The sequence below is a fragment of the Stenella coeruleoalba genome (genome assembly GCF_951394435.1).
Source record: "Stenella coeruleoalba genome assembly, chromosome: 17".
NCBI lineage: Eukaryota > Metazoa > Chordata > Mammalia > Artiodactyla > Delphinidae > Stenella > Stenella coeruleoalba.
The window spans coordinates 52,700,384-52,761,331 of NC_137163.1; the positions used below are offsets into that span (position 1 = coordinate 52,700,384).

Consider the following 60,948-nt stretch of genomic DNA (forward strand, 5'->3'; position numbering starts at 1 on the left):
AATAACTGGAACTCCTGGTCTCACACTGCCAAACTAGAGGACGGCTCTAGCAAACCCTCACTCCAAGTCTATAAGGTAGGCTTATACTGAAATCAAAGACTAACGCAAGACTCTCTTCTAGTTATCTGGTTAAACTCTCACTTTACCAGAAGAAGGCTGAGGATGTTTGTGGAGGTACTATTGCTTTGCTGCTAGGACTCCTGGAACAGTAGAGAGTCTCAGCAGGGTTCTGGCAATGAAGGATGCAATCTCTTTCTCTCTCTTTCTCTCTCTTTCTCTCTCTCTCTCTCTCTCTCTCTCTCTCTCTTTCTAGCACCACTGCTCTTCTCCCTGGCATTACAAAAACACCCAGGACTGTGCCCCTGCTGGTTAAAGAAAGAGGTATTACTCTTAAACATATATTTTCTGAGTAGTACAGGCCAGAAATTAAATACAGTTTAGATGTTTTTGCTACTTACACTCTTAACATGCCACTACTTACTCTAAATTCATGCAGAAAAAAATCTAAATTTAAGAACCTTTTTCTATTTTGCAAAATAAATAAATGAATATATTCCACACTTATATGTCTATCTCCCTCGCAAGGCTGTAAACCCCTTTCAGATCAGGAGCAATGACTTAGTCATCTTCCAATACCAGTGCTCATCACAATGCCTGGCACATAGTAGGGACTCAGGAAAGAATGGTTGAATAAATAAGCAACAAATAGTAAACAGCCATTACTTACTTTTTATTAATTCACCAGTAACTATAACCTATTTATAAATAAATGAGTTTGTTCAAAAATATTAAACAGGGGCTTCTCTGGTGGCCCAGTGGTTGAGAGTCCGCCTGCTGATGCAGGGGACACGGGTTCGTGCCGCGGTCCGGGAAGATCCCACATGCCGCCGAGCGGCTGGGCCCGTGAGCCATGGCCGCTGAGCCTGCGCGTCCGGAGCCTGTGCTCCGCAACGGGAGAGGACACAACAGTGAGAGGCCCGTATAACGAAAAAAAAAAAAAATTAAACAAATGCTATGTGTCTGAACTATGTTAGTTCTGGGGGTAAAAACATGAAATAGACACACCCCTTGCCCCAGAAGAGCTGCAATCTGCGAGGAGTGGAAGAGGTAAATACAAAGAATTGTATTAAGGCAGGCATTCTCCAAAAAAATACATGGTAGCAGAGTTGAAAAAGCTCTTAGTTCTGCACAACAGAGAGAGATGGTCAAAGAAGGATTCTGAGAGGAGGCTACATTTGTGCTGGTACTTACAGGCCAAAGAAATAGAGAAAGGGAACTTAATGGAAAAGAAGAAAGCATGAACACGAGCAAAGGTAGGAAAGAACAGGGCTTGCTTAGAGCTTGGCAAGTTGTCTGAAGAGTCCAGACGCTGGACGGTAGGGGTGAGGTGCTGGCCTGGCATGAGTGGCAGGAAATGAGGCTGGAAAAGGGAGCTGGAGACAGAGAGAGTAAGCTTTTGAAGGCAAAAACTCTTGAATGTTAAGACTCTGTCGACTGTGTAGTGCTCATCAAAGGTGTGTAGTCAGGGAAGAGCCACCAGCTCTGTGTGGTAGAGAGGTGATCAGTACAGCGGTGAGGCATTGGACTGAAGGCAAGACAGTGGGAGGTGATCACAGTAAAGACCTGAACTTGGGCAACGGGTGTGAGGAAGAGTTCCTGCCTCCAAAGACCCTCATGTTGCACACAGGATTCCCAGGTTCGCAGATCTGTGTGAATGTGTGAAGGGGGGTATTCAATGGACCCATTCGTCCAATCCCTACTGCATCCCACAGAACCAAACTTAAAATGAATTTCTCTATGCAAAAAGGCAAACATATGACTTTTGCCAGTTAAAATTCTGGCATCTCCTTGCACACAGATTTAACAAAAAAGACATATTCTTTCCTTGTTTGCTCTGCCCTTTATCCTAGCATCTGTGTGACATCATAGACTGAATGTTTCTGCTTTATGAGAACAGAGTTTAGCACCGCAGGGCACTGTATGACATTCTTCAACCATTTGTCACCACCCTGCCATGGATGGTGTCATGTGGAGGTGAGGAAATAGTACAATTTTTCCTCCCATCCTATTTTCTGCCTTGTAGGCAGAAAAGCCAGCTGGAGGTTTTATATTTGACTGAGGAAAGTAAACTAGTGCTTTCAGATAAAAAACAGCCTTTATCCTTCATATTATACAATACATTGTAACTTACTGCAAATATGGAACTTACAAGCATGGAGTTACACTCAATTTATTTGGTTCCTTCAATTTTCCACTGCATGATCCAATTTATAAAAAGTAAAACAAATTGTCAAAACTTTATGGAAGCAAGATGCACTAGAGAGTCATATGCTAACACATATATATGGAATCTGAGGAAAAAAAAAAAAGGTCATGAAGAACCTAGGGGTAAGACGGGAATAAAGACACAGACCTACTAGAGAATGGACTTGAGGATATGGGGAGGGGGAAGGGTAAGCTGTGACAAAGTGAGAGAGTGGCATGGACATATATACACTACCAAACGTGAAATAGATAGCTAGTGGGAAGCAGCCGCATAGCACAGGGAGATCAGCTTGGTGCTTTGTGACCACCTAGAGGGGTGGGATACGGAGGGTGGGAGGGAGGGAGATGCAAGAGGGAAGAGTTATGGGAACATATGTATATGTATAACTGATTCACTTTGTTATAAAGCAGAAACTAATACACCATTGTAAAGCACTTATACTCCAATAAAGATGTTTAAAAAAATGGCAAAATAGAGTGATATTGGCATGGAAGTAAGAATATGAGTGATCTTTATCTCTTTTTTTTCTTGTCTTCGATAAATGATATTTTAAAGGCACTATCTGCATGTGGTAAATGCATTAACATTTTCCCAATAGAACCTGTGAAAGAGCTGCACCAATTAAATTCTTCCTGTTTAACTTTCAGAGGCAAGGTATCTTCTGGGAAAGTCCAGTTGCCCAAGTTGGACATGCCTCTAGGATGGCCCCTCACAATTCCAGGAGGACCAGGGCCTCTTACCTTTTCGATGGTCCCTGAAGAACCTTTTAGGAACAGCTCCTGACAGTCTTCTACTTCCACAGACTCCCTGGACAGAGTTATACCATTTTCGCAGGGACCCTCTGGCCACACTACCACAGCCAACCCAGCTCAGCCACGGGCAACCTCCAGTTGGAGGCACCTCTTAAATTAGGTTATTTTAAACACACGAATTATGTTGCTGATTTTTGTATTGGTTGGGGTTTTGTTTGAGTTTTGTTTTTGTTGTTGTTTTGTTTTTTAAAGCTGTTACTTTTGGGTTGTGGGCAAACTGCATGTGTGCCCATGTTGCCATTGGCAGTGTAAATTGTAAATTGCCTTAGACAGGGCTGCTTGGCAATGCTGCCTAAAACGCTTATAAACATCCATGCCCTGTGGGCCTAAATCAACTCTTGGAAATTTAAAGTAAGGAAACAAAAGCAAAATCATGTAAATGATTACTGTTTACTGTTAAAAAATTAAAACAATTAAAAGGAAAAGAATTACAGGAAATAAAGAGATGCTCTTAGGAGTATTATTTATAACAATAAAAAAAAACAGAACTAACCTAAATGTTCAATAGAAGAATTATAAATTATGATATATTTTAAAAGGAAAAATTAAAACAAAAGGAAAAAATTAAAGAGAATAAAAGATGCCCTTAGCAATATTATTTATAAAAATAAAAAATGGAACTAACTTAAATGTTCAATAGAGGAATTATAAGTTATGATTTAGTTAGTGATATTTAAACTTGGTTTAGCAGCGGAAACCTGTCCTCACTGAAACATTATACGTAAGCTAAATATGCAAGTTGATGTAAAATATTTTATTTTTAAAGAGTAACTCCTCTAAGTGAAGCAGGGGATAGGGGCTAGACCCGAGGTCTTCCTGTTTGTGTTCCCATCCACCCTCCATGGGGCCCCAAACCACCACTGAGACCACCGTAGAGCACCATGAAGCACCACGGTATACCATTTCTGTTGTCACGAAAAATAAGTGTATAGCCACACAAAATATTTCTGAGACAATGCTATAGAGTGATAATAAATGAAGAGGGTGGAACACAGGCACACTATACATACATATATACATACAACTGTATAAAATGTACATAATTAAGAAGTATGGAAAGATGGTGGATAGATGAACATAATTGGTCTTATCTTACGAGGTTGTTTTAGAAACATACGCCTTGACTTAATGGAAATGTATTTTAGCAACATCACTGCTTAGCCCCAATGCTTTAGACAATTAACCTGATCTTCCTCAGCATTCTCATCTGTAAAATGGCAATAATTATAGTACCCGTATCATGGGGTTACCGTGAACCTTGAATGGATTTATTTTTGTACAGAGTTTAGAGCAATGCCTCAACAGATATTAGCCATCATTAGCAATATTATCAGTCCCTTACACTCAATTGTAACATTTTTGAAGTAAAGTGTGATAGCAAAAGAGAAAAGTTCAGATTTAGCCAGATGCCCATCTCCTTCCTCTTTTGCTAAACCCAGTAAATGCCTGCCCATGCTGACTATGGAGGGCCACCCCTGAGCTAAGACTCTCCACTGCTGTAGAGGAACCCCAGGAAACAATGTTTATGAGGCTTCTAGACTCTCACCCAACCCCTTTTTAATATTGTTCTTGATAAAAATAGTATTTCCCTCTCAGACCTCTAATGCGATTAACATAATCAGCACAACAACTTGAAACTCCATTCTTCTTGGGTGTCTACTGAATTCAGGAATTTTTACTTTAGAATATTTTCACTTAATCTGATATTCTATACACATACAGATCAAAGAAGTTACTTGAAATAAGGCTACAGTATTTAAGTACATTGACTAAATATTTAATGGGAAGAAAAAGACCTATGTTTATATGACGTCACCTGTCATACAAATACAGGGTCAGTACAATGCTTTATGTCTTATTGTTTTTCTTCCTTCTGTTATTCATCTGTTTGCTAACATTCCCTCTCCATCTTCTCATCCAAGCCTCTAATTTCTGAGGCTGATTTCCTTGCTTTAGGCTTACATCAGAAGCAGCAGCATCTTAAATATAGTATCAGTATATATTTTTTATCAACTTGAATCTGTTAATCAGCAAACAATAGCTGGCTTACTTGATGTCTAAATATGTTGATTAAAGCCTTATGACTTTTCTAAAGTTGACTCACTTTTATTATGATATTTAAAGGAATGCTTCCGGGCTCATGTTCTTAAGAAAGCAATCCCCCCACCCCCATCCCTGTTTTTCCTTTGGAACGTTTTTATAACCTTCATTTGGAAAGTACCAAACATTGGCAGTGACATTGAGTGCCTAAATCTAAAAGGAATCTGGAACTAATGAATTGTTCTTGTATCTCCCTCATTGACAGACTGTGTTCATTCAAAGCATGAGACTTCTTGGAGTTTCCCTTTGATGATTCCTTTAAGTGCCTCTGCTAGTCTAAGATGCAGAACCAACTTATTATGTTGAAACTCTTCTCCTTTTTTTTTCTGGATTAGCAAAGTGAGACCCGAAGAAGTTAAGAAACTTGCCCATGCTCACAAGCCATTACACTTTGTCCTCCCTCCTTCTGATTAGAATCAGTACTCCTAGGCGGCCACTGTCCTTAACCTCAAATCTAATAATGTGCAGAATGAAGTGCTCAGATTGGTCCCAGGTGATTCAGTGTGGGAGGGAAGGGCCAGAAACCCTGAAGACTTTTCAAAAGCCTTTATCTTTTTGAGAAAAGATTTTTTAAAAAATTGATTTTAAATGAGAAAGCAGTAACCTGATTTCTCTAGAATTTTATGGCTAGAAAAATCCTAGTTATGCTCCCCTTCTTGTGAATATTTTTGTGAATATTTTGTTTTTTAATTCCGCTAATTTTAAGAATGGCCTGGGAGGAGAAGAGGTGTGTGTATGGTGGATGGATGTATGGGGATCTGATGGAGAAATCTAAGCTGAGCAAGGCAGTAGACTAACTTTAATGAAATCTCTGAGCCTTGAAGGCAGGGGTGAGGTTTTTTCTTTGTTTGTTTGTTTTGAATTTTATTTTATTTATTTTTTTATACAGCAGGTTCTTATTAGTTTTTGACCTAACAGAGAATGAGGATTGAAGAAAGAATACCAGCTGGTCTCCTAACACCACCATGAATCTCAACAAGACTGAGGCAGTGCTAAAGAGAAAGACTATGTGATAGAAATGACACAGATGCCTTTGTAAGTAAGCCTCTGATAAGAAAGCTTTTAATAAGTAAGTCTCTTATATCTGCTGATAAATCCTGAGCACTGCTTGAAGACCCCTGACTTAGTCCATACCTTTTACATAGAAAGAGAACAACAGTCACAGATGAGACTCTATGCCATTCATAAAAAAAAAAAAAAAAAATCACACAGGAAAGGATGACATTTTTATAGAAGTACAAGTGAAGCATTAAAGCAGCCTTGACTCCAGGAAAATTTCATGCAAACTTGCTTCCACCTGAGGCCGCTTCCCCTGATTACTTGCTAGTAAAAGTAGACCACAGAGAGTAGGTACATCAAATGTTTACTGTTAACGAGTACTTCCTCAGCTTTCTCTCCCTTGGCAGGGGCAGAGACACTGTGCAGTGGGATCTGCACAGTGCCCAAAGGATTAAAAGATACCCAGAGCAGGTGGCAGAGATGTGCCCAGAGGAAATGGTAGCCTTGAGATGCACCTGGGGGAGAAGGGAGAAAAGGAGTTAAGAACAAAAGAGAAGGAATTACAGGACACCAAGTATGAGCTGACTTGACTTATTCATGAGCACAAATTAGACACTCTCTGTCTCGTACTAAAGAGTAAAGGAGAGGAAGCCTTTGGCAGGGACTGGAATCCAACACCAGCCAATGGAAATAAAGCATGGGATTCTATGTTAAAGCCCCATGGTGTGCAGTCTCCCTGCGGTCTGTCCACTCCCAGGAGAGCAGATTAGCTTTTCTTCTCCAACAGCACCATCTGGAGGTTAACAATCACTGCTGTCTTATACCTTCATTTTTCACCCTTTCCCCCCCCCACCCCCCCGCGGTATGCGGACCTCTCACTGCTGTGGCCTCTCCCGTTGCGGAGCACAGGCTCCGGACGCGCAGGCTCAGCGGCTATGGCTCACGGGCCCAGCCGCTCTGCGGCATGTGGGATCTTCCCGGACCGGGGCACGAACCCGTGTCCCCTGCATCAGCAGGTGGACTCCCAACCACTGTGCCACCAGGGAAGCCCATGTAAAAGTTTTTTTAAGGAACACTGCACACTCTATATGTTACCAAAGCTGACAAATAATTATAAGTCTACACTCAATCTTCTACAGAAGCACAAAACTACTGCAGAAAATTTAAGATTATCTTGTGAATCTCTGTGTTATTTTACTTGTTTTTCATTGAGATATAACTGACATACAACATCGTGTACTTTTAAGGTGTACAATGGGTTGATTTGATACCTTTTTGTATATTGCATTAGCTAACTCCTCTCTCATGCCACATAATTATCATTTCTTTTTTTATGGTGAGAGCATTTAAGGTCTAGTCTGTCAGCAACTTTGAAATATATAACACAGTATCGTTGGCTATAATCACTATGCTGTGCATTACATCTTCAGAATTTATTCACCTTCTAGTTGCAAGTTTATACCATTTGACCAACTATGTTTATTTTAAATATGCATGAAAAAATATTCCTTTGTTCATTAAATAAATATTTATTGATTTCTATCATGTGCCAAGGAATATTTCAACTCTCAAAACACTGGTTAACAAAATAAAACCCCTGTTCTTAAGAAGGTTAACATTCTTGTAGGAGAAGGTGACATTAGAAATAAACAATATTATGTTATATTAAGTCCTATGAAGAAATAGCCAAGCAGAGTAAAGAGAGAGTAATGGTGCTACTTCAGAGAGCATGGTCAGGCCCTTTGACAGGGTGACTTTTGAGCGAATGAAGGAGTGATCCATGCGAAGATCCAGGGAAGAGCTTTCCAGGTGAAGAGAATATCAGATGTAAAAGCTTGAAAAAGCCTGTTGGAGGAACCACAGGACTGTGCGGGCAGTGAAGTGCAGTGGGGAAGGTAGTAGAGAGTGAGGACAGAGAGGCAGCCAGCACACAGGTCCCACAGAGCCCCACCAGCCCCCATAAGGACTTTGGATTTTATTCTGAGTAAGAGGAAGTCACTGAAGTGTGGAGCTCAATGGAAAGAAGCACTTTGATGTACATTTTTTTTAAAGATTCACTCTGGCTGCTTTGTGGAGAAGACAGTAGGAGGTGAGAATAGAGCTGGGAAACAAGTTAGGAGCTATCATTTAAGAGCAGAGTCCATAGGACTTGCTGACAGATTGACATGGTTTGAGAGAAAGAGAGTAATGTGAGATGACTGTGAGTCTGGAGATGAGTCTGGAGTGAGAAAGTGCGATGCCAGATATGTGAGTGCCATTTACTGGGATGAGCCTCCTGGGAGAGCGAGAGGTTGCAGGGAAGAACACGGGGTCTCGTCTGGATGCATTATTGTGAGTGTCCATCAGAAATGCTATGGAGCTGTCCTACAGGCAGTTGGATGCATGGAATTGGAATCTCAGGGGCAAGGTTGGGTATCATCAGTATAATTAAATTTTGTTTAAAGTGATGGTGCTAGAAAAAATTCACCCAGAGAGAGAGTGAAGTAGAGAGAAGGGCAGATGAGAAAAAAGCAGCTGGAAAGGAGGGAGGAATCCAGGAGGTGTGCTTCATAAAAGTGAAAAGATGCATTCACGTGTGTGTGTGTGTGTGTGTGTGTATGCATGTGTGTGTAGGTGTGTGCGTGTGTATATGCATGTGGATGTATATATATACATATGTGTGTATTGGTGTATATGTGTGTGCATGTGTATGTATATATGTATGTGTGCGTATGTATATCCATGTGTAGTAATAAATAATTAAATTCATAATTAGGCACATAGTGTTTCTCTGATTCTCTGCCAAGACTAAAGGAGATTAAAGGAAGGTGAAGAAGGAGAATAGACCATTTTTGGCCTTGATTTATGACTTTGTTGCAGAGCCTTCATGTGTAAGCCTAGCTATATGAAATTATTACAGAACAATGGCATGTGATTAAGTTCTACCAAGTCATTTGCAACATACTATCTGACCTGATGATAAATTGACACATCTACAATAAACAATAATCAGTTATAGGGACTAATTCAAGAATTAACTGTTGTTGAACATTAGCAGTTCAGAGATATATCTGAAATATTTATTTTATTAAAAATATTAAAATAGAATATGTCTTCATAACCTTGTCACTCTTACTAATTTTTAAAAAGGATACATCTTCATTAAATATGACAGGGATTTTTTGCTTGGGTAGGAATGAAGTGTATCCTCATAATAAAGAAAGTAAATAGAGCTCTTCGCTTCCTCTCTTACTTAATACTGGTTGGAAAGCCAGATTTGGCTTTGCTTTTTCTAAATAGAATCCTTTATGTAAAAGAATAATTGGGGCTCAAATTTCAAACTCTTGTGATAAATAAGTAAACTAGGTCAAAAGTGTGCTTCTGGGTAGCTACAAAGCACCACAAAAACTTCCATTGTTTAAGGAAGGAGCACTTCAAGCTTGTGTTTGTCCAAGCTCCCATTTCTAAAGGGAAAAACACAGAAAGTATATTGACTACACAGCAAATAAAAACAGTAAATAGATGTGAGTTTAGGAATTGTTGTTTCCCTGCTTGATCTCAGGACGTCTGGGTCGAGTGGTGGCTGGAAAGCCCACACAGCAGAGTCCCTGTACCAAGAGAAAAAGACACAGTGAGGTAAATGATATTTGGGAGACCCCTTGGGATCAGGGCTGCAGGAGTTTCCTGGGTCCCAAAGATTATTATATAACAACCCTGAAAATTGTCTTTAAAAGTCTTTATACCTGCACAATCTTTTCTTAGCCACAGAATTGTGATTAATCTGATTCATATTTACCACAGTCAATGCCCCCCATCTGTATCCCTGATTTTATCCTTTTGTTTCTCATCTCAGCTGGCTAAGAAAACAGTGCATCTACTTATAAAAAATGTTAAGTTTTCCCAACCTAAATCCATCGACAGATGAATAGATAAAGAAGATGTGGTACATACATACAATGGAACACTACTCAGCCATAAAAAAGAATAAAATAATGTCATTTGCAGCAACATGGATGGACATAGAGGTTATCATACTAAGTGAAGTAAGTCAGAAAGAGAAAGACAAATACCATACGGTATCACTTATATGTGGAATCTAAAATATGACACAAATGAACTTATCTTTGAAACAGAAACAGACTCACACACATAGAAAACACACTTGTGGTTGCCAAGGGGGAGGAGGGGTGGGCGAGGGATAGATTGAGAGTTTCGGATTAGTAGGTGCAAACTATTATATATAGAATGGATAAACAATAAAGTCCTACTGTATAGCACAGGGAACTATATTAAATATCCTGTAATAAACCATAATGGAAAAGAATATGAAAAAGAATATATATGTATAACTGAATCACTTTGCTGTACAGTAGAAATCAATACATTGTAAATCAACTATACTTTAATAAAATAAAACTAAATTAAAAAGTTGTTTCCCTAGAGGAAAATTACCATAAAAATAAAACAGGATAAAATTAATAAACAGGCTATATTGAATTCTTTTAGGTATGCTGTCTCATTTTTTGTTTTCTTTTTTATCCATTCAATAAATAGATTTAAATGATACCATTGTCAGGCCTTGGAAGATTTACTGAGACTTTCCGAAAAAAAAAAGAAAAACTTGAGAATAAGAAAAATAAGTTTAAAAGTTTACATATCAGCTAAACAGCTCTAAAGTTGGGCTTTATAATCTATGTATTATGAATAAGAGCTGACATTTGAAAACTCTCTTTAAAGGGCAGAGTAGCCTTCAGATTTGAAACTCTTACTTGGGTGAATGTGACATGTCCAAAAAAAGGATGTGCCAACTAGGGAAAAGGTTGATTTGTCATAACAGAACAGAAAAATGAAAACCACGGAAGTATTAATAAAGTTTTTCCAAGCATGATCCAATGTTGAGAAAATATTAGCCAACAGACCATGTCATTCTGCCAAAATTATCCATATTTTAGAGATAATGCTGTGGAGATACAGCAAACAGAATTCTATCATTATAGTCTCATTGTTAAAAGCACCCTTTTAGGGCTTCCCTGGTGGTGCAGTGGTTAAGAGTCCGCCTGCTGATGCAGGGGACACGGGTTCGTGCCCCGATCCGGGAAGATCCCACATGCCGTGGAGCGGCTGGGCCCGTGAGCCATGGCCACTGAGCCTGCGCGTCCGGAGCCTGTGCTCCGCAACGGGAGAGGCCGCAACAGTGAGAGGCCCGCGTACCGCAAAAAAAAAAAAAAGAAAGAAACATCTCTCCCCCATTGGAGATATCTGGCAAGATGGTTAGGCATGGCGCCCTATTCTTCCCTAGCCAAGAGAGGGGGAACTGCATTGTTTCCCAAGAATTTGAATCTTTGGTAGAATGACAAAAAAAAAAAAAAAAAGCGCACCCTTTTAGTGAGTTGGATGTTTCATACTCTTCCAGCTCTAATGCTTCTATTTATCTTCTTTGTTCCGAGTTCCATGCTCACCAAGCAAACTTTTGATTCGGTTTTCTGTGTATGGTAGCCTTCCTAGTGGAACTCAGTAAATGTTCCTTGAATGAATGCTCATGTTGACTTGGGTATTCCAGCTAAGGTAAGACTCGTATTACTCTTTCTAAATTAATAACTTGACTTTTGTTTTGTATTTCAGCTTTGTAAGCTCACTTATGTTGGGTCTGCGCCTCTTTTTGTATTGATCCCTTTATCACTATATAATTCATTGCTGTGACAAATTAGGTTTCTGACCTTGCAGAAGGTCTCTAGACTTGGAGAACTCTATCAAGGTATATCAGCTTGTGAGACTCCTTAGGAAAGTGGCGTGATGGCCAACATCTGACCACACATCCCCATTTTGTACTGCTTTGACATAGCAAGAAAGCTGAATTCTAACTAATCTGCCAAGATAGATTATTACTCTTTTTGAAGAGAAGAAGCAAGAACAAAGGTAGAAGCCTTAGAGAGATAATGCCCTAAGGGTGGACTAGAAGGAATGATGGAAAGGGGAAGGTCACAATAAATGTAAAAGATGAGGTTAGGAAAGGGTATGGGAAAGAAACTTGCAGTTCATAGTCAGAAACATTCAGAAACACACAATGAGAAAAAGAGAAAGATCTGAAAAGAAATTTTTCAAAACTGAGTGCTCAGAACGGGAGGAAGAGCAGTTTGCTAGGAGCAAAAAATAGATGGGAAATTTCTGTTGGCAGAACCCAGGGAACAGTTGGACCAGGACCTCAAGTGACTATAATAAGCAGTTCAGCCTTGAATTCAAGGAGTTAACCTAAACGTAGAGAGAATTATAATGTTAATTCAGCACCTAAACAGGAATTAATGCAAATTTCCTGGCCTTGAATTTGATGTTGGTAAGAGTAAATCTAGAAGTACCTGTAATAGAGAATAATCCTATGCCAAATACTGCATTCAATCTATTTTGATATGTTGTTTTGGTTGAGTATATGAAGAAAATCTATTCTTACAGGGACATGAACTTGGAAAAGGGTAGAGTTTTCAGGTAATAGTGGGTATTCTTCTTTGATATTCCACCAAAATTTATAAGTAATAGTTCTTCAAGGTTATTTGTAATATGCAATATAGTTTCATTAGAACTATATCAAGAAACTTTTTTACTCTGTTTCATTAAAAAAAAATCCTATATCAAATAATGTGAGACTATGTGACTACAGTTTACCTTTTTTATATGTGAGTTACATATATATATATATATGTATATATATATGGTTTTATTACAGCAAAACCCAGTCTGTTTATTAGAACTGATTACAGCTCTTTCAGAGGAAAAGAGTGCTGAGAAGAACAAGGGATGGGACACTGAATCATGGTATGGTCTACAGGGGGGTGGTTGGGTGTTTCTCAATCCTTTGATCTCAAGATATTTTACACTCTTAAAAGTCACTGAAGACCCCAAAGAGCTTTTGTTTATGTGGGTTATATCTTATTAATATTTACTGTACTAGAAACTAAAGCAGAAGTATTTATTAATTCATTTAAGGATAATAGATTCATGTCATAAAGTAACATAGCAGATTTTATAAAAATAACAATATTTTATAAAACAAAAAATGTAATTAAAAAGTTGCACTTACATTTTTTAAACCCCTTTAATATCTGCTTAAATAGAAGACACCTGGATTCTTATATCTGTTTCTGCATTCAGTCTGTTGTGATCAGCTGTTTTATTTGAACTACTTGAAGTAAATCCAGTCTCACACTGACGTGTAGCTAGAAAATGGAGGGGCATATTAACAGCCTTTTCAGTAACTGTGGATAGTATTCTCCTTCAGTACTACACCAAAGCTTAACAAGTGGTAGTTTCTTAAAATTTGTGCATAAATAAACCATATGAATGAACTTTCCATACTCTGTTCCATTAAAATCTATTGGTCTGTCTCGTATTTCGAATAGATATTTTACTTGTGCATGATTTTGTAACACCATATACTGTCTCATTAGAAAATATTGATTCACTAAGTGACACATATGTTCAAAATGTTGACATGACTCATTATACAATATCAAAAAATCACATTTTTTAAACTTACCCCTGGTCTCATCAGAAATATCTTTAAGCATTGAGAAGCGGGCATGCTCACAGAGGCAGATAGAAATTTTCCAAAATCCTAATTTTCTCTTGAAAGTTCTAATTTTATCTTTGCCAACAAACACTTTTCGTTGTCTTTGTTGAAGTGACAAACTCACTTTGTTCATTTGCAAGAAAATATTTGCCAGTTAGCCAAGTCTGAACATCTGTAGTTTGTCAGTTGCTCTTTCAAGTCAACATGATGCTTCAGGAAAAAAGTGGTTAATTTAGTTTGCAACTCAAACCATCATGTAAGTGCTTTCCCTAATGAAAACCATCATGCTTTAATGTGCATCAGGACTTATTGCAGACTTTACATCAAATATTAAAATAATATGTCCTCAGGGTACATGCCCAGTAGTGGAATTGCTGGGTCATAAGGTAGTTCTTTTCTTTTTTTTGCTTTCTTTAATATCTTTATTGGAGTATAATTATTTACAAGAGTGTATTAGTTTCTGCTTTATAATAAAGTGAATCAGCTATACATATACATATATCCATAACTCCTCCCTCTTGCATCTCCCTCCCACCCTCCCTATCCCACCCTTCTAGGTGGTCACAAAGCACCAAGCTGTTCTCCCTGTGCTATGCGGCTTCTTCCCACTAGCTATCTATATTACTTTTGGTAGTATATATAAATCCATGCCACTCTCTCACTTCGTCCCAGCTTACCCTTCCCCCTTCCAGGTCCTCAAGTCCATTCTCTACATCTGCGTCTTTATTCCTGTCCTGCCCCTAGGTTCTTCAGAACCTTTTTTTCTAGATTGCTTATATATGTGTTAGCATACAGTATTTGTTTTCTCTTTCTGACTTACTTCATTCTGTATGACAGACTCTAGGTCCATCCACCTAACTACAAATGACTCAATTTCGTTTCTTTTTATGCCTGAGTAATATTCCATTGTATATATGTGCCACACCTTCTTTAACCATTCATCTGTCAATGGACACTTAGGTTGCTTCTGTGTCCTGGTTATTATAAATAGAGCTGCAATGAACACTGTGGTACATGACTATTTTTGAATTATGGTTTTCTCAGGGTATATGTCCAGTAGTGGAATTGCTGGGTTGTATGGTAGTTCTATTTGTAGTTTTTTGTTTGTTTGTTTGTTTTGTTTTTTGTTTTTTTTTTTTTCTTTGCGGTACGCGGGCCTCTCACTGTTGTGGTCTCTCCTGTTGCGGAGCACAGTCTCTGGATGCACAGGCTCAGCGGTCATGGCTCATGGGCCCAGCCGCTCCGCGGCATGTGGGATCTTCCTGGACCGGGGCACGAACCCGTGTCCCCTGCATCGGCAGGCGGACTCTCAACAACTGCACCACCAGGGAAGCCCCTATTTTTAGTTTTTGAAGGAACCTCCATATTGTTCTCCTTAGTGGCTGTATCAATGTACATTCCTACCAACAATGCAAGAGGGTTCCCTCTTCTCCACACCCTCTCCAGCATTTATTGTTTGTAGATTTTTTGATGATGGTCATTCCGACTGGTGTGAGGTGATGTCTCATTGTAGTTTTGATTTGCATTTGCACTAATCTAATGATTAGTGATGTTGAGCATTCTTTCATGTGTTTTTTGGCAATCTGTATATCTTCTTTGGATAAATGTCTATTTAGGTCTTCTGCTCATGTTTGGATTGCATTGCTTGTTTTCTTGTTATTGAGCTGCATGAGCTGCTTGCAAATTTTGGAGATTAATCCTTTGTCAGTTGCTTCATTTGCAAATATTTTCTCCCATTCTGAGGGTTGTCTTTTCATCTTGTTTATGGTTTCCTTTTCTGTGCAAAACCTTTTAAGTTTGATAAGGTTCCATTTGTTTTTTTTTTATTTCCATTTCTCTAGGAGGTGGGGCACAAAGGATCTTGCTGTGATTTATGTCATAGAGTGTTCTGCCTATGTTTTCCTCTAAGAGTTTGATAGTGTCTGGCCTTACATTTAGGTCTTTAATCCATTTTGAGTTTATTTTGTGTATGGTGTTCGAGAGTGTTCTAATTTCATTCTTTTACATATAGGTGTCCAGTTTTCCCAGCACCACTTATTGAAGAAGCTGATTTTCTCCATTGTATATTCTTGCCTCCTTTATCAAAAATTAGGTGTCCATATGTGTGTGGGTTTATCTCTGGGCTTTCTATCCTCTTCCATTGATCTATATTTCTGTTTTTGTGCCAGTACCATACTGTCTTGATTACTGTAGCTTTGTAGTATAGTTTGAAGTCAGGGAGCCTGATTCCTCCAGCTCCGTTTTTCTTTCTCAAGATTGTTTTGGCTATTCGGGGTCTTTTGTGTTTCCATGCAAATTGTGAAATTCTTTGTTCTACTTCTGTGAAAAATGCCAGTGGTAGTTTGATAGGTATTGCATTGAATCTGTAGATAGTTCAGGGTAGTATAGTCATTTTCACAATGTCCCTTCTTCCAATCCAAGAACATGTTATATGTCTCCATCTGTTTGTATCATCTTTAATTTCTTTCATCATTGTCATATTTTTCTGCATCAGGTCTTTTGTCGCCTTAAGTAGGTTTATTCCTAGGTATTTTATTCCTTTTGTCACAATGGTAAATGGGAGTATTTCCTTAACTTCTCTTTCAAATTTTTCATCATTAGTGTATAGGAATGCAAGGGATTTCTGTGCAATAATTTTGTATTCTGCAACTTTACCAAAATCATGGATTAGCTCTAGTAGTTTTCTGGTAGCATCTTTAGGATTCTCTATGTACAGTATCATGTCATCTGCAAACAGTGACAGCTTTACTTCTTCTTTTCCAATTTGGATTCCTTTTATTTCTTTTTCTTCCCTGATTGCTGTGGTTAAAACTTCCCAAAATATGTTGAATAATAGTGGTGAGAGTGGGCAACCTTGTCTTGTTCCTGATCTTAGTGGAAATTGTTTTAGTTTTTCACCATTGAGAACAATGTTGGCTGTGGGTATATCATATATGGTCTTTATTATGTTGAGGTAAGTTCCCTCTATGCTTGCTTTCTGGAGGGTTTTTATCATAAATGGGTGTTGTATTTTGTTGAAAGCTTTTTCTGCATCTATTGAGATGATCGTATGGTTTTTCTCCTTCAATTTGTTAATATGGTTTATAAAATTGATTGATTTGCATATATTGAAGAATCCTTGCATTCCTGGGATAAACCCCACTTGATCATGGTGTATGATCCTTTTAATGTGCTGTTGGATTCAATTTGTTAGTATTTTGTAGAGGATTTTTGCATCTATGTTCATCAGTGATAATGGTCTGTAGTTTTCTTTCTTTGTGACATCTTTGTCTGGTTTTGGTATCAGGGTGATGGTGGTCTCGTAGAATGAGTTTGGAAGTGTTCCTCCCTCTGCTATGTTTTTGAAGAGTTTGAGAAGGATAGGTGTTAGCTCTTCTCTAAATGTTTGATAGAAATTGCCTGTGAAGCCATCTGGTCCGGGGCTCTCATTTGTTGGAAGATTTTTAATCACAGTCTCAGTTTCAGTGCTTGTGATTGGTCTGTTTATATTTTCTATTTCTTCCTGGTTCAGTCTCGGTAGGTTGTGCTTTTCTAAGAATTTGTCCATTTCTTCCAGGTTGTCCATTTTAATGGCATATAGTTGCTTGTAGTAATCTCTCATGATCCCTTGTATTTCTGCAGTGTCAGTTGTTACTTCTCCTTTTTCACTTCTAATTTTGTTGATTTGAGTCTTCTCCCTTTTTTTTCTTGATGAGTCTGGCTAATGGTTTATCAATTTTGTTTATCTTCTCAAAGAACCAACTTTTAGTTTTATTGATCTTTGCTATTGTTTCCTTCATTTCTTTTTCATTTATTTCTGTTCTTATCCTTATGATTTCTTTCCTTCTGCTAACTTTGGGGATCTTTTGTTCTTCTTTCTCTAATTGCTTTAGGTGTAAAGTTTGGTTGTTTATTTGAGATGTTTCTTGTTTCTTAAGGTAGGATTGTATTGCTATAAGCTTCCCTCTTAGAACTGCTTTTGCTGCATCTCATAGCTTTTGGATCATCATGTTTTCATTGTCATTTGTTTCTAGGCATTTTTAAATTTCCTCTTTAATTTCTTCAGTGATCTCTTGGTTATTAAGTAGTGTACTGTTTAGCCTCCATGTATTTGTATTTTTTACAGATTTTTTCCTGTAGTTAATATCTAGTCTCATAACATTGTGGTTGGAAAAGAAACTTGATATTATTTCCATTTTTTTAAATTTACCAAGGTTTGATTTGTGACCCAAGATATGATCTATCCTGGAGAATGTTCCATGAGCACTTGAGAAGAAAGCATATTCTGTTATTTTTGGATGTAATGTCCTATAAATATCAATTAAGTCCATCTTGTTTAATGTGTCATTTAAAGCTTGTGTTTCCTTATTTATATTCATTTTGGATGATCTGTCCATTGGTGAAAGTATTGTGGTAAAGTCCCCTACTATGACTGTGTTACTGTCGATATCCCCTTTTATGGCTTTTAGCATTTGCCTTATGTATTGAGGGGCTCCTCTGTTGGGCACATAAATATTTACAATTGTTATATCTTCTTTTTGGATGATCCCTTGATCATTATGTAGTGTCCTTCTTTGTCTCTTATAATAGTCTTTATTTTAAAGTTTATTTTTTCTGATATGAGAATTGCTACTCCAGCTTTCTTTTGATTTCCATTTGCATGGGATATCTTTTTTCCATCCCCTCACTTTCGGTCTGTATGTGTCCCTAGGTCTGAAGTGGGTCTCTCGTAGACAGCCTATATATGGGTCTTGTTTTGGCATCCACTCAGCCAGTCTATGTCTTTTGGTTGGAGCATTTAATCCACTTACATTTAAGGTAATTATCGATATGTATGTTCCTATTACCATTTTCTTAATTGTTTTCGGTTTGTTATTGTAGTTCTTTTCCTTGTCTTGTGTTTCCTGCCTAGAGAATTTCCTTTAGCATTTGTTGTAAAGTTGGTTTTGTGGTGCTGAATTCTCTTAGCTTTTCCTTGTCTGTAAAGGTTTTAATTTCTCCATCAAATCTGAATGAGATCCTTGCTGGGTAGAGTAATCTTGGTTGTAGGTTTTTCCCTTTCATCACTTTAAATATGTCCTGCCACTCCCTTCTGGCTTGCAGAGTTTCTGCCTAAAGTTCAGCTGTTAACCTTATGGGGATTCCCTTGTATGTTATTTGTTGTTTTTCCCTTGCTGCTTTTAATATGTTTTCTTTGTGTTTAATTTTTGATAGTTTGATTAATATGTGTCTTGGCGTGTTTCTTCTTGGATTTATCCTATATGGGACTCTCTGTGCTTCTTGGACATGATTAACTATTTCCTTTCCCACATTAGGGGAGTTTTCAACTCTAATCTCTTCAAATATTTTCTCATTGCCTTTCTTTTTCTCTTCTTCTTCTGAGACCTCTATAATTTGAATGTTGGTGCATTTAATGTTGTCCCAGAGGTCTCTGACATTGTCCTCAATTCTTTTCATTCTTTTTTCGTTATTCTGCTCTGCAGTAGTTATTTGCAGTATTTTATCTTCCAGGTCACTTATCCATTGTTCTACCTCAGTTATTCTTATATTGATTCCTTCTAGAGAATTTTTAATTTCATTTATTGTGTTGTTCATCTTTTTTTTTTTTTTTTTTTTTTTTGCTCTTTATTTCTTCTAGGTCCTTGTTAAACGTTTCTTGTATTTTCTCATTCTATTTTCAAGGTTTTGGATCATCTTTACTATCATTACTCTGAATTCTTTTTCATGTAGACTGCCTATTTCCTATTAATTTGTTTGGTCTGGTGGGTTTTTACCTTGCTCCTTCATCTGCTGTGTGTTTCTCTGTCTTGTCATTTTGCTTAACTTACTGTGCTTGGGGTCTCCTTTTCACAGGCTGCAGGTTCGTAGTTCCTGTGTTTTTGGTGTTTGTGCCCAGTGGCTACGGTTGGTTCAGTGGGTTGTGTAGGTTTCCTGGTGGAGGGGACTGGTTCCTGTATTCTGGTGGTTGAGCCTGGATCTTGTCTTTCTGGTGGGCAGGACCATCTGGTGGTGTGTTTTGGGGTGTCTGTGACCTTATTATTATCTTAGGCAGCTCTCTGCTAATGAGTGGTGTTGTGCTCCTTTCTTGCTAGTTGTTTGGCATAACGTGTCCAGCACTGTAGCTTGCTGGTTGTTGAGTGGAGCTGGGTTTAAGCGCTGAGATGGAGATCTCTGGGAGAGCTTTTGCCATTTGATATTACAATGAACCAGGAGGTCTCTGGTGTACCAATGTCCTGAAATTTACTCTCCCACTTCATAGACACTGGCCTGACACCTGGCCAGAGCACCAAGACCCTGTCAGCCACATGGCACAGAAGAAAAGGTAGAAAAATAAATAAATAAATAAAATAAAGTTAGTAAAATAAAAAATAATTATTAAAAAAATTTTAAAGTAATAAAAAAAAGAAAGAAGAGAGCAAACAAACCAAAAAACAAATCCACCAATGTTATCACAAGCAGTAAAAACAATACTAAAAATAAAACAAACAAAACAAAATGGACAGCCAGAACCCTAGGACAAATGGTAAAAGCAAAGCTATACAGACAAAATCACACAAAGAAACATACATATACACACTCACAAAAAGAGAAAAAGGAAGAAAATATACATATCTTTGCTCCCAAAATCCACCACCTCAATTTTGGATGATTCTTTGTCTATTCAGGTATTCCACAGATACAGGGTTCATCAAGTTGATTGTGGAGATTTAATCCACTGCTCCTGAGGCTGCTGGGAAAGATTTCCCTTTCTCTTCTTTGTTCACACAGCTCCTGGGGTTCAGCTTTAGATTTGGCCCCGCCTCTGCGTGTAGGTCACCTGAGGGCATTTGTTCCCCTCCCAGAAAGGACAGGGTTAAAGTAGCAGCTGATTAGGGAGCTCTGGCTCACTCAGGCTGGGGCGGGGGTGGGGGTAGTATGGATGCGGGGTGAGCCTGCAGCGTCAGAGGCCAGCATGACTTTGCAACAGCCTGAGGCGTGCCGTGTGTTCTCCTGGGGAAGTTGTCCATGGATCATGGGACCCTGGCAGTGGCGGACTGCACAGGCCCCCGGGAGGGGAGGTGTGGATAGTGACCTGGGCTTGCACACAGGCTTCTTGGTGGCTGCAGCAGCAGCCTTAGCGTTTCATGCCTGTCTCTGGTGTCTGCACTGATAGCCGTGGCTCGCGCCCATCTCTGGAGCTCACTTAGGCGGTGCTCTGAATCCCCTCTCCTGGCACACCCCGAAACAATGGTCTCTTGCCTCTTAGGCAGGTCCAAACCTTTTCCTGGACTCCCTCCCAGCTAGCTGTGGCGCACTAGCCCCCTTCAGGCTGTGTTCACACAGCCAACCCCAGTCCTCTCCCTGGGGTCTGAACTCTGAAGAAGCTGGAGCCTCAGGTCCCAGTCCCCAACCCTCCCGGCCGGCAGGTGAGCAGACAAGCCTCTCGGGCTGGTTAGTCCTGGTCAGCACCAATCCTCTGTACGGGAATCTCTCCACTTGGCCCACTGCACCCTTGTTGCTGCGCTCTCCTCCATGGCTCTGAAGCTTCCCCCCTGCCACCCGCATCTCCACCAGTGAAGGAGCTTCCTCATATGTGGAAGATTTTCCTCATTCACAACTCCCTCCCAGTGATGCAGGTTCTGTCCCTATTCTTTTGTCTCTGTTTTTTTCTTTTATTCTTTTGCTCTACCCAGGTACATGGGGAGTTTCTTGCCTTTTTGGAAGTCTGAGGTCTTCTGCCAGCATTCAGTAGGTGTTCTGTAGGAGTTGTTCCACATGTAGATGTATTTCTGATGTATTTGTGGGGAGGAAGGTGATCTCCACGTCTTACTCTTCTACCATCTTGAAGGTCTCCCTCTGGTAGTTCTAGTTTTAGTTTTTTAAGTAATCTCCATAGTGGATGTATCAATTTACATTCCCACAAACAGGGCAAGAATGTTCCCTTTTCTCCACACCGTCTCCAGCATTTATTGTTTGTAGATTTTTTAATGATGGCCATTCTGACGGGTGTGAGGTGATACCTCATTGTAGTTTTGATTTGCATTTCTCTAAGAATTGTGAGGTTGAGCATCTTTTCATGTGCTTTTTGACCATCTGTATGTCTTCTTTGGAGAAATGTCTATTTAGATCTTTCACTCATTTTTTGATTGGTTTGTTTGCTTTTTCTGATATTGAGCTGCATGAGCTGTTTGTATATTTTGGAGATTAATCCTTTGTCATTTGCTTCATTTGCAAATATTTTCTACCATTCAAAAAGGCACATGCATCCCAATGTTCATTGCAGCACAATTTACAACAGCCAGGACATGGAAGCAACCTAAATGTCCATCAACAGAAGAATGGATAAAGAAGATGTGGTGTGTGTGTGTATATATATATATATATATATATATATATATATATATATATATATATGCGCGCACACACACACACACACACACACACACACATACACACGCACACAATGGAATATTACTCAGCCATAAAAAGGAATGAAATTGGGTCATTTGTAGAGACGTGGATGGACATAGAGACCCTCATACAGAGTGAAGTAAGTCAGAAAGAGAAAAACAAATATCGTATATTAACTTATATATGTGGAATCTAGAAAAATTGTATAGATGATCTTATTTGCAATGCAGAAATAGAGACACAGATGTAGAGAACAAACGTATTGACACCAAGAGGGGAAAGGGGGAGGGTGGGATGAATTGGGAGATTGGGATTAACATATATACACTATTGATACTATGTATAAAATAGATAACAAATGAGAACCTACTATATAGCTCATGGAACTATAAACAGTGCTCTGTGGTGACCTAAATGGGAAGGAAATCAAAAAAAGAGGTGATATATGTATACATATAGCTGATTCACTTTGTTGTGCAGTGGAAACTAAGACAACATTGTAAAGCAACTATATTCCAATAAAAATTGATTAATTTTTAAAAAGGCCATAAAAAAAGAATATGTCCTCAGGAGTTGAGATTAATAATTAATCTCAAATTAATTTTTAATAATATGAACACAACTAATCATTTTTACTTAAGGACATGGACATTTTTAAGAGAAAATGGCTTTTTAAACTATGATTTCATGGTGATGAAGAAAAAATGACTACAAATACCATTTACAGTCACAGCCCTGATGCTAAGAAACCAACAATTTTAAACATCATCGCTTTTGCACCAGCATTCCAAATGTCCAATAGTGAAAAAGGCAAATAGCATCCTGGGACTATTAGAAAATAGTTTTGACTTCACTGACCCTTTGAAAGTGTCTCAGGACCCTCAGGGGTCTTCTGGCCAGACTTTGAGAACCACTGGTCTCTGGCATGGGCTGTGGAAGAAAATTCCCTGATTGTCCAGATGATGGCAGTAGAAGGTTTTAAGAAGAGAGATATGAGGACCTTGGCTTTTACAAGAAGGGCGATACTTGTCTGGAGATGATCTTGGGGAGAGGGTGTTCCCATTTAGTTACAACACAACAGTGCAACCTATACCCCCCTCCCATTTATCTTGGATTAGTTTCACAACTGATACACTAACATTTCCTTAGGTAACAAGTTGCTTGGATTTTTAGGTCAATAACTTATGGGCAGTTGTTATTTTATTGAGAAAGAATAGATTTCAAGATGTGCTGATTTTACACAAAATCAGAGCACTTCTTATTCATTCTTGTGCTCACTCATTAATTCTTTCAACCAAAGCTTCTTGAGCCGCCTGTAAAGACAAGGCATTGTGAACAATAGGCATGATCAATCCACACTGGTTGCTAGACAAGTTCAAAGGAGGCTAAAAGAGGTGAGGACAAGTTCTAACAAAGACACCTCTGCCTCCTTGGAACCTGGGAGAGCCCAGCAGGAGACAGACCACAGTGGTCAGAATCCAGCGTGTGCACATGAACCCTACATGGAAGACCCACTGATTGGGTCAGCAAGTAGTTCTGTCCCGCTGAAAATGCCAGGTTCCCCAATTCCAGGTTGGGTACCTCACTCTGACAATCCCTGTGCTTCCTCATCACTGTAGGAAAGTATCAATTTATCACTTCATCAAAGCATTAGTAGAAAACTTTTAAATCTTGTGCCCTTCTTGAAATGCTGACCTTGCATTTGACTTGAGGTACTTGATTCTCCTTAGATGGATGATGGTTATTTTCTAGAAAAACTAAACTATCTCCTGAGTTTTATTCTTTTCAGGCCCTACTTCAGCCACTGTTTTATTTCAGAGTAGACAATCTTTTGTTTTTGCCACCCATAATCTTTTTTCCATTCTTCAGGTACTAACCCCAGTTTTCCTTTACCGCAGTCACCCACCCCCAACGCAAACATACACACACACACATACACACACACACACACACACACACACACAAACATGAACACTCTTAGTCTGTACAATTTGGGAAAGGGCTAACTCCACATGCTTTCCCAAGCCAGATAGAAATACACTGGCCAAGATGACTTGATTAAGGATGGGCATGTGACTCAATGTGGGCAAATGAGAATTCAAAGTAGATAGAAAAAATTTTAAGTCTTTGGAGAAAGAAGCTCTCCTTTTGTCACTGGTGTGGCTTGCAGGAGATGTTTAAGTATATAGGTGGAGCCTTCCTTCCTTCCAATATGAAAGGCGAGTCTGACTATTGATGGCACCCACAGAGGCGGAGGTGTCCAAAAGGAAAGGAGATCGAGGCCTGATCTTAATCCCTGGTTTCAGCATGATGAAAGCAAGCTGTACCCCTGGACCTTTCAATTATGTGAATTAATAAATTCCATTATTTGCTTTAGCCATTTTGTATTGAAGTTTCTATTGCTCTCAAAGGAGTCCTCACTGACACATCTCCCTACCCAAGCACCAGGTACAAAACTACATAGAAAACCAGAGAGCCCAATTTCCAAATATACCACACTTGCAAATCTTTATGTCTTTGTTAATTTCTCCAGAATTAATTGCTCCATCTTCTCCATGTTCCCTTAGCACTCTACAGATACCTAAAATTAAAATACTTAACATTTTGTCTGATGCAATTCGTTTTTATAGTTGTCTTAGATTTTGAGCTGTTTAAGAGAAGGTATCATATCTTAATCTTTATATCTCTAGTACTTAGCACGACATTTACCACATAGAAGATGCCTGAAAACTTGTGATCAAATTAAATTTCCGGAGTAGGAGAAAAGTTTGGAAATGGTCTTTCATCTCTGGAGAATTCCAGCCTGGCATCATAGTCACTTGCTTGACCTGCATAATAGAGGTTCCCAGATGTTGGTGCCTTGGATGGTTTTAAGCCCATTTTTTCTCAGATCTGTTCCTGGACCTTTCCACTGGTCTGCTCTGTATAACAGGAGGATGACCTTTCATGGTTCCATGCTATCTGACTTCTGGATAGGTTCTACCAGTGAGTATCAGTAGGAGTTTAGAGGATGGAATAAAGGGAGAAGCCACAATATTTCTCCTCCTCTCTCTACTTCAAGCAAGGACTCAGGTAGTGGCTGTGTCTCTCCAAAAAATAACCAGATCCTCCTAGTCAGGACATTAGTTTAAACTTCAGCTTTCAGCTTGATGGCCATGGCTCCTGGGCTCCAGGAACATTTCCTCCTCCTGAGGAAACTGAAAGCTTCCTGATCTTGCTAATCTCTTGGTTACCTGTCCACTTTGGTTTTTCAACATCTTCCATTACTTGTATAATCAATTCCAAACATTTAATACCCTCTGTTTGAAATACTGGGTGGTTCTGTTTTCCTGATGGAACCTGACTGATACTGTCATGTTTTTTAAATGCCAGCACCACTGAGTTATGTGTTTGTGTATGGGGCCCTCCCACACCCTCCAGTATAAGCCGGTAACAGATCAAGAATTACCTCCATAAGGACAGTTATTCTCAGAAGTCCCTGTTAACATACAAGTCCTTTTTTCTAGGTCATACCTTCCATAAGGAACTTGGGGTTGACTTATGATTCATCTGATCTCATTGAGTCACAAACCCAGAGTTTCTGCAACTCTCACTCCATGAAAACAGCTAAGACAAACTGGCCCTCTTTCCACCCAAAGGCACTTGTAATGAAAACACACTCATTTGAAACAAGAAACTTTAATGTACCCACTTTCTTCCACCGGGTGACCTATGGAGGTGGGAGTGGTTAAGCAAGGACAGGTCAGGCAAGAAGACTCCTCTCAGCCCATGACAGGAGTTGGGGGGAACTCTGCTTGTTATAATTCCTCTCTAGGAAGGTAGAGGTGAGTTCCTAGCCACATCAGAGAAATCTCCAATTACTTCAATAAAGAATGCATTCCATTTACCGACAATGAGTATTCGTTATACATCAATCATGGTGCAAAGTGTAAGGGTGCAGGTAAGAATGAGGCACGTAAGCAAAATTGTGAAGTAGCTCAAGTTCATCTCGGTTATCCAAACACTCAGACCACTGACTCTTTTATATCATGTTGACATTCCGTTGTCAGTCTTTATTCCCACCAAAACCTGTCATGTAAAAATCAGTTATACTAAAGTGTAAAAATTATCCTCTGAGGGGAGTTTACATTTCAGTGGGTATTAAAAACCTCAACATAAGGGATTTAATCTTCTTCAGTAAATCTAAAATAAGAACAACTTGTGATACTTATCCAAGTGCCTGGATGGCTTTCTAGCCTCTGAAATGAGACCACTATTCCTTGGTCTACATTTTCTGCAGCTCCACTCAGAGGTATTAAAAACCTTTTACAAAATATTGCATTTCACTGCCACCTATGATAAAATGTGTATAGGCAAAGCCACATTTTCAATAACCTTGTGTTAGAAATAAGGAACCTCCCTGTGAACAGTCCAGTGAGTATTTCAAAATGTAACCTTGCTTTTCGCTTTCCCCTCCTTGCCCCACCTCCTCTCAGGGGACAAGGCAGCCCAGTGCAGGACATCACAATCCAAGCTGAGAGAAAAGGGCATCCATGCCTGTGGGGGTGAGAGGTCGGAAGTGGTGATGGGATACTGGTTAAACACAGAAGAAGTGGCCAAAGAAGTAAATGTATTGAGGATAATGAGAGCCAGGTTTCTCACTGTTGGAGAAGGGGATTAGAAATATGGAAATGGAGAACTAGAATGAACCCTGTAGTATTGGATTGAAATTAGAGATATGTGACAGGGCGAGAGGGAGTCATGGACATATACACACTAACAAACGTAGTAAGGTAGATAGCTAGTGGGAAGCAGCCACATGGCACAGGGATATTGCCTCGGTGCTTTGTGATGGCCTGGAGGGGTGGGATAGGGAGGGTGGGAGGGAGGGAGACGCAAGAGGGAGGACATATGGGAACGTGTGTATATGTATAACTGATTCACTTTGTTGTAGAGCAGAAACTAACACACCATTGTAAAGCAATTATACCCCAATAAAGATGTTAGAAAAAAGAAATTAGAGATATGAGTGTGAAATTGTGATTTTTAAAAATATAGATGCAGAAATATAGATGTTGTACATGTGAGTACACATTGTGCGTGTGTGTTTGTGTGTGCATTCCTGACCTCTGTTCACTGAGAGGATCTAGGAGTAACAGTGCTCCAATAGCCATGCACCCATCTAGCACCCAGATGTTAGTTTTTTCAATACTATTTTCCACTAAAAGAAACCAGGGCTCCTTGGAGAAATGTTAGATTCCAGGGCAGGGGAAGGTGCAGAATGAGCTGAGCCAGGAACATCACACTGCTGTCAGAAATAAGAACATGGGGACAAAGTGTCAAAAGGGCACAGAAGCCAGCTTGGAGATGTTCCTCCTGGCCAATTAAGAAAAATATGCATGTGAGAATAGATGGTAATAGTGATAACAGTCTTACAGCCCACTGAATAAAACAGGGATCCCTTAAATCCATAGTGGAAACATGAATAAATTGGAGGTTTAATCAGAAACAGGATATTTACATAGTCTCAAAGCACATCCCCTCACAAATACTTGTTAATTACAAAGGAAAAAAAGAGTAACTTTGCAGTGGAGAAGCCTAGCAGACACCATCTTAATCAAGTGCTGAAGTGAATATACTCCATTAGAGGACAAATCAATTTGCCTGATAGGACCCAGCATTGCTTTTGTGATCTTCCTGACAACAATGCAAAATCTGGATCTAATCACAAGGAAATCTCGAACAAACCCAAATTGAGGGGCATTCTGTAAAATAACTAGCCTATCATCTTCAAAAGTGTCAAAATCATAAACAGCAAAGAAAGACTGAGGACCAGTGCCTGACCAAAGGAAACACAGCTAAGTGAACGAGTTACCCTCGAATGGCATAGTCAGTGATAATAAAGCAAGGTTAACCTCATGGTTGTTTTAGCTGTACTATGGCTCTGTAGGATAATGTCCTAACTTGTGAAAATATACACTGAAGTTTGTGGGATGATGCATTAACAGGTTGGCAACTTACTCTCAAATAATTCAGCGGAAAAAATTGTGTTTACAATTTCTCTGTGAGTTTGAAATTGTTTTCTAAATAAAAGTGTAAAAATGTAATCTCATTCTGTATCTTGCATATACAAGTTCAAAGTTTGTCTTGTAATATTTATTGTGGTTGAATCCAATTTAAGTTAAAATACAAAATGCTTAACAAATATAAATCCAATACAGGTGGGAAACAAGATTATCCATGCTGGTATTTACAACTCTTTAATCTTTTCAAAAGATAACAACTTAGACTTTAGATAACACTTAGAACTTTTTGCCTCTAAGAGATAAATTATCAGATAATCTTCAAGGAAATCAGTGCTGTGTAGATGTTTTTAGTCTACTAAAGTCCAATTTGTAGCATAGAACTGATGGAATACTGTAGCAGAAAGCTTAAATTATGAAGTGGTAATGCTCATACACAGTAATTAGAATCCCCATCCTACATGCTATTTACTTTCTCTGAGAAAACAGACTTCTTTCTCTGACTAGGATACTTCACAACATGTCTTTCCAAACTAAAGAAATTCATTCAACACTGGTATTTTTAAAACCAGTGAGAACTTCTGGTTACACAGGTAGATTTAACAAGTATTCCTTTAAGAAAAAACAATTTTCAAGAGATAACTTGCACTTTACTTGTTACATGAACTTATAGTGCATTTGATTGCAAGCAGCAAGATAATTACCAAAGATACAAAATAAAGTTTTTTAAATATTCAATTAATTAAATATTTGCTACTTGTCAATCTCCTGCAAGGCCTCAAGCTAGATACTGTGAAGGGGAAACAAAAAACAAAGGAGCTTTCATCTTCAGGAACTCATCTTAATGCAATCATATCTATCATTATTATACAATTTACTGATAATCGGTGATCTTATCAAGAACTATCACAGGGAATTCCATGGTGGTCCAGTGGTTCGGACTCGGTGCTTTCACTGCTATGGGCTGGGTTCGATCCCTGGTCGGGGAACTAAGATCGCACAAGCCATGTGGTGCAGTCAAAAAAAAAAGAAGAAGACTATCACAGAATACTTCCAATTATTAAAATCTACATTCAGGGGAAGAGAGGTGTCTTAATAAATCATCAAAATTAAGGAAACTCAGTTAAACTTTTCCCAGAAGATGACAGAAGTGTAGCACGTGTTCAAGTCTTAAACGTGATTATTAAGTTAATGCTTAGTGTCACTGTATTTGTACCAGAAAGAGCAGAAGGACCTCCCCCATCCTCCTTCACCAAAATCAAACAAAAATATACAAGAGATAATAGGTTAAAGTGAATATCAAGAGCCAACTTACAAAATTAAGAGATGGAGGGACATGTGTGTAAGGGGAGAGGGGTGTTGCCATGGAAATGGGTTGAAGGGTTTGTGACTGATTATATCTATGAAACTCAAGTAATGTTTCCCCATCAATTGACAAAACAATGACCTTCACAGGACTGCTCCCCGCTCTGTTGCCAAAACACAGGACAAAATTAGCCAATCTGTGCCTCATGCCCATGGGCAGCTCTGCCTGCACTGGTACCTTGTAATCTGTTTCAAACCATGCTAATGCTATAAATTGACAAGCAATTTGTCTGATCAATTATTAGCCAGTTTATCATTAACATCACCAAGTGAATGAGATGTATGGCATAAGTCATTAAAGTTTAAAAAGCCATTTATATCCTGGGGAATTCCTCACCAAAATTGTATTGACTCTTTTTGAGCTGTGGAATAGATGCTTTAATTCACTATATCCCACCCCCACCCTGATAACTCTCCTCTTGTTCATTTTATTAGAGGTATCCTGCAGTGAGAAGCAGCAACACGATCCAAATGAAAATTCACTTTAAAAGGAAATAGTATCTACGTTTATGAGTTGGAATGATAACAAGATATTAAGCGGAATCCCTTGTTTAGGAAAAGGTACCACAATCCTATCATTCTGGGAATGCATTTAAGTTTTTCACCAAACATCACTGAGAGATGTGACTGATCTGTCTTTATGGCAAGGGAAGATTTTTAATACGTTCTGAGGTTTGCAACGCCTGCCACGTTGTCACGCAGGTTAAAGTAGATGTATTCCGTGTGTTTTAAAACACACCAGTGTTTACTGCTTATATACCCAAGTATATACTGCTTATAAACTGCAAATCTGAGACAGATGACTTAAGTTAGTTTGATTAAAAAGATCTGATTTTCTTTGTGCTGAAACTGACAGCAAAATGGCACCCCATAAATTAGAATTCTAGGAAAGAACTGTTAGTAGGGGTTTTTGTGTTTGCTTTGTTTTGTTTTGTTTTCTCTCCACAGACACGTTTGGGGTGGTCTGTTGGTGACAACTTTTAATGGAAAGAGGCTCTCACTTTTCGGCCCTTCAGAGGCTGTGGTGGACGGTGATTGCTCAACAAAAAAGCAGCTGCTTTGCCCTCCCCTGTACACAAGAGGGTGCGGAATGTGGCCAGCTGTCGAAAAAAAGAGAAGAATTAGTTTTAGCATAGAAAGTCACGCCAATGTTAATGAATTGCCCTGCACAGAAAGTTAAGAAACTTATAAGCTTTCTTCTACTGGGAACTAAATGTACAATGTACAATGAAATGTACAATGAAAATGTACACAATGTACATGAAAATGTACAATGTACACTAAATGTACAATGAAAATTTTCTAAGTTATGGGTCATACAAACATCATAAAGCAACCCTTCTGCTAGATTCTTATCACAATACAAATACCTATGGGTTCAAAAATTAAGTATATAAGCTTTCTTCATTTGAAGATCAAAGTAATAAGAGGAAACAACATTTAGAATGTGGTTTAAAGAGTACATATCTAGAAATCAGAGAATGCAAAGGCATAATGGGACAGTGGAAAGGGTTTTCCAAGCTGGGTCCCAGTCCTGGTTCTGCCACTAGTGAGCTGTGTGACCTTGGGAAAATCATTTATTGTCTCTAGTTTCCTCATCTATAAAGTGAAGCATTGGATTAGATTACCTCAATAGATGTCATCCAGCTCTTGGAATTACACTGAATACTCACGAGCACTCCAATATAACATGGCCCAAATTTTCAAGGGAACCATGTGGTACTCATCCTACAGAATTTTCATCTTTTATGCACTCTTTTCCTTAAACAGTGATTTTTCTCTCACCATATGTGTGCCTTGTCAGCAACTAACTCTGGGAAAAGACTAGGAGTCTTCAACCACTTATAATATTTCAATACAATTTAAGCGATATAGGCATATTTCTCAACACAAGGGCTTACTTTTTCTTATCTCACACACACACACACACACACACACACACACACACAATGCTTAATTATCTTACAAACTTCATATAGTACACAAAGTGTCAAGAAGAAAACAGAAATTACGAGAAATCACATCACAAAATATAACCACTGTTAACATTATGGAGTATATCCTTCTAGATGTTTCCTTATGTACAAGCACTATATGCACATGCACCAGTACACACGCTTGACACGTTTCATTGCAAAATAAGCTCAACTATACTTACTCTTTTGAAACCTTATTTTATCACTTAATATATATCCTTCACACGTCAATAGATATATCTATGTCACTATTTTTAATTGCTGAAAAGTTTTCTATTATAAGCTTGTTTTATAAATTATTTAGCAATTCCTTTGTGATTTAATATTACGTTTTAAGACTAAGCACAGGTCTATAGTAGTAAAATGAAGACTGGGTAAATTACCTGAATAATTTTACTGTCTCAAAAACGTTCACTAAAAACATATTGCCACACAAGTAAGTTTTTGGTGTCTGTTTTGCTGTTTTGAGTGAGTACAAAGTATTAAATTGTTGAGAATGAGAGCCTTCATTCTCTAAGTTTCATTAGTCACCTAATCAAAGAGTCAAGGAAATTCAGACTAGGACATATATATTAGGTTTCCATCATCATCATTTACCTGAAGCCTAAAATATTTCTCTTAACAGTACTAGCCAGGATGGGAGACAGAGGTGATGCAGGTCCTTCATAATAAATAGGCAATAGTTTATAACCGCACTCTATGGAGATATGTTCAGGTATCATATACAAGCAGTTGTGTATTTCCACAAGTCATATTTTGAGGTGTCTTTTCAAAGAGTATAGATATGAGAAGAATAAGACAAATATTTACAACTTGCTATTACTCATGTTTCATTATACCAGATCATTATGGCTAAAGCCAGATGGGACATATATAATTCTCTGGTAAAGTCAAGTAGCAGAGGCTAATGAAATCTAATCTCCACAGCCACAGAGAAGATGTCCAGCCTTCTGCAGATCATGATGATCCAGGTCTATCTGGAGTGGCCACTCCAGGTGACTGTGCTGGAATCCCAAGCCCTGAATCAGTGCACTGATTTGCCAGCCTCACTGAACACAACTAGCCTCCCAGGGAAACTGCCTATTCCTCTGAAGATCTTGGCTTTATTTATCCCCCTATCCCCCTTTGACTCCTCTGCAAATTGATCATGGCTCCCTACCTCTGCAACACCTTAGCCTCATCCATCTAGAACTAGAACTTACTCTAGATCTTTCTCTGACCAGCCTGCTCATTTTGGTAAGAGTCTCTGAACCTGTCCTGATGTCTCATCAAACCCCTTCCCTTTCTGGTGCTGGATCGTCCTCCTGGTCCCTTAGCCCAGCTAGGTAGACCCTGATCTGCTAGGCTCTGCTTAGATTGGCTCCTATCAGTGTCATACCCTCACCAGGCCTCTGGCTTCCTTTAGGCAGAAAATCTGTCCCTCTGTCACTAAGGCTAACTCAGTATCTAAACAGCTCCTGGCAAGAATCTCCCCAGCTCAGGGTGAAGGCTGTTTTGCTGTTTTCTTTGGCTCTACTACTGAAAGTTTAAATTTCTTCTGTAGTGACCCCAGTAAGCAGAAATACCCTTTTCTAATGTTTTGTAAACAGCTTTGATTAGTCACTCTAGTGCTCAAATGTCTTTACTAGCTCTCCACTGCCTGCCGAAGTTGACTAACAATAAAAATAAGCTCTCTCTTATAGAACATGGTGGGCCACGTACTATGCTAAGTGTTTTATATTACATACCACATTTAATCCTCCAAACAAACCTATCTATAATATACCATTATACCCATTTTAAACATGAGGAACTCGAGGGAGAGTTAGGAAATTTCAATAAATAAGTCATCTGGCAAATAAGCCATGCACTAACCACAGCACTACACTGTATCTGTAAGTGTTTTTCTTTTTTTCTTTCTTTTTTTTTTTTTTCCATTTTCCCCTAATCTCTTCTTATTTGTTTCTTATTATGGAAACTGGCAGATATACAGAAGGGTAGATAGAGTAACATAATAAACCATCACCCAGCTTCAACAGTCATCAACACGTGGCCAATTCTGTTTCATCCACACTCTCACCCATTCTCTCTCTCCATCTGCGAATCCTGCCCAAACTGTATTATTTTGAAGCACATTCCAAATATCATATCATTTCAGGTGTAAACATTTCAAAATATTTCTCTAAAATATATAACATTTCAAACCCTATTAAGGCTCCAAAACAAAATTGTTAGCACGGCTTCCAAGCCCCTTGACCACCCAATTCCAACTAATCCTTCTAGATTATTTTCTATTATTCCACACACAAGTCCCACTCTAGGTCACTTTTGTGAAGGGGTGTCCAAGAGCATCTGAATGAAAAGATTTTGAGGTGATTCTTAAAACTTGAGATTCCTGGACCCCCCCCCCCCCCAGACTTCTGAATCAGAGTTTCTAACAAGGCTCCACATTTTGGTAAGCTTCATCAGGTGATTCTTGCATACTCTCAATTTTGACAACCACAGGTACAAAGTTGCCCACATATTTTTTGCACTTCTCTTTTTTGCCTTTATTTATGCTATTCTTTCTTGAAATACCCCTTTCCTTTATACTCCCAACCTGTCCCCACTTTTTGAAGCAACCCAAATGTAAGCTCTTTCATGAAGTCTCTTCCTGATTTCTCCACTGAAAACTAGTCTCTCCCCTTCTGAAATTGCCTTACACCTTATATTCTCTTACAGTACCAAGCAAAGCCACTGTGTTACAGTTTTTTATGCATTTATTTTATCCCCTCTGTTAGATTATAAACTACGGGAGGACAAGGGCCTTTTTAACACTTGTTTATACCTCTTGCATCATGCCTTGCAAAAATTGGCAATTATTAAACAATTCTAGAATTGACCTTATACTGTCTTCTAAAATTTAAAACTTTAATTTCAAAGATAATTAGATAGTTTTATATAGTAAGTCAAAATTAATATTCAAGTGAATGAATTCTTTCCTCAATTCACACATAGTCTGAAGATGCAGAAGTTAGGGAAATTTTCCTAGATTGTTAATTATCATTAATTACAAAATAAAAAATTTTACTATTAAAAAAGGACATTAGAGTTTCAATTCCAGATATACTGGACTAAGACTCTGCAGACAACCTTCCTGTAGAAAAAGACAATTGTGAAACCCAGACACAATACAAAAAAACAACTAGCTGCAGGTACTAAAGAGTGAACAGAAGTAGAGGGATATAGATGGGGACTTCATGCTCACTTGGAGATATGGGAGCCCTCAAGTGAGTTCCTGTCTCTCCAGTTTTTCACTTGGACAGGGTGGAGTCTGCAAGGTGCATAGAGCTGCTATGGGGCATACCTGTCTTGCAAGGAAAGAGCAACAGAGAGGATCCCCAAACTCATACCCAAGAACTACACATGTACTGAGACTGAAGCTACTGCGCAAGAAGGAAAATCTGCAACTTAAGCCCAGCCAAGAAAATTACCTGCCAACACAAAGGAAACAGTACTCATCAGAGAAAAATAACAGATCCAGAATCTCCACAATTTAATGTTCGTAACATCTAGAATGCAATAGAAAATTACTCAATATACAAAGACTCAAGAAAATGGAATACATTCTTAAATAAAGAAAAATCAACAAAGTGAGACTCAAGATTACCCAAATTTGGAAATTACAAGGATTCTAAAGTGGCTACTTCAACTACCTGTGGGTTATATGACGTTAAACAGCATACTTTTTAGTGCGTGAGAAATTTCAACAGAGTAATGGGAAGTCTCAGCAGAGAAATAGAAATAATAAAAAAGAATCAAGTATAAATTTTAGATCTAAAAAATATAATTTCTAAAACAAAAATTCACTGGATAAAATTAACAAACTGACATGACAGAGAAAGAGCAAATGAACTTGAATATAGATCAATAGAAATTATCCACAGTGAAGAACAGAGATTTTTTAAAAGATTTCAAACTAATAGAACCTTGGAAGGAACCTGTTAGATGTTATTAAAAGGTCAAATGTTTGCATAATTAGAATATCATATATGAAAGCAACCTAAGTGTCATCAACAGATGAATGGATAAAAAAGATGTGGGGTGGGGTGTGTGTGTGTGTGTGTGTGTGTGTGTGTGTGTGTGTGTGTGATGGAATATTACTTGGCCAGAAAAAAGAATGAAATTTTGCCATTTGCAACAACATGAATAGACCTGGAGGGTATTAGCTTAGTAAAATAAGTCAGAGAAAGACAAATACCATATGTTTTCACTTATGTGTGTAATCTACAAAATAAAACAAATGAACAAATATAACAAAACAGAAACAGACTCAAGATAAGAGAACAAAATAGTGGTTACCGGAAGGGAGACGGCTTGGGGAAGGGCAATATAGGGGAAGGGTATTAGAGGTACAGACTACCAGGTATAAAATAAAGAAGTTATAAGGATGTAATGTACAGCACAGAGGAATATAGCCAATATTCTGTGATAACTTTATGTAGAGTATAATCAATAAAAATAATAAATCACTATGTTGTATACCTGAAACTGATATAATATTGTAAGTCAACTGTACTTCAAGTAAAAAAAAAGAATATCGGAAGGAAAGAAAATGGGACACAACACACATAAAAATTAACTCATAAATAATAGAACACTTAAATGTAAAAGCTAAAACTATTACTTAAAGTAGGAAAAAGTATTTTGTGGTATACAGTTAGGCAAAGATTTCTTATCAGGAAACCAAAAGCACAAACGATAAAAGATAAATTGATAAAATGACCTTCATCTAGATTAAGAACTTTTTAACTTTTGCTCTTCAAAAGATATAGTGAAGGGCTTCCCTGGTGGCACAGTGGTTGAGAGTCTGCCTGCCAATGCGGGGGACACGGCTTCGTGCCCCCGTCCGGGAAGACCCCACATGCCACAGAGCGGCTGGGCCCGTGAGCCATGGCTGCTGAGCCTGCGCGTCCGGAGCCTGTGCTCCGCAACAGGAGAGGCCACAACAGTGAGAGGCCCGCGTACCGCGAAAAAAAAAGAAAAAAAAAAAGATATAGTGAAAAACAATGAGAGGCAAACCACAGACTGAGAGAAAATACTCTGTCAGATTGTTTTGAATGCTCCCTCTTGGAAAAGGCCTTTAACTCCAAACCTGAAGGAGGAGCAGGAGTGTTTATGTACTATATGATTCCATTTAAATAAAATTTTAAAATAACATTCTAGTGACAACATCTCAGTGGTTGCCTGGGGCCATGGACAAGGAAGAAGATGGAGTACAGAGGGGCACAAGGAAACTTTTTCAGCCAAGGGATCACTCTATGTCTTGATTGTAGTGGTTGTTACAATAACCAAAATCATCAGCTGCACACTAAAATTCATGAATTTTATTGTATGCAAATATCGTAATAAACAAAAAAAGAAAAAAAATTTCTTTAAAAAGGAGTACAGAATTAAAGCCAAGTATTCTGCACATCAAATTTCAGCAGGTCAGTAAGCCACTATAGATAATCTGGCATAAACCAAAGAGACTTGGCAAGAGAAGTCAGCCTTCCAAAGAGTGACAGATCTGTTACCAGAAGTAGCAAAAAACAGTGTATCTGTTTACTGGCCTGGCAGTTAAATCAAGCATTCCCGTAAATGACTCTTTTTCTTTGGGGAGAAAAATGGACTTGGATCAAGAAAAAGAAAACGAAAACCATCTGATTTGCACTTTAGGTCAAACAATGACTTGGCAAGAAATAGCAGCAGGAAAAAAACCTAGAAAAAAATTGGCACCAACTTACTAAAAAGAGGATTTAATCTTCACAGATAATGACATTATACGGTGGAATTGAAAAATAAATAAAAAATACTATTTTGCAGTGGTTTCTAAAATAAAGAGCTGCTAAAATTGAGATTAAAAATTATCTTTTGAAAAGTAATCCTTAAATCAATGGTATACACAAAAGACATTTTCATTTTACTTTATATAAAAGAGTTAAGCAACTAAATAATCTTATCAACCCTTTCATGCTTTGGATTTTTAAAATATGCTTTCTATTTTAGAACAGTTTTGAATTTACAGAATTCTTGCAAAAATAGAATAATTAGTTCTCGGATACCCCACACTCAGTTTCCCCTTTTATTTTTTTTCATTCACTTTTAAGGACGCACACAAAAGTTTCCCATTATTAACATCTTGCATTAGTATGGTACATTTTTCACAAGTCGTGAACCAATATTAATATGTTATCATTAACTGAAGTCCATCTTTTATTCAGATTTCCTTTGTTTTTACCTAACATCTTTTTCTGTTCCAGGATCCTATCAGGAAATGGCATCATATTTAGTTGTCTTGTCTCCTTGAGCATTTCGTGATTATGACAATTTCTCAGACTTACCTTGTTTTTGATGACCTTGACAGTTTTGAGGACTACTGATCAGGTATATTGAGAATGTCTCTCAACTGGGCATTTTCTGATGTTCTTCTCATGGTTCAAATGGGATTTGACTCTTAAAATATCTTTTGCTTCATTCTTTAAATCTTAAAATCACCATAATAATTTGGATTATTACGATATTATAATCATCATGATAATTTGGATTATTAAGATATTATAATCATCATAATAATTGGGATTATTACTCAGATAATCATTTCAATCTGGTTAAAAATAAAATGTCTGAAAGTGTTCCTGCTACAGTAGATTTAAGTGAATGCCTCAAAGTGAATTACCACTCACACTAAAGCTCTAAAATACAGCTATTATTTTATAAACTCTAACTGCATAAAAACCACATTAATAATTAACATTAATGAATTGAGCTTCAAATAAGATACAGTAGTGAATTCACAGCTAGGCAGTCAGTCATTCCTAAACTTGCAGGGGGTTATTTTTGATTCGGTTAACTTTATGTATTTTAAGTAACTAAATATATATTTTGATATATATTGTTTTCCAAATCACAGGTGGATTGAAAAAACTTATTTTCCAACCAGCTTTAAGGAATAAAGAAATTCTTGAAATATAAGGGAAAACATGATTCCCTTAATATTACTAACTTGATGTTATAATGTATTAACTCTCACTATTAACCTATTCAAATTTAATAAAAGAATGTAAAAGTAAACAGTTTAGCACGTGAAGGGGAGGAAAATGAGCCCCATTAATAAAGCCACTGAATCTGTGACAGGTCATTTTTCTCATGATGCAACTCACCTTATTTATGATGGAAAAAATTCACAGGAATTTCCGTGTCAGTCAAGCTCTGGATTTCTACCCAGACTTTTATAAAGTGTTTTAATACGTATGCCCCAGATTATTATTTGGCTTTCATTCTAAAGACAAGGTCGACAGAAGTTGGATATGTTCAACACCCCAAAGGGAAAAGTTACCTGATATGACCTTTGTAAAGGTGAAACAGCTCTAGTCTTTGATTGGACGAAAGATATAATCCACTAGGCAGGTGGGCCAGCCCAGGACAGGAGTACTTTATTAGATGCAAAAATTACTAGGTTATGTTCTTACTAAGATTTTGCAGCATATAATTTGAAACAGAAAACAAAACAAAACCCGTTAGGTATAGCATCCCAGAGCACAGAGCATCCACCTGGCAGATTCGTCAGTCACAGGGTGGGTTCACAGCTCTGGCCAGAGTCATCAAAGACATTCCGAGACTGACTGACCGACTGACTATGGGGGCTCTATAAGCATTTATCAGAAGAACCAGTGAGGAAATGTCCTCACAAGAGGAGTACAGGCAGCCACCCACAGCCTCTTAGCAAATGCTTAAAGCCCCTCAGGCAGCTTCACAACAGTTTTGTCGATAAAAGCCAAAAGATCAGATGGACTTCTTAAATTTAACAAGTACACATATTTCTTAGGGTGCTATGCCCAAGGCTGTTCTCACCGTTCCCTTTCTAAATGTGAGATCTGTAGGAGAGGCAGGTCCAGGGACTGAGGTCAAAAAGGAGACTATCACCTTTTGAGATAAGCTTCTCTCCTGATTTTCCCATTTGTATCCCAGATTGTTAATATCTCAGACCACACAAAAGAAAATAAAAACAAACAAGTATAGCCCTTAAAGTGGCACTTCACTTCCACCCGTGCCTGTTTGCACATTGCATTTCTAGGAAATGGGAAAGAAATCATCTAATCATAGAAGGTCAAATAAGAAAGGGACATAAATCTCATCTGGTCCAACCACCCATCTGACTAATGAAGAGAAAGGTAAAGCCTTAATTTCAGGCTTCACAACAGCAGAAATGAGGGCAGGGTTTGAAAACACACACACACACACACACACACACAAGATTAAGCCCAGTTTCCTCTAGTGAATCAGGATCAATGTGGAAAAAGCGATATACCTGTTGAGAGCTGATGTTTATAGGTTGTTTTAAAATGATCCATGTGACGCTCTCTAGAAGAGGTGGGACTGTAAGGGAACCAGGATATGTCCAATAATCCCAGCGTGGAGGAAGCAGAGATAATGGGTCAAAATTTGTGAATCGAGTTTGTTTACCCTGAGGAAGAAAAGAGAATTCCCATAAATTACAATGGGAAAGCTTTACACAGACCTCAAAAAAACATACATCCATTGAAATATTATTTCACTGGAATTCTGTAATTCATGGAATTATTTAGTATCTGCTTTTCATATCTTAAAAAAAAAGAATCTGCCTTAATCTAAAAATTTAAGATGAAGTAGCGCATCACCTAGATTTATTTAAGAAGCTCAAGATTTACTTTTTAATGTAAGTGGTCTTTAAAATGTGTTGCCACTAAAGGCTTACGCTGCAAAACTCCAACAAAAGAAACTAATTATGCAAAAATAGATGCATTAGTGATTGTTTTAGATAACTTAAGACCCCTTCATAATTTTCAAGAGATAAGTGGTAATAAACTACTTCTGTTCTATTGGTCAAGTATGTTCCAAACCTGCTTCCAAGCCAGCAGCATATGCTATGTCAAAGTCTAAATTTTTAAAAGAAGATAAGAGAATTCAGGAGAAACCAAGGAATATATTAGTCACTAGTAAATAGAAATTAATTTTACCTTTTCTTTAATGGAATGCAAAATATCGGTAATCTTTTGAAGTTGGGGATTATGCTCACCAATCTGAAAACACAACATTTCAGAAGAAATGGTTACTGTAGCACATCAGGTCTGCATCACTCCATTTCAGTCACTATTTTTAAATTCTTTTTTTTAGAAAAAAAAAAAAAACCTAAGCCAGCCCAGAACAAACAAACAGTGATTGTTCTATAGTGAGGCTCTCTTTCACCTGCCAGCCTTATCACGCCAGAAAAATCGAAACAACAAGATAATATTACAGGGCTCCTTGGCTGAACTATAACTTCGATTCCAAAACTAGCAGTAACAGCTTCTTATTTGTCAGCTTTATGAATGTTCAGGGTACAGATTCTCTCGAGAGAAACTTTGCTTAGGAAACTCTTACATAACACCTGCACTATTAAACCAGATGTGACTTTCAGACCCTAGATCCAAACCAACTATGGGTGACAATCAAAACATTAGAGGAAAACATCTCCCACTTTCAGCTTAAAATGACTTGAGGTCCTGAATCAACGGAATGTATCATCATGAGGAGAATCCTTCAGAAAAATATATATACTTCTTTTCATTTATTTGGGGTGTCCTGAATCTCTCTGAAGGTTTTAAGTCCTTGGGATTCAAGTATAATGCCTTGCCCCACTTGGATCTCACGGCCACCACCAGACTTGAGGACCGAAAAAAGGAGCTGCTGCTATGCATGCCAGTCTCTGCTCTGCCCCATGCTTCCCCCTGTCCCAGTGCAACGATTTACAACATCAACATCACGCAAGTCAGGGGCATATCAAAAGTGCACACCCTAAGGAATGTGGTCGCAGTGGGAGTTGAGCGGCACAGCCCACCCACAGGTATTATGACAGTGATACCTCCTGTGGATATCAGACAAAGGAAACTACAACAGAATCTTTTAAAATGGTCAGTGTGTTTGGGACAAAATACTATTGTGGTCAAACTAGTGCTTCAAGAATCAGGAACTTGGGCTTCCCTGGTGGTGCAGTGGTTGAGAGTCTGCCTGCCGATGCAGGGGACACAGGTTCGTGCCCCAGTCCGGGAAGATCCCACATGCCACGGAGCGGCTGGGCCCGTGAGCCATGGCCGCTGAGCTTGTGCATCCGGAGGCTGTGCTCCGCAACGGGAGAGGCCACAACAGTGAGAGGCCTTCGTACCGCCAAAAAAAAAAAAGAATGAGGAACTTGAATTTTACCCTATCCTGTATCTCCAAATATTGAGCAGTCAGGAAGAGCCTATTATAAAGATTTTCTTCTCAAGATCTCAGTTGTTACTTCTGCTACTATTGTTGCTGCATCTGCGTTTGCTATTCACAAAAAAATGATCAATGGACAATGAGACGTTTCATAAGACAATGTTCCTAGGGTAGTTCTGGGCCCTTAGATGAACCATAAAATAATATACAAAACGTTAAAATTCACTTCAAAGGGAAAACATTAAACCTAGAACTAGTTTACTATTAAAAAATGGTAGACCGTCTACCCCATGATTGAAACTCTTTATCCAACATGGCTGACTAGTTATTCAAAATGAAATTAGTGATTCTCACCTGTAAAAATACGCCCAAGACAGCTAGTCCATCTGGCTCATGAGCTGCCTCAACAAAGCTGGGGTATTTGTCTGAATTCCAGTGAACAACGTGGAGCTGAAAGGGAGGAACGCAACATAATTCAAGTGTTTTTTTTTTAAACACCCTTAAAAACATAAATACAAATAAAACATTTATATAGATCTTCTGGTGTTGTGCACTTATATGTATAATGTCCAGAATCCTCCTCTTTACTTTTGTCTAAAAACTAAAGTACACAGGTGAAGGACCATGTCACTTTGGTCTGTGGTGTACTGTGCTGAAGTCCACATCACTAGAAGGCTCTGGAGCATCCTGTCAAGCCTCTCTAGCCCTAACAATCTCCAACAATTGCTCCCAAGTGACTCAGGGCTCCCCCATGTCCACAGATGGGACTGCAACTGTGCAGCCTTCAATTAGACCCCAGCTGGCGGCTGAGTCCAACGCACGAGCGCAGGGTCATAGGCAAGTGGAGAAGTCAAACTCCACACAGTAGGTATTTGGGGACAATCCTGCTGCTGAGAACAGCGCCAGTTGTTCCTGAAACTGCCAGTCAGATGTTCATCACTGCAGTTTAAGACTTTTTATGGCTTGAAAATGCAAATTCTCCTTAGGGGTAATTATTTTTAGCGGTATTTACACATTTTCTAACTTCTAAGAATATGTTCAGATCCTCTGTTGAGAGCAAGTTTTAAGAGGGAAAAAGAGGCTTCAGGGTCTTGTAAACAGAGGCATCTGAGGAAGAAAATGAGAGGCAACTGGTGCTACTGATGGGGGGGGGGGTGGAAAGAAGAAAGAGACAAGGAGTTGGAGTTGGACAAGGAGTTGGAACTCTAGAAAACAGGCTTCACCCACTTCACAACTTCCAAAGGTGTCCTAAATGTCCTACAATAGTAAACAATGCAGTATTCCAGACTCACAAACAAGCGTGAAGGGTTGTAGAATGACAGTAAGGCAGAAGACCACTCTTAGAGGGTCTTCATTCCTGGTTAAGGGAAGGACAAACTGAGATAGAATCCAGAGGGCAATGCAGGCACCCAAATGACTTGGCCAAGATCATGACTCAGCCATGTTGTCCAAGGACCCTCCAGGAAGGATGGACTTCAGATAAGATCTCTTTCAAATGAGTCCTTTTGGCACCTCGGGGAGGAAACACTTATTTATGAAGGGTTTCATGCACAAATCAGCTTTCTGGCTGTAACAGAGAGAATGTAGTATATTCAAATGAATATTTTTACCCCTTCCTTTAAATATAACTTCACATCTCACAGGCAACTAATATGGGAGGCTTTCTAGATAAATAAGAGTTACCATAAACTGGGAACTATAAAACTATAAAATAGTGCACCATTAACAAACAATCAAGGAAGACTGTGGCATATCTAGATGGAAAATACAGAAGCAGATTCTTCTGGTGCCATGGTCTATGTTGATGTCAGATAGCTGGGAGAGGCACAAAGCCTGAAAACATTGGATGACGAAACAAAATTCATGTGGCTCACATGAGACAGATGATGTTCCACTGTAAGGGAGAGGTAGGAAAGTATGCTGAAGTTGTTTTAAGTGGCTCCTTGCCAACATAGTTCACTTTGCAAGAGATGACACCAAAGAGATAGAAAGATGTGAAATGCCCTCTTTATGTTCACAACTCCAACGGATTAGAAAATGAATGTGTAACTAAAGAGACATGAATCTATCTGTATATCCTTCCACTGGTTAAAAACAACAATTGTTTGAAATATTATAGGAGACTAAAACAAGAAAAATGTTTTGTTTTTTTAAACAAGTCCTTCTCTCTGCCACACACTTTGCTTAACTGGCAGCAGTATCTTCAGAGCCACTGATATCAGCTTTATTAGCATTTGTATTTGAACTAAAACTCAAACAAACAACAAACTCACATTTTCTAACAGTGACAGCCACAGTGATTTGAACTGAATGACAAGAAGTTATAGTAGCCACTGCAAAAATGGAAATAAGGGCTTCCCTGGTGGCGCAGTGGTTGGGAGTCCGCCTGCTGATGCAGGGGACACGGGTTCGTGCCCCGGTCCGGGAAGATCCCACATGCCGCGGAGCGGCTGGGCCCGTGAGCCATGGCCACTGAGCCTGCGGGTCCGGAGCCCATGCTCCGCAACGGGAGAGGCCACGGCAGTGAGAGGCCCGCGTACTGCAAAAAAAAAAAAAAAAAAAAAAAAAAAAAAAAAAGGGAAATAAGATTCTTCCCTATTGGAAAGCAATTTCTAAATAATAGTATTTTTCAACTTTAATATTTTTAAATTGCATACTATTGCTTCATATAATGTGCTCATTAATGTTGAAATTGTAATTTTACTATCAACTACATATTTAATACACTCATTATGTATTTGGCATAAATTGTAATCAGATAAAGTTCCAAATATGCAGTGAACTATTAGCCTACTTTTTGTAGATAGGTGACTCTCGGGATAAAGTCTTTCATGATTTAGATTACTTTAATATCTGTAATGTCACAAATCATTAGATTAGGCTCCAAATTAAATTTTTATAGGTTACAGCTTTAAATGTGGGTGGGGATTTTTGTGTTTGTTTTTGTTTTGTTTTCTTTTTGTGGTACGCGGGCCTCTCACTGTTGTGGCCTCTCACGTAGCGGAGCACAGGCTCCGGACGCGCAGGCTCAGCGGCCATGGCTCATGGGCCCAGCCGCTCCGCGGCATGTAGGATCTTCCCGGACCGGGACACGAACCGTGTCCCCTGCATCGGCAGGCGGACTCTCAACCACTGCGCCACCAGGGAAGCCCCATATTTTTATTTTTTAAGAGGACACAACTTGATGATAATCCTGAAGTTAGGTACAAAAGTAGCTGGAAAAACTAAACAACCCCTAGGAATCACTTATGATAGCCAAGCACAAAGGGATCCTTTTGAACCTGAAACCCAACGCAAATGACTCCCAAATACCTCCATCTCCCACCCTGACCTTTTCTTTAAACTCCAGGTTTGTATCCAGTAGCCTATTTGAACACGAGACTAGAATATCTATAGTTGTCTCTCCAACTTAACATGTCCAAACAGTTCATTCCTGTCTGCAGCCTGCTCCTCCCTAGACTTTCCCATCTCAGCAAATAGCACAACCATTCTCATGGTTGCTCAAGCCAAAATCTTAAGAGTGCTTCTAGATTCCTCTTTTTCCTTCCTTCAATATTGACATCCTTCTCCTTGGCAAATCCCATGGATTTTACCCCCCAAACATATGGATTCGTCTAGCTCTCTTCATCTCCACCACCCCATAGTACAAATCACCATCATCGCTCATGTGAACACGTTCATAGCCTTCTAGTTTGTCTCCCTGCTTCTTCAATGTTTGCCCAAACTCTTAGCCACGGAGCAGCTAGCTATATTTTATAAAATATAAAGCAGAGCATGCCATTGCCCTGCTCGAAACCCTCCATTGTCTTTGTCCTGCTACATGAAGATAAACTCCAAACTGCTCACCAAGCCCCCCAAAGACCAACTTGGTATGGCCCCTGCAGGCCTCTCTGGAACATGGCTAATAATATCTCCTCTCTCATTAACTCCAATCCTGGAAGCCAATGTCTTTGTCTTCTAGAACATGCCAACCTCATTTCTTCCTGAGAGCACCTGGACCTGTTGTTCCCACTTACCAGAAAGATCTCCCTAGATTTCCTCAGAGTGGCTTCTTCTGGTCATTCAGTCTCAATTCACTGATCATCTCAAAGAGGCCTTTCTTAAGCACCCAGTTACTCTACCAGATCATGTGGTATTGTTCCTATCAAAGAACTTACCACATCCAATTTATTTATTTGTTTATTGTCGACCTTGAACACCCACCAACCCTGAGGTCTGACCCAGACTTCCTCTTCTTCCAGTTACATTCCTATCTCAAGCCAGAAACACTGACTCCTTCCCTCCCTCACCCTCAACCCCAAGTAATCACCAATCACCCCACTGAAGTGGCACTTCCAGCCAGCCAGCCCTCCAGCTGCACTATGTCCTATTACCTGGAAAATTCCCGAAAGCCTCCTGACTGGTTCCCTTTATCCACTCCTGCTTCAACCCAATTTATTCTCAAACTATAGTTTGAATGATATTTTTAAAACACGTATATGATCACTTCCTGATTCAAAGCCAATAAGTGGCTTCTTGTTGCACTAAGAATAAAGTTCGCAATACTCACGTGACTTACCTTAATAAGATGAGATGCCTCTAGCCTCCCAACTTTACCCCTGACAACTCTCCTCTTTTTACTTCATGCTCTAATCACACTGGCCATTCTGTTCTTCAAATATGTGATAATATGTTATACTCTTCCCCAGCCCCAGTACTCACACATGAGTCTATGCAGGCGCTCTCCCCTTTGCCTGGCTCACTCCTGCTCCTGCTTCAGGTTTGGGTAAAGCCTTTTCCATGAGGAAGTGTTTCCTGACCCATCCCTCCTCCTTCCCAGCACTCCCTTCAGGATGAGCACGAGTAAGTTGGGCCAAGATGGGGGACATGATAGGATCTCAATGAATTCTTAAAAGAATGAATGAATGCATGCATGCATGAACAAATGAAATAAATAGCCTTAAACATACATTAAAGAACAGTGTGAAATTCCAGTCAAAGCTTCATCTTCTTCAAGAAGGAAAACCTACAAAGATGGCCCTTGCTCTGCAAGTAAGGACTCTGAGCCTCTGACTAATTTCAGGATATATGAGGGCCCTTTCCAGGAAACCACTTGCCAACTCAGAGTCAACCTCTCTGAGAGTATACTTTGAAGTTTATGAAGTTAGAAGGTGTAAACATAAAGCAATGTGACCAATTTTCCTAAGCGGCTTAGGAAAATTACAGTTCAGTGATCCAAAGCCAGCTCTTAATCTGCACAAAGCTTTTGAAAGTTAGAACATGTCAAATTTAGAACACGAAACTTTAGAAAGCAAACATGAAAACTATTCAGTAGGTGATATAAACTGAGACACTGTACAGATTCAGGAGTTCTGCTTTGTACATTCTTAGCATCTTTTGTCCACTTTGGATGTAGATTTTATTCCTCCACCCCAAGGAAAGAGCAGGTCCCATACCCTAAGCACTTGGCCTCAAGCAAAAGTGTTTTAGTAGGCAAAAAGGACGTTTTGGTTGATAGTCTCAGAGAGCAGATGTATAAGTCAACAGAAAAATAAAACTGGAAAGAAGTCTGTTTGCTGAATCTCTCTGAACAGCAGGGCTATAAAAGAGTGTCTCAACTCCACAGGTCAGTAATCACAAGAAAAATGAAGAAAAACTGTACTTGCCTGGTAACATTTGCTCTGTCTTGCCTAGGCGACTCACAAGCCACATTATATATTTTCACATAAGTAGCTTTGGTTGAGTCACACAATAATTCACTTTCATCTCATGATAAAGCTGGGTGTTAGCAATATTTAACTGGTTTTTTTTGTTTTGTTTTTTTTTTTGGCGGTACGCGGGCCTGTCACTGTTGTGGCCTCTCCCGTTGCGGAGCACAGGCTCCGGACGCACAGGCTCAGCGGCCATGGCTCACGGCCATGGCTCACGGCCCAGCCGCTCCACACCATATCCCTTGCATCGGCAGGCAGACTCTCAACCACTGCGCCAGGGAAGCCCAATATTTAACTGTTTTAAAGCTTGAAGTATATTATGCTTTGTCCTTTAACCAGAGGATTAGAAAAAGTAGAATATTATTAATGAATATGATTATAAGGAAAAGAAGTTCACTCCCCAATGGAAAAAAAACAAGTCAATGAACACTTCATCCTATTCTGCTTTACCAACGACCTGAATAATTAACAGAGACTCCATTTTAATACCTGGGGTTGTAGAGGTAATGTAGAGTTTAGGAGGGTTTGTGACTTTACTTTTTTTCCCTACGAGGAACTTGGCCACTTACTATTAACTCTATTATACGGACTTTACGTGATCTTAGTATATATTTGTGTCTGGACCAAATGTGTACACAGTTGGGCCTAAACCAAATGTTTCTTTCTCTCCCTTCTCACTGGTTTTTCAGGAAATACAACAGAGTTTGTAATTGGTATTGGACAGACCTGGGTTTCAAGCCATCTCAACTGCTTCCTAGCTGGATAAGTTACTTAGTCTCTCTAAGTCTCCAGTTTATTCATTTCTAAAATGGCACAAAAACCTTAATCTCTAAGACTCAGAAGGGCCAAACGTGTGGCTCTCATGTTGATAAACTCTCATGCTGACAGAATAGAGTGATTTCAGCCACTGAGATACCTAATCTGGCATAAGGAGAGTTGTCTTCTGTGTCCCCAAAATCCCATCACATAGAAAAACTCTGAATGATGAATACAAGTCTGAGGGCTCACCTCTGCGGCATATCTCACGCCGTCCACCACGTGTTCAGAGCCGTGATCATCGGTGGACCCCCAGTGAAGGTGAAACTGTCGTAACCTGTAGCTTCCGGTGAGAGGACCCCCACGCAGAACTAAACATCAATACATTTTAAATTGTCAGCAAGAAAAAAAAAAAATTACACATCCTGTCACAACCCACAGCATCTCCCTGGATCACTCAACATCTCCATGTCCTTCAAGGAATTTTTTATAAATGTCATTCAGATGGCTGACAGGAATACAACTTTTAAGTATATGAGGAGTAAAAACAAACATTTTAAAAGGTTAAAGAGTCCACAATACAGGTTTTTATGGAATATCTTGTAAATCAAAACAGACACACTGGTTAAAAGTAGCAGAAACTGGGAGTTTGTAGAGGTAAAGAATTGCTCTGTTTAATGGAGAATGTCAGTCTCTCTAAATAAAAATGTGATGTGCTAAGAGCTCCATCTTGAACACGGTAGAGCAGCCTAGCAATATGGTCAGAGAACAGGCTTCAGCGTTAAGAGTCCTGGGGCTCACACCTTATTTACTAACTGTGTCATCTTGCACAAATCCTTTAACTTTGAAACCTCAGCTCTCCTGTCTATAACCTCCAGAGAGTAATGTTACCTCCTCCTGATGCTGTTGTAAAAACAGAAGAAAAATTGAACACAAAGTACTTATCACTGCCTGGCAGAAAGTCAGCATGCTGGACACGTTAGCTATTATTACTATTTTATTGCTGTTATGATTACTACAAAAACTGGCAAAGTAAGCATGTCTTTTATACTTGAATTCTATCTTCTTGGGGAAACATGAAATACAGGACAAAATTAACACTTTAAAAATAATCCATCAAATCTTTGTCACTTTGGCAGAGTATATTTTAGTACTTTGCCTCAACACATATGATCTCTAAAACCGTGGGAATAGAATCATATATTAAGTACACAGAAAAGCTTTTTAGTAGAAAACATAGTCCTAAACTGTCTCCTCCCAATTAATCTTTATTGAGCATGTTTTAAAGGATATGTGAAGATGTGGAAGCATCGCATGCTGATTACATCAAAAGCACTGCTAATCTCTCATTGACATTCCAACAGGATTAAGTGATGGATTGGTATGGTGCAGCCTTAAACAATAGTTTGATTTAAATTACCCTCCTCTTCAGAAGATATATATATATATATATATATATATATATATATATATATATATATATATATATATCTCAAAATTTGTCAAGAATGATGCACCTTATATAAGAAGCAAAAGATGTTAAGAGGTATCACATGCAGTTTTCTACAAACAACAACAACAAAAAAGACAAGATAATACATTTGACTAAGGCACACTCCTCTTTGAGCTATACTGTAGGAGAAAGAATGATCCAGACTGCCATCTGTATTGACCAGTACAACTGAATTCATTTCTCCCTTACTTGGTTTGACTCGGCTGAAGTTGAACATCAGTAATTAAGAGTTGGTATAGTAGTTGGAATCAGCAGATGTGGGAATAGTCCCAGCTTGGCTACTAAACTATGCCACCTTTCAAAACTCATTTAAGCCTCTATGGGCTTCAGCTTTCTTGTCTATATTTGTGATTGTTTGTTTAATTAAGAGATTGGACTGGATGTTCTTTAACTTCTACAATTCCTGAAACTGCCTAAGGAAAAAAAATGGGAGTGTATATAATAAAATCTTTTGTAAGGTTGAATGGTTGGGGCTTCCTTTAGATTCATTTGCATCCAGATTTCTTTATAATAAATAAAGATAGCTATGTTCAGAGCCCTCTGAAAAATAAAAGAGAAGGGAGAACCACTTACACCAGACTCTAGGGCTTGCTCTTCTGTCACTCTGTCACAAACAGAAAATTGTACTGTTTCTTCTCCCACGGAACAATGTTCACGAGGGCAGAGACCATCTGCTCGGGTCTCTGTTGTACCCATCCCATCACCTAGCATAGTAACCATCACAGAGGAGATGCACAATAAATATTTGATGAAGGAATGAATAAAATATTTGATTTGTATTTAAACAAACAGTTTCAAAGATGATTCACAGATAAATTAATTTAAAAGGCTCATTTCCCTGACTCCATATAGCATGGATGCAGTGGCATTCCAAACAAAAAGAAATCAACAGCTCTAGGGTCTCTTTTCCCCTCGCTATTGCGTAATAAGACCTGAGCTGAACCTTGAAGTCATTCCTTCACAGATAAAAAGCAGCTTAGAGAGCTTGAGTGATCAATGTGGAATTGACTTTGGGAGAAGATGCAAACAAGCTGGCTCAGGAGAAAGAAAGTGATACCAAGAAACACACACATTATTAGGGAAACATCCAAGAGTACTGGTTGATCTCTGGAAAGCCTGCTCTGAATCCAGGGTTTAAAGCCAGATTAGCACAGCTCTGCTTAGTTAAGCAACAGAGATTGCCTTACTCTTTACATATCTGGACTTGGAGTGTTTTAACTAAAATATCCAACCTGGGACTATGATCAAATGTCTAACCATGAAGACTATTCTCCTGGAGCAGTGCTCTACCAAAGAAACACAGAGTGGGAAAAAATGAGTCAAAATACCAAGGTGAATCGCCAACGTTGAGATGGTCTATAATAAAACAACTAAACAGCTAAACTATGATATAAAATGAATAATGGTGACAAAAATTATTTTTTAATGAGGATGATTTAGTGTTTTAAAGAGTCAAATTCTTCATCTTACTTTCCAACCTAGATGAATAAATATATATTGTTTCCATCTTATGTTTGAAAACTAGTAAGTATTTCTCCAAAATCACACTTAGCACATATATATATATATATATATATATAATACTTCACGTATCCCTCCATTAAGATTTTTAAAAAAGTCTATTCCAAATAAAACTTTCATATAAGAGATCTACAGAGATCAAGAAACCAGAGTTAATTTTAAAGTCTGAGAAAATTTTAATAACTTAGTAAAAGGATATCTGTCATTTGCTATATGCTGCAAAGACCAACTAGGAACATATGCATTACTCTATTGAACTTAACTTTTTTTTTAATTGTTAGTAATTTGCTTACTCTACTCACTTTCTGAAACTACACTGTAGTCAGCTGCCTAAAATGATAAGCAAGGCTGGCAAAACAAAATCAGAAAAAAATTCATTTAGAAAGCAAAACACTTGTCTGTTCATGCATTTACTGTCTATCTCACTAGGATACACACTCCTTTAAGGCAGAATTGATCTCATTCTCTTGTATACCCAATGCCTAGGACAGTTCCCGGATCAATAAATGTTACTAACATAAAGTAAGAAAGAGACCTCACCTGTAGAAACACTCCCCCACAAACTTCAGTTTGTAAGGATGCTACTGAAGTGACCTGAGCATCACTAAAGCGCATAGTCTTAGGACTTGTGAATCTAATAAAAGTCATGGACTGATCACTGTATGGTAAAGAGTTCTCTGAAGTAAAACTAAATGAACAGCACATCTATATTTTGCTTGGAATCTAGGAAAAGAACAAAGAGCACAGATCTGCCAGGATTATAGTGAGAGAGAGAGAGAGAGAGAGAGAATGAAGATAGGAATGGTCCTAGCTACTGGGGCTTGAATTCTTTTCAGAGCCAGGACAGTCTTCATTAGTCTGGCTTCTGGCTTCCTTTGCTCTGAGCATGTGCACTCCAAGTTACTCTCTGATCACTCATTCATTCAACAATTCTTTAGAGCTTATAATGGGCCAGCAACTGTGTTCAATACTAAGTACACAATGAGCAAGGCCATCCTTATCCTCAAGAAACTTATAGAAGGAAACATAATTATAATAAAGTTTTATAATACATCATTGTCACAGATTGCCAATTTAGTTTCCTGTATATCTTGGCTCAGGGCGGGGCGGGGCATGGATCACACAACTAAGGTATGCTTACTCCCCATCTTTTTCTGTTTTTTTCTTTTTTAATATATAATTTAAGATCTTGTACATTTGTTTAACTTCAGGCAGTTACCTAGAACTAGATAACAGGATTATAACTGAGAAATTGACAATTTTTAGAGATGAAAATTAAAGAACAGTCACTGAATCCATCAAGTTACTAGCATTCTTAGTAGGCCTTTCTTAGCAAGAAAGCATCTTCCTTCCTTTTGACATCTTTTTAAAATTTCAGCACAACATATCTTATCCACAGAAGGGACACAGACCATTATTATTTATTATTATTTTTATTACTAGTTATTAGTAGTTATTGAGTATTTACTATATGTCAGGAACTATTTCATTTATTAAAACTTAAAAAGTAGTACCACAGCCTTTAAAAATTACATGTTCAAACTATGAATAATCCACCAATGTTCAAACTATTTAGGTGTCAAATGGTAAATATTAATTGATTTCTGGTGGTTTGTAATTCTATCAGGACTTCACCTACATATACTAATGCATTCTGTACCCTAATGCCATACCATGGTGTTGTCCATATCCTCCAAGAAACATCATACCAAAAAAATGCTTTTAACTGAAACATACGTTTATTGAGTACCCTCTGTGTGCCAGGCACCAGGCTAGGTAAATGAGTAAGACACAGCTGTTGCTCACAGGGAGCCTTTAGCTGAGTGGAAAGAACCAACTGGCAGTCACAATGCAATGTGGGAAGTTCTGTAAGAGGACAGGCCTGGGATGCCACAGGAGGGGTGACGGGGCCAGTCAGGTGTGATTCCTAGGGAGGGGGGACCTTGTCTGTGTTCCGAAAAACCAGAAGCTAGGGGGAGAACACCCTTGTCTGCTACAGCCAATTGGAGAGTTATCTCTAATGAATTTTTTCCTGTGTGAATTTCACATCTACCTGTCGCTTTTTAAAGGACTATTAAAATTTTGAGGAGTGGCTCCCCACAGCTTAACCACTGGTTGTGCAGCTGCCCAGCCAGAGAAGCCCTGCCAGGACCATGAGGAAGGTTTCACACCTGTGGTCTCTTGACTGGTGGGATTGAGAGTTAACCTTGGTAAGAATGGCTTCTTTATAAAATGGAGACTGTTTTACTCAAGTTAAAATGGCTTGTTACAGAAGTATCTTTGTGTTTTTTATAGTTTGTACCAAAGAAAAAGAAAAACCAGCAACAATTTATTTTAGCCATGGTGGTTTCTATGTTTTAATTAATTTAATCCCCCAAATTACCATGAAACATTCTCTTCATTTATCTTGAGACAGAAGAATGAGACTCATGACCTATATATATGTAGCTTCTGTCTCAGAGGAATACTAAGTACTTTATGGATATTTTCAATTAACCCTGGTAATTTCATTGTGATCTAGATAGAAATGAGACCTTTGCTTATGGGAGAGGGCACACACTACCCATCACGGACACAGCGTCGAATCTGGAAACACAGACAAACTAATTCCACTGATTAACCCAAAGTAGAGGGAAAATGAGAGGAAGAGAGAGGGAAAGAGAGGGAGAGAGAGAGAAGACCAGGATCATCACTGAGCAAATTAAAGTAAGAATTTTTTATGACTAAGGTTTTTTATGAGAAAGTTTTAGATGAAGTACAATCTAATCATTTCTTATTCTAAAAGTAGGAAAGGATAGCCTCAGTTTTTTGTTTGAGAGATCATAAACAGTATCAAACTACCATTATGGGTGGTATAAACTTTGTACTTAGAAACTTCGGACTACTTTTATAATGTACTATCACATCAACCATATCTATTAATACAGATTCATAAAACTGAGGGTCTGAAGGAAAGACAATTTAATATATGTAAAAAGTGAGGTTACTTCTCCACCCACCCAAAAGTTGAAAAGTACCATGTGTTCATCTTTCCTTATGCATCTTTTAAATTGCTCTGATGAAAGCGAATCACATATATGAATTTAACAAATATGAGGAAGAAATGTAATGGGCTTATAATTTTTGCTAACAATATAGCACTACATAAACACAAGATATTATTACTAAACTAAATCTGAGCTTAATGAATAAGTGAAGACTTTCTTCCAATTAAGGATTTTTAAAATTTATTTTTCATTAATAGAGTAAATACAGCATTATCCTAATAGTAGACTTAAGATAAAAATAATTTGTCGGAAGCCTTAAAAAGTGTTCCAAAATATGATTCTCTCTGATCTTCTCTTTAATCTTACTTTTAAACTTGATATCATCTATTCTTTGGGCAGGAGGTACACTTGAATAAGGATTAAATGTTCATTTTAAAAGGAAATGCTCTTTTCTACTTCACTCAGTTTTTAAATTAACAAATAAACTAGTTGTTTTTTTTTTTTTGGTTGGTCTATTATTTATTCACCGTGTGAAAGACATTATTCCATGAACTAATCAAACAAAACTTTTACTCTAAGTTCTAGCAAAGTACTAATAAGGGACACACAGTGCATAGGTAGTTCAAATATGAAAGATAAGAATGTGCCATCCAATCAACCAAGCTCCTCACCCCAACCAAGAAAAAAAAGAAAAGCCAACCTGATTTGTCCTCTGTGTCATCAAAGTCAACATTGAAGGAATGGCCACTATTACTGATGATTTTAGCTGAGCTTGTGTCGTACTTGATACTAAGAGGTCGGAGGGAAGAATCATATTTCACTTCTTTGGTTTTAATCTCAATTGGAGATTGTTGATCTCCATCAGCAATAGGGAAAAATTCATTCCAATGAATAGGACCTTTAACATATGGGACCAAAAGAAAAGGACTGAATAAGTTATTTCATTCAACAAATACTTGTTGAGTGCAATGCACTGTACTTGACATTGAAGAAAATACAAAGATTAATAAAATACGATCTTTACCCTCAGCACTTTAACATCTAATTGTTTTGTTTTACAAGACCAACTGCTTTTATTATGGGTATGGAAACTTCCTGGTTTGCCTTAATTCATCTTCAGAATTAAACTCACCCTTGTAGACAAAAGAGCATGTTAAAAGTACTTCACAAATGCCTTCTACTGAACTAAAAGCAACACTACAATTCATCGTTGAAAACAATGAGATTCAGTCTCAGCTCCAAGAATGATCTGTGAGAGCTCCACAGGTCAGGTTTATGGGCTGAAAGAACTAACAGAGCTGAGAAAGCTGTGTAGCAAAAAAGGGTGTAGTTCTTTAAAATGCTCTCCCCACTTCTATCACTCACTGTATCTTCACATGTCACCCAGTTCTCAGCTCAATTTCCTGTGAATGTGCAACAGGCAAACTAAGGAAATATGTAAATTTTTCACATATAAAATGACTGCACCATGTCAGGAAATGTAATATTGTTGGTTTTCTGCAGTAGAGTCAGGCAACAATTTATTTCTCTCTTTCTGTGTTTCAGAAGGTCCTTCCAGGGTTGTTTTGCCAATATTACATGAATTCCAATACAAGGTACAATTGGCATCCTGGTCCTCATTCACAAAGTCAAAATCGCATCAAGTTCCCAAATCGAACACATGTTTGATAAATTGAGGTGAAGCAATAAACTGACAATTCCCTTGTATACTCTCACTTCTCTGGGAGACTCATTCAAGTTCTGCCTCTCAAAATCAACAGCCAGGTTGCAGCTTCAAGTAAGCTCCAAGCCAGTCTACAGACTTTACAGGTTAGAGGTTCTTATTTCCTCCTCTACTCTGCCTGTAATTTACACCACCTCCACCAGGTCTGTAGAGCACGGCTGCTGACTAAGCTTTTCCCTACTCCACTAACCAACTAACTTGCTTTCTCTAAAAGTGAAGTACTAACTAAGATGACACAGCATGACGATGAATTAAGCATTTGTTACTAACAACAACAAATATTTTTTAAAGATAAGATTTAGAATGAAATTTCAAGAAATGCAAATATATCATAATTATCAACAGCTTCAATCTCTAAATCTAACGCTCCTTATTACTCTTCTTCTTTGCAAAAGAGAAAGCATAAATTCTTTCCTTTACATATGCTTCAGGTACAAAAAAGTCATAGCATGAATACATAACCACACACATAACTTAGAAATTGTTCTCTTATGAATCATACACTTTGGACTTGAAAGCAACTTGAACATCAAAAGTCCTTTGTTACATCTTATTACAGAAAAGGCATTGCATTTCCTTATTTACTAAGTACTTTCATTTACCTTTCTAACACTCTTTTTGTATACAATCTCGTCCTTTTTTCATGTGAAAAAAATGTTCTATTTCACTGCCCACAAGTATGAGTTAACCTAATGAGAATCAGATTTCAAGTATGCAACACATATGTCATATTAACTTTTTTCCAATCAGGAAAGAGCATCTTTCTCCTCTTAATTCCTTTATGCTCCTATTTCCAGTCCTTTATAACCAGAACTATTTTTAAAAGCAGAGGCAAGACAAAATAAGATAAAAATAATAGCACTTTGCGTTAGTCAATATTATCTATTAACCATAATGGTAGGTTCCTTTCCCTTGCCTTTTATGTGCAACGTTAAACCCATTTAAACATAGTTATAGAGATATACAGAAGTTCTTCCATTGATTCAGGAACTTTCTGAATATCCATAGAGATAGGTAGTTTTCAGTGATTGTCACATTTCCTAAACTAAACTAATAAAACTGTCAAAGGTTTGTGGAAGAAGTTGTAAGCTGTTTGTGAAGGTAACCACTTCCAATGCCTCATTTCTTGATGTTCCATTTTATCACTGCTACTATTCCCAGCTAAAGTTTCCTTTTGTCTGCTCATTCACTGCTCTTGCCAGTCTAAACTGGCAAGCAACAAAACTTGCCCAGTCAGGATACAACACATTTCCAATAGGATTTTGCCAAAGTTGATCTACTTAAAGGTGTGGTCCTCAGAAAGCTATTGAATCTAAAAGCAGGGAATGGTCCTACAATTCTTAGCCGAAATACAAAATCACTCCTTGTTAATGGCTTTTCTAAGATGAATTTTTTTTTTACGTTTTCAAATTTTCATTTTTTTCTTAGGTTTTCTCCAATTTTATTGAGATATAATTGATATACAGCACTATGTAAGTTTCAGGTGTACAGCTTAATGATGTGACTTACATACCCCATGATATGATTACCACAATAAGTTTAGTTAACATCAGTCATCTCATATAGATACAAAATCAAAGAAATAGAAAAAATATTTTTTCCCTGTGATGAGAACTCTTAGGATTTACTCTCTTGACAACTTATATATATAGCATACAGCCGTGTTTATTATATGTAGCATGTTGTGCATTAAATCCCTAGTACTTATTTATTTTATAACTGGAAGTGTGTACCTTTTGACCACTTTCATCCAATTCCCCCTTCCCACCCACTCTGGTAATCATAAATCTGATCTCTTCTTCTCTAGGTTTGTTTGTTTGTTTTTGAAGCATAATTTACCTATGTTAGTACCTAGTGCACAACACAGTGATTCAATATTTTTATACAATTCAAAATGATCACCATGATAAGTCTACTTACCATCTGTCACAATACAAAGACATTACATAACTTTTTACTTTAGGTAAAAAGTTTACATAACTTTATTCCCCACGCTGTACATTTCATCTTCGTGATTCATTTATTTTGTAATTGGAAGTTTGTACCTCTTAACCTCCTTCACATATTTCTAAGATGGATTTTTAAAATTTCAGATGCACTTCATTGGAGCCAATATTTTCAAACATATTAAAGAGTAATCAATACTCATTGATTGAAAATACGCTTCTCCTTCCTAATCATAGTGAGGGCACTGTTAACACCCAGTGACTATTAAATAACAATAACAGAAATTATTCCAGCAGAGAGGGAAATTAAAAGAAATTTGTTTTGTAGGTTTCTTCCCCAAACATAAATTGAAAATTAGCAAAATGTAAGATTATAATTGCAGTCTCAAAGAGAAATCCACCTAAATTATACCTTTCATTATTAAAACTCTTTCACCTGCTGCCAGTTTTTAACTGGCAAGTTAGTCATAGCCTCAAAAAGACTACAATTAGAAATGAAACTTTTCTGTTTCTTTGTGAAAGTAAGCTTTCTATAAAATTAACTATACAGTACTGCTGAATAATATGCATGTTAATCCAAGAAAGTATTATTATTATTACTATCATTATTCTCAGACCTAATTTTGACAGTGATTCACTGTAAGGCTTTCGTGGTGTCACTTTGCAAACATTTCAAGTAATGGTTATTTGAAAATCATCAGTTCAGTTTAATACAAAAACAAGAAAAATGGTTTACTTTTGATAATTTAAGATATACAAGAAGAAAAGTATACATCTTATTATTCCTGTTGGTTCCATCAATAAACACATTTTTACCAACGTGTTACAATGTCAATGATCCTTTGTTAATTCCTCAGTCTCTGAAAGGATGTGTAGAAGGGGAAGGAGAAAGCATGCAGACTGCAGACGTAGCTTAAAATATAACTTCATTTCTAAGAAAGAACCTAAAATCTTGGTAAAACCAGCAGTACCAGTCAACCAACTGCAAGTTGCTATGGAAATATTTTATAGCTAACAGGTAGCTATTAAGAAAGTTGCGGTACATTGATTGACAAGAAGGCAACGTAAATCTTCAATGTTGCAATTCAAGTCATTAAAATTTCTTAAGTATATTTTCAAATATTTTCCATGATTTGTTTCCCCGTAGAGATAATGAGCTTAGAAGACTGAAAGCAAACTTGTCCTCGATTCATTGAAATATGTCCTCAGATTTCTAAACTCGGTGCCTTTGATTGATAAGTAGTTACTACTAGAGAAAGTTTTCGGCTTTTCAAATGAAGGCGAGGGAACATATCTGAAGATTTCGGGGTCTGGGGTATCGTGACAGGGCTAACGCACGTCAACTCACCCCCACTATCAACAGCCTCCGAGACGCTTTCCCTGTCCACGCAGGACTATGCCTTCCCTCCGCTTCCTGCGTGTGGCTCCGGGGAGCGCTGCTCATTCAAAAGACAAACCGAAAAGTTTCTCGCCAAGTGTGGATTGGCAGAGTGCGGTCGGCGGACTCCGGGAAGCGGGCGGTCCCCCTCGGCCGTCCCCGGCGCAGAGCCCCCTCCCTCACCCCTCCCATCCGCGGAAGGCGCTCACCATTGTGCTCGCCGTATCCCCAGCTGAACCTCGCCATGGTCCCTCGGGGTGGCAGGCAGAAGAAGAAGTGGCGGGGCAGCGAGCAGAAGGAGGGAGCGGGCCGGGCTAGCGAGCTTGCGTGGGGCTGGCGGGGGCCCAGCTTAGGGCGGGGGCCGCGGAGGACCGGGAGGGCCCTTGAACCCCGGGGCCAGGGCGCTCTCGGCCTCGTCCGCCAGGGGGAAGTGGCGGGCAGGGAAGGCGCCCGAGAAGGGAGGACGAAGGTGCTGCGAGTGGGGGGGGGCGCTCGGAGCGGGGCTGAGTCCTGTGGTGCGAGTCCTCTCACTGTTTGAACTCGGGAAAGACATAGTGCTTGATACGAAGGCGGGGAGATGGAGAGGGAGGAGGGAAAGAAAGAGAGAAGGGCTTCCAGAGGGGCTTTCCTGCCTTCTGAGAATCGGTCATCCTAGAGAGGCAAGTGTTGCCCAGCGGGCCCTCCAGGGAATGAATGAGCCACCCAGGCCGGGAGCCGCCCGGCTGGGAGGTGAGGAACCGGCTGGAGAAGTGAGGAGGGCGGGGATGGTCGTGGTGGCGGCGACTGCAAAGACAATACAGCGCAATAATGACAATGATAAGAGCCACAAAAAGAATTCTGCTGCTATTTATTAAGGACTTACCACAGGCCAGGGTCTTAGCCAAGACGTTTACCCGCATTTTCCCTTTAGATCCTCACAACAGTCTTTTGAGGAAGACACTATAAGTTCCCAATAGTTAGGAAACAAGGGAATGAGGCTTAAAAACTAAGTAACCGGCCCCAGATCAACGCAGCTACTTGGAGCCTAGAGGTCCCTCTTAAAGAGGAGCCGATCCCCACCCGTCCATTCTTGCTGCCCCCTTCCCCTAACGCTCACCCTCTGCGGGCCTGTGGCTTGGGGAGTGAGGGACCCAAGCCTGGTTATTGATCCTCGGCCCTGAAATTCTGTTGCCCTTTTGACCCTGCAGGGATGCTTGGTAGGCTTGCTGCCCTAGACGGACGACGGAACTGACTGCAGAGCCTTGAATTTCTGTCCTCGTGTGGGTGTTCTGGGCTCCCAATGAAAAATAAACTGTGTGACCTGCCAGGATTATAATTACTGTTCCAGCCGTGTAAGGGTTTGAGTTAGGTCTATGTGAACTTTCAAATTGAATTGTGCAGTGTTACTTAGAGACAAACTAATGCAAAGAGCTTCTTAATTGGCATGAGCCTTCCATAAAAGATTTAAGAGTGGCTGTTAAAATATCTTTCATTTTCTCTTGCCATCCACATCGCAGCTGCATAATGTGGCAATTGCAAGTCCCAGGGAGTCCCTCTTTGGGTAACCACTGCATTGTTCAGGGACCACTAAATAAGGATCAATTTGAACTATTCTTCTTTAGACCTGACCTAAATACCCCACAGTGAGCCTGTAGCTCCTTCTGCTTATATAGCTCTTATTGAGGTTAGAATGAAACAGAAGAAATGCTGCACTTCATATAGCATTAAACACAATAAACTTTATGCTTCTCTTGCACCTAGAAGAAGGCCTAGGCTTCCACATTCCACATTCTGTGGCACAACTGGG

At 38.7% G+C, this 60,948-nt stretch overlaps 1 protein-coding gene across 1 annotated transcript; it reads right to left on the reverse strand.

Moving 5' to 3' along the window:
* Positions 1-29,541: 29,541 nt before the first annotated feature.
* CA13 (carbonic anhydrase 13) lies at positions 29,542-59,541 on the reverse strand. The gene is made up of 7 exons (XM_079901535.1): positions 59,372-59,541; positions 54,816-55,013; positions 48,347-48,465; positions 42,003-42,098; positions 40,427-40,489; positions 39,739-39,894; positions 29,542-30,554 (listed from the first exon to the last, which is right to left on the reverse strand). The coding sequence occupies exons 1-7, from the start codon at positions 59,406-59,408 to the stop codon at positions 30,435-30,437; spliced, it is 789 nt and encodes a 262-aa protein (XP_079757661.1). The 5' UTR covers positions 59,409-59,541; the 3' UTR covers positions 29,542-30,434.
* Between the last annotated feature and the right edge of the window lie 1,407 nt (positions 59,542-60,948).

Bases quoted from the DNA above. Each gene is read 5' to 3' on its own strand.
- CA13 (XM_079901535.1), bottom strand. From the start codon at position 59,408: ATGGCGAGGTTCAGCTGGGGATACGGCGAGCACAATG. The intron at 42,099-48,346 runs GTGAGCCCTCAG...CCTCCCTTTCAG, and splicing joins GCGTGAGATATGCCGCAGAG to CTCCACGTTGTTCACTGGAA. The intron at 40,490-42,002 runs GTGAGAATCACT...TTGTGTTTTCAG, and splicing joins TCTTGGGCGTATTTTTACAG to ATTGGTGAGCATAATCCCCA.